General features: G+C 40.8%; 2 protein-coding genes across 6 annotated transcripts; one reads left to right on the top strand and one right to left on the bottom strand.

Annotated features, from left to right (window-relative positions):
- Positions 1–80: 80 nt before the first annotated feature.
- tfr1b (transferrin receptor 1b) lies at positions 81–15,904 on the bottom strand. The gene is made up of 19 exons (XM_030398591.1): positions 15,814–15,904; positions 12,900–12,948; positions 12,341–12,554; positions 10,468–10,678; positions 8,604–8,741; positions 7,411–7,495; positions 7,173–7,295; positions 6,965–7,060; positions 6,721–6,860; positions 6,258–6,421; positions 6,043–6,162; positions 5,278–5,363; positions 5,129–5,192; positions 4,975–5,042; positions 4,827–4,894; positions 4,406–4,496; positions 3,969–4,196; positions 3,734–3,883; positions 81–3,506 (listed from the first exon to the last, which is right to left on the bottom strand). Exons 2-19 carry the CDS (start codon positions 12,930–12,932, stop codon positions 3,303–3,305), a joined length of 2,283 nt encoding a protein of 760 aa, XP_030254451.1. The 5' UTR covers positions 12,933–12,948; positions 15,814–15,904; the 3' UTR covers positions 81–3,302.
- A 4,783-nt stretch (positions 15,905–20,687) lies between these two features.
- On the top strand, positions 20,688–60,512 carry sh3kbp1 (SH3-domain kinase binding protein 1). Of its 5 annotated transcripts, XM_030398486.1 has the most exons (20): positions 20,688–20,963; positions 30,627–30,784; positions 39,945–40,059; positions 41,383–41,489; positions 42,632–42,661; positions 43,030–43,174; positions 43,296–43,375; positions 45,458–45,547; positions 50,901–50,973; positions 51,431–51,525; positions 51,672–51,767; positions 51,889–51,940; positions 52,035–52,106; positions 54,459–54,597; positions 54,686–54,756; positions 54,892–54,998; positions 55,098–55,232; positions 56,167–56,378; positions 56,469–56,532; positions 57,879–60,512. In XM_030398486.1, exons 1-20 carry the CDS (start codon positions 20,960–20,962, stop codon positions 57,915–57,917), a joined length of 1,884 nt encoding a protein of 627 aa, XP_030254346.1. In that variant the 5' UTR covers positions 20,688–20,959; the 3' UTR covers positions 57,918–60,512. The 5 variants fall into 5 exon arrangements, with proteins under 5 accessions (XP_030254346.1, XP_030254348.1, XP_030254347.1 ...); XM_030398488.1 differs by lacking the exon at positions 52,035–52,106; XM_030398487.1 differs by lacking the exon at positions 42,632–42,661.
- Positions 60,513–60,948: the final 436 nt, after the last annotated feature.

Raw genomic sequence — 60,948 nt, forward strand, 5'->3', positions numbered from 1 at the left:
AAGGTAGAGCTGCCTAAACAACCACTGTATCCTTTGATTTCCTGTTTTTACCATTTCAGAAACTCAAACTCAGACACAGGTTTACTGGATGCTATAAGCCAAAAGGGTTTATTACATTTTCCAGCTGAACGTCACAGAAACAAAACTCCAAGATGGTTGTAACGCACAGAAATCATACTGAAGAGGTCTTCAAACACGGAATCTCAGCACACCGTACAGTATTTCAGTTACACAGTGAACGGAAAAAAACATTTCCCCCCTCTCTGGATTAGGCATCCTTATTTTGAATTCTTGTGACAGAAGTATGAAAACAGGATACAACGGCATCAAACTCACCAGAAGATGTGACACAGGGAAATAACTGATTTTCATAATATGGATCATGGAATGGTTGCATTTTGGTTGACGGATTTTCTGTTCGTATCCATATTTATTGCATTCTGGGCACAAATACACTAATTTGTTATCAGTTTAATATAATTTTTCTGATCCTTCATGTTCAGACGCCTGAGAAAATATCATGTGAAAACACCGTAACTGATTTATCTTGATAGAAAATGGTCAAATAAATATAATCTCACCAGCAAAAACATAATTTTGAGGAAAAAAAAAAAACATTTGTGAAACCCTAATTTGAACATTTGTAACATGATCCAAGTCTGCTACATCTACGTAAAGCAATACAGTAACATGCAGTGAAGAGGGATATGAAGCTACATGCAGAGAGTTGTTGTGGCTTGTGGAGTTGTTTTGCATGTAGTTGAAGCATCTGGAGTGTATTTCTAAGAGTCACTGACAGAGAGAAACGCCGGAGAGGTTTGAAGGTAACAACCAGACACACCAGGGGCCGAATGTTTAAAGGATGGGTACACAAAAAAACACACTACTGCCTTTTCCCCTCACACATAAACTGGTGTTTAGAATAAAATGATGTAGACATGAAGTATAGGCCGAGACGAGACATGTGACCTTGGAGTGAAAACATCGTTGATCGAATAATTGAGATTTGTAAGAAGAACACACAGCTGTGAGGAAAACGATGCATATGTCTGTCTCTGAGCCTACACACTGTTTTAGTCAGGAATCTATGCAAAACTTATACACATCTGGCCCGGGAAGGCCGGGCTCACACGACAGGAGTTTTTTGAAACCATTTTTGCGTCACGCACATGAGGAGCATCTTCACAGATCCAGTACGGACTACAAGATTTGAAAATAATGGCACATCACATACACACTACAGGATAATATCAAGGTCATCGTGCCAAAGGGAGCAATGTAACACTTCCCTCGATCGTATGGGGAAGTAGATGTAAACAAACGGGGACTGACGCAACAACTTGCCGCTGTAACAATAACACTTTCAGTGAGAAAAAGCAAAAGCAGATGAAACAAGTCTGGATTCAGCGAGAAGTAGAGGTGAGAATTTAGCTGTTAGTTTTATCATCTGTCAACAGTGGCATGCTAGCTAACGTTAGCCTAAAGGGCTAGGATGTTCACAGTTGCTCAGCTGCACCGTTAGCTTCTCCTTGGATGTCTTTCTTAACAGGTACTGTGGTCCCTTCTTGAAAAACACTGACATAACCGTCCAGATGTTGAACCCTAAATGCCAGATAATCTTTGATCAAGCATCCACACCAGATTGCTCCTCCGAGTGTCGGGAGGAATCAATCAGGCTTAAATCGGCTCGAAACTCCCGTAGTGTGAGCCTGACAGATGCTACTGATTACCAAGTTCAGAACATGATACAGAAATTTGAGCTGGAGGACTACACACAGACACACAAAACACAGTAATAATCCAAAAATAAAGACACAAAAAAAAAATAAATAAGTATAAAACTCTGGGAAACACTGTTCCCGATAAGTTGTTCCACCCTTCAAAAGTGAAATATGAGAGACACTGCTCCCGATAAATACACATGTAAATAACACACACATACACACACGCTGGTAGGTAAAAACTACCATCACTGCTTGTCATTATGGAAGGCACTGCTCCCGATAATGGGGTTTTTTAAATTATGGAAGGCACTGCTCCCGATAACTTTATCTCCGAAGTAGACTGTGCAACATAAATGGCTTTCTCGCAAATTATGGAGCCAATCAGCTTAGTTGATGAGCGCAAAATGGGGTCGGGGGTTTGACAATATCTTCAATTACTGGCTGTTTTTTTCAGCTTTTTTTTTGTTTATTTAATTTAGCGTTAATCCTGCCATCAAGCATGGAATAAATCAAGACTGGGCTCGTGGTTTATACTATCAATATCAGTTTGCTCTAGGCTCCTAGACTTTTTTTTTTTTTTTTTTAAACATATTCAAAGACTGACACCAGGCCCTTCACAATAAATATGTTGCGAGCATTTATTTTTTTTTAATGTTTTGGTTGGTTATATTATGGTTTTCTTGATTCAGGATTTTTTAAAGTTTTGTTTCACATTCCAATTCCAAAGTCTGAATATTCTGAAGAATCAAAAAATGCGTTGCTCTTTGAGAGAGTTTACTTGCATCATTATTATACCAGTAGCATAAAACAATAATATCTTTTGTTGCGATTTATATTTCGTCCAACAAAAAGTAGTTCTCATTACCGGCCTAACTGACGCTAGATCAGGATAAACTCTTCTCCAACCTTCATTTCTCCCTTTTTATGCTTTTAAAAACATCCATTTTGAAGACTGAGTGATGCACCACAGACGTGCACCATCTCGACTGGAATCGATCTCCATATAAAAAGGAAGAAATGAAGGTTTTGAAAAGTTCAAATCTCACCTTATCAGGGGCTCCATTTTGTCAGCAACAGTTGAGGAGGAGTCATTTGTGTAGCAGATGCTGCCGTTAGATCAGACGGTATAACCGTCATAATTATGGAAGGCACTGCTTCCGATAACGTTGTATAAAAAGACAAACGATAACTTTATAGTGGGCACTGCCACTGATAAAAAAACTGAAGTATAAATAAGGTTTCTCAGTGTTTCGATGGCGAGAGGTCACAGCGAAGGCTTCAACATGTCCGACGTGTTGGCGAGGACACAGATTAGTCAGTAGTAGCTCATTTTTTTTCAAGTATTCGTTGGCAAGAACGCGGTTTATATTTTCTACCTCCTCCTCGATCTTTATGGGATAAAGTCCTCCCCCAAATAAGGGCAGGGCTAAGACCTCTGATTGACAGCTTGTGCTTTAGTGCTGATATTGGAGCTCCTCCCTCTGCTCTACCTCATATTTCGTATCAATGACACACGCACACAAACGCACACAGGACACCCACGCTCACACCTCCCCCGTCCTCCCTTCTTTAGATTTCTTAATCGATGTCCCAGATTTCTCCCATCATGGCGTTGGCACATCCATGCAGGGTCGAGGTGGCCAGGGCCAGCTGGGTGTGGAGCTGCTCCATGTCGGTGGTCTCGGTGATGGATGCCAGCGTGTGGGAGCCTCGGCCCAGCAGGAGGTGACGGAAGGGGGTCTCAACGGGGGACACGTATGGAGAGAGGAGGGTGTGCTCCACCTAAGATGAAAAATAGAAGACTTTAATACATCTGTGCTGAAATTCAACTCAAGACTGAGCAGGAAACCTGAGAGCTTTTTTAAAAAATTCTCCCACATTTTCCTGCATTTGCTGCTTTTATTGTGAAAATATTTTGGTGGAAAAAAAGGTGTTTAACAACGAATTAGCAGAGCTTTGCTGAAGTTTTCAATTACACAGGTAAGGAGGTGTGAAAGTATGAGTCTTACCCTCAACATCCTGTCGTTGAGGATCCGACAGGCCTCCTTGTCGTTTAAGTCGGTGTTGGTGATGGCGAGGTTAAGGGCGTCGGCAGCTCGCTGGAAGGAGCCGCGTGCTCCCATCAGCCAAATAGAATTCACTTCCTTCAACTGACCGGACTGCAGAACAAAACGTCCAACAATCAATATGAATTTAGAAAAAAAAAGTTTATTTAACGAGAGCATAAAAAGGCATGAGACCGACCTGTTTGAGCTGGCTGATTCGTCCGTTGACCCGCCCCACGGCACTGGTGACGACGCTGCTGTAACGACTCACGTCCAGGTTGAGCAGGCGGTCGTGGATCAGTCGCAGAGCCATCTGTCCGGCGAACTGCGCCGCCACCGCCGTCATCTCACTGGTGTGATGGTTGGTTTGGTAGTTGAGGTGATCCATGCTGTCCAGGTTGGTGCCGTAGTAAGTGTAAGCCTCAATCTGTAGACATAACACACACATGACATGACAACAGGTCAGAAAAACAAACAGCACAATTATTTTTATTTACCAGCTGGTCTATGATCAGTTTATACCAAAGGAAACCAAAGTAAGTAGGAAAGTCGTGAATTTGACATGTTAACATTCCCATTTTTACTTGTTGTGGGTGAATATTGTCAGTGAATGTTGTCTTTTGTGTCAGGACTCACGTTGGGTGATATGAAGTGGAAAGAGACGGCAGGAATCCCGGAGAAAGCCAAGAAGGGATAGGAAGGGTCGTCCATTGACATCGGCCTCAGTCTGAAAACACGGGGTGTGAAGTTACTGAACATGAGAATCAGCTACAAATAGTCTGATAACATTACTCCAGCACAATGATCAGATATTAAGGTACTTTTAGTTGTTTTTTTAAAGCCATAAATGGGCTGGGAACCCTGTACATTTCAGGATTCCTCTCCCTAGTCCATCTTTAGGCCTCTCACAACCGTAGAACCAATGTTTTTTATTGATCAAAGCTAGAGGTTGAGGGAGATTGTGCTTTGCCATTCATCAATGGGTTTAAAACATTTACAATATTCAACTTGAGCTTCCTGGACAAAACCTAGCAGCACAAACTTCTTATGTACTTACGCATTGTTCTGCCAGTTAAGCTTTCCCATCATGTCGTACATCGTCCCAGAACCAAGAGGACTCTGCACCTGTGTGGTCGAGACAAATCAATAAAAACTCTACAGAACTGGATCAGCATCAACTGTGCTGTTGTTGTTTGTGTCGTTACCTCCTTCATGGTGTTCTCCAGGAGGCTGTAGAGCAGCGGACTCGCCGAGGCCATGAAGCTCCCACGACCTTGTGAGGAGATAAATTCAGTCAACTGACAATCACTGAAAAACATCGGTGACTTGAGAAAAACTGAGGCTGTGAACTGTACTGACCCATGACCACTCCATCCAGGCTGATGTAGGTGATGACACTTCTGTCAATAGAGGACATGTAGCCCTAAAAAACAAACAAAAAGATGTTTAAAGGGGAAAAAAAGAAGGAATTTTCTTACTGTCCAAGTCCAAAGGGATTTAGTTCGCACCTCCAACCACTCGGTGGCGCCAACGCTTCCATACTCTCCAGCACTCCAGCTGGCAAACACCAGACTCCTTTTGGGCCTGAACCCATCTGACAAAAAACGAAATACACTGATGTAAGAAAAAATAGAAAGTGCAACACCTACAATTACTGTCACAAAGTTTCTGATCACAGTTGAGACTGTTGAGAGTAAAATCAGCATGAAGAAAGGCCATTCAATGATCTCTAACATACATCAAATCCACAATCCGCACTGTTGGCCTTAAGTTAATATTAGACTTCAGCAGGAAGAGTCAGTCAAATAAAGTGGATATCTTCTGATTAGTCTCTTTATTATAACCCCTCTACTTTCTGCTTCTCTGGACAGTGATTCAGTGCTAAGCAGTGGAGAGCTGACGGCAAAAAAGACAAGATTTTGTACTAAAAAAAAAAAAGACAAATTTGGAAGAAACCCACTTAAAAAGGACTAGATTACATTAACATTAATTATCTTTGAATAGCAGTTAAGTTACAAACAGAGCTGCAACAGTTAATCGCTATTTGGATGATTGAAAAAACATTTCAGTCATTCTTCCAAGCAAAAATGTCAAACATTTGCTGGACACAGCTTCTTAAATGTAAAAATTTGGGTTTTGGACTGTTGCTTGGACAACAGAAGCAATTTACAGAAACTGTGATGAGTATTTGATTCAATAAAAGATCACTGAGTAAAGAAGAATGCCTTGTTAAGCCCTTGTTTTCTTAGTATGAAGAGTCTGATATCTGTTACCTTTCTCCACCATCTCTTTAACAGCTCTGGCCAGCTCCAACAGAACGGAGGTACCAACAGTCGCCTTGGCGTAGCCTTTCCCCCAGGCGTCTCTCTGAGCTCCCAGTACAACGTAACGATCTGTAGAATCACATCCAGAAACCAGAAAACATTGTTAATATCTAGCTGTACAATGAGGAATCCTACTGTAGAAGAGAAGAAAAGATGAGCTCTACCAGGATCAGTGAATCCTTTGATGACTCCGAACACGTTGTGGATCTCCTTGTTGACCAGCACGTTGTTCACCTCCACAGTGACGTTCTCTATGCCTCCCAGTCTGTACGTCAGCGAGCTCAAGCCGCCTTTAAAACTCTCGTCTGATTCAGGACCGCCGATGTTCCTGGAAAGGACACAGAAAGGGAGGCGACTGGTGAGTTTCCACATATAGTCAGTGAATTTATTAACAGAATGAGTCGACTTGAAAAAAAGACAGCGCTGTGACCAATGTTGAGTCTTTGTAGTGAATGATATGATCTTGAAATCTTTCCAAAACAAATACGTAAAGATATATGTAGTACATGATTCTACAGGTGACAAAATGGAGACGGTAATACAATAAAACTTTTATTGAAATTTACTGAAGAAACACGGTTACAACAATTAATGACACATGTTTCCATCAAACAATGTGTGTCTTACTGTAGAAGAGTTGAAGCCATGTTGGCGGTGATGGTCTGTGCAGGGATTTTAGGGAGGCCGGACGACTGAGTTGGGGGGAACTGGGTGTGGTTGAAGGAGGGGAACCCGGGAGTGTAAGGGTCACCTGAGCCCAGATGGACCTGAAGGGGAACACAAAAACAAAAAATAAGACGTGATTTCCTCATATTTGGCTGCTTTAACAAGACGCTTCCTTGTATGTGAAGAGTTGTGTGTATAAACGTACGTGTCCGTAGAGCGCCGTGTTCGCTAGATACTTGTAATCTTCAACGTCGGGGTAGATGAGAACAGCTGAGGCGCCCTTCGTGGCAGCATTATCCACCTGAAGAGACGTGATCGGAAACGTGAAAAGAAAGACTTAACGTTCCTGGAAAACAAAAAAAGAACAAACACATGAGATGTAATCTGAGGCATATGAAGAGATAAACACATACCTGCTCTGCAAAACTGATCTTTCCAGTTCGGAGCAGCATCACGCTTCCTTTCAGCTCAACGTTCTTCTTCTGCAGAACATCCAGGTCCTCCTGACGGCCGTAGTTACCGTACACCAGCTTCCCCTACGAACAAGCACAATTCAGACGGGCCACTACATTTAACAAAGCTAAAAAAACAACAAATAACTGTTTATTTGACCTTAAATTCTAAATAATTTGTGTGGCTGTTTAAACTGACCTGAACTTTCCCAGTTGCACTGTAGGCAAGATAACCTGTCGGCTTGAAGACATCTGAACCAAAAAGGACCTGATTTGGACGCTCGCTGTCAACAAGAGTACAAAAGATTGTTGGAATTTTTTTTACAGTCAACAAGGCTTTATTTTACAAAGTTACAATCACAATAGGTCTAAAAGGTTCAGAGCGTATTATGTGAACGCTCATTTGCTTTTCCCGAAGCAGTACTTGAAATGCTGAACAAACTTGAGTAACTATACAAGTCTCTGTAAGATGTGCCATGTCTACATAGGAAATGCATCACAAAGAAAAAAAGAAATGTTTTAAATTGGAATTGTTCTGTAAGAAAACAAATCTTGTTGTGCAGGAAGCACCTTTAGCTTGCTGCCTTTTATAATTTTTCATGTTTCTCGCTGGAATCCGTTTTAAGAAAGTAAGATTTGATTTCACTGCAGAGGCAAACAACATCACCATACATAAAAAGAAAAGACAACACGGTGAGGAAAAGGCAAGACAATGTAGAGGAAGACTACATTGTCAGAAACTGGAATGAATAACAGAGATCATTTTGAAAGTATAGACTTAAAGAATAAACAAAAACTTGAATGTTCTCAGCCTCCTACGAGTGGCCAATAGCTGCTCGTTCATCTACAATATTTTCCAAGAGAGTCTTCGACAAGATACTTTTGAGAACATTTCTTCTGCTCAAGAGGGTTTGTAAGATGGAGTTTAAGATCCATTAATATTAAACCTTAAGAGGCTTATTGAAACAAGGCCCTCATCTATAAATCCCCAACATTTTCTAATGTTTTCCTAGTGAATTTTTCTCGAAAGAATTAAGGAATCTGGTCCATTTAAACCCAAGCAAATATTTATCTAATATTTAGTGGAAGTGGTTGGTACGTGCCTGTACTGCATCCATCTCCAATACATTTTTCTTGTAATTAATACCATAGATGTTCTGAAATGTTCTTTAATATGAAATGTTTAAGGACATTGTTGGACAATTATTAGGACATGTAGGATCAATAAACTAAAGTTTAGATGATGACAAAAAGCCCCCCAACAAAGAAACAGCATCCTGGCACCAAATGGTGACATTTTAGGAAAACGTTCCTCAAACAAAATAATCTGAATCCATTAATTTATCAAGTGAAGTAAAAAAAAATACATAATAATTAAAGTCTCATATCAACCTGTCTGGCATCTGCAGCTGAACGTAGTGGATGTCAGTCCAGGGATCCATCTGTTGTTTCCTGAATTCACCATAGATGCGGTTCGCCAGACTCTTATCTTCATCACTTCCTGCAGAACGTCGGTTCATATCATAGTCCCTGCAGAGGAAAAGTTCAGTCTTTTGAGATTAATACTTCAAAAACAGCTCAAATTACTTCCAAGGAAAGAGCTCCAACTGATGACACACAAGCTCTGTTACAAACAATTATCGAGCTTAAGATGAAGTTCTTAGGGAGAAATACTTTCAAAATGACGAGAATCATGAGGGAGCTTTCCAATCAAAGTTGTTGCAATTAGCAGGAAAAAAATAGTCAAATCACACAAGAAAAAGATCTTAAACATCAGTGTTTACTCTTGGGTGACTGATAAATAAAAACTGTGAGTCAGACAGAGGAAACTGGGATAGTGTCAGCTATGACGATCTTTCACGTGGCAGCAGCACGAGTGTTCAGCGACTGTGTAAACCCTCAACTGAATAGAGATCTAACCAGAGACCTGCAGAAACAGATTTAAGTGTTAGCTGGCGTGCTAACTGCCAACTCTGGCTGAATCCTAATGTCCAACCTCTTGACTAGTGGACCCATTGACTTCAGTCATACCAACTGTGATGTGTTCGGCATCATGACATCAAATCTGAGAGGGCAAGACTCCAGGCTACATAATCCTATTTTTTTTATTACCTCTAATGCCTTTTATGTCTACATATTTCTGTATCATGTTATGACTGAATATCATTTATGGCCTATATTACTCATAGTGTTGTTTTTATAAAGTAACTGTTTTACACATTCATAATAAGATAAGATAACCGGAGATCAAATCTGCAAAGTCCCCTTGTGGACAGGATGATTCGTGGGTTTAGAAAACCCACAGCACTTTCAGAATTCCCCTGCAAAGGTCTGCAAGGGTGAGGGGTGAAGTCTGAGTTTGGATTCAAGCTTTGAGAGCTAGCTTTCTGGCTAGCAAGCTTTGGTTGAGCTAATTTCTTGTTTGAGGTCAACATCTGTCAATCTTTGGTTTTAGACACTTCACATTAACAAAAATAATTTCTCTTGTTTGGAAGCTTTTGTTGCGGTAACGTAACCAGTCGTCATCAAGTTAAGTAACGCAGTCTCGTTGCTCTGCTATGTGTGAGTGTGTGTGTGCAGCCCCGCCCTCAGTCAAACACAGAGCGGAGGAGAGAAACTACTGCGACCATTAATTACAGCAAAACCCAGTGAAGACTCTCACACTGAGCTGGAAGGGAAACAAATGCACATAAATTAGGCATGTAATAAAATATTTAGTTTCTCTCGAGAGGAGTGGGAGTAAACACTGACGAGAAATAGATGCTTGTCCGAGCATATGGAGTCATTTGTGTAAAGTTATTATATAAAAGAAAATGGATCAAAAGTTGGAAAGCGAGTACCCAGAAAATGTTATTTCGATCTCTGCTCGTGTCTGTGCGGTTCTTTATGTCAGCTTTACAGTCACAGAACTTGTTGGGTATAATCCCTTACATAATCGCACTCTCTGTAACCTTCCCCCGGTCTCATTTGTATTCTGACTGTCTGCAGCGTAATACCCTAAAAATAAATTGTTCCCTCTCCTCTAGTTTATTCACATTTATTGTTTTTTTCCCTCTCAAAAAGCCTTGGACTAAAATTCAACTTGTCTAGTATAATCTATTGCTATTCTAACAAAGGATTTACTTTGGAAGGACCTGTTCTATTCTTCTTAACTGGAATCATTTACTTATTAATGAAGTGGCAATAGGTTTGTTTGATTATCGGGTATTTGTATTGTAAGGTGTGATCTCTTTGTCTGTAAACATGAACAGCATACTTCAGAACTTTTTCAAAGGCTTGGCTGGTGAGTTTCTGCTTCAGGAGTTTGGTGATGTCCTTCCAGTCGAGCTGAGGGTCAGAAACCGGTGCTACAACAGCTTGAGACCCGTCCTGCTGTTTTTCCGCTTCCAGCTCAACTCCAGCATCACAGTTCAACGTCGGCGTTGTCGTCTGAGGTTTACGATGGCTGACGTAGCCAATCAGGTAGCCTGGAGGAGAAACAATGCAGAGACAACAGAACTGGTATAAAATCACGTGAAGACTTCAGAACAGCTTTCTCCTAAGAGGTGTAAACACTAGGGATGTATATTGATAAGGATTTAGCGATTCCGATGCTTTATCGATTCCTGTTTATCGATCCGTTTTTTTTATCGATTCTCTTATCCATTCCCAAATAGGCTGAAAACAACAACAAGTAGTAAATGAGTACAGAAAAGAATACAACCTGGTTTATTAATATAAATCTTAATCCTTCACTGCTGAGAATAAACAATACTCAAATGAGTAAAATGAGTCCACAAGTCAAGCGGCTATTGGCTAAGGATAATCCCATAGAGGAACAAGAGGAACAACAAACAAGGAACGGGCAGGGCAGGGCTGATTAAATTAACCTAATTTTTATCATTATCACACGACGTTAGCCAGTTGTTTAATTTTACCTGCTGTGCTAATGCTAGCTCTGGTGCTGCTAAGTGCGTCAAACACACGGTATTGCTGGAGTATAATGCCATGTTGTGTGGCCAAATGCTTGGACATATTGGTTGTATTACCGCCTTTGGCGCGCAGATCCCTCTTACAGGTTTTTGACCGTTTTTGCCAGGACGACATTTCTCCACAGTGCATCGCATGTAGCAGCTAAGCTCACCTCTGCTCTGCAGCAGCTTGTGTGTGTGTGACGTCATTGCAAATTTGCGAGTAGGGTACGTTTGTTTACAGTGGCGGCGCAGCCTGGGAAAAATCGATAGCGGAATCGTAAAGGGTTTTTGTTAGCGATTCCAAAGAATCATTTGACTCAGAACCGGTTCCCAAACGATGCGCATCCCTAGTAAACACCATCACTCCCCTGTTAATTTAGCTAGCCGCAGAGCTAACTGAGCTAACAAGTTAACAGTAGCTACAGACTTGGATGTATAAAAAGAATACAATTAGCAGCAATTAGCAGTTGCTCTAATGATATGCTGCCCCTGTTTGAGTGGGGTATGATTTCAAGAGGGCCTATTCTTACACATTGCACCTTTAAAAAGGAAATAAATCATTATTTGCTTTAACCGTTTAAAGAAAAAGGGTTTCAAACTGAATGAAAATTGGACACAGGAATTGGTGAATGACGTACAACATTAGTCTCGAGCCCTGAAGCACCCTGTGGCATTTTAGCTGTTCGTAAAGAAACTGCCTCCCTTTTCTCTCTGATCTTCTCTTCAGATAGACCAAACAAATACCAGATGATTAATAGCAGCACCCACGTATTTTGTAGACTTAACTCATCTAGAAGCGTGCTCAGTGGCAGAAAACAAAACCACACAGCACACGCAGGAAGTGTCGAAAAAAACCAACCATGCAAGTACAATAGATAAGATTAATGCAGTCATATGCTTCTTTATATAACCAGTTAAGCAATTAGGCTGTGAATCGCCTCCGGGCAGCTGCTTTGTGGAAGCAAAATGTTCTGGTCTTACTACTGCAGAGTGTTTTCACCTGAAAGGAGATGACTGCATAATGGTTTGGCTTGACGAGAGGACTACTTTAAAATTTTACAACCTTTCCGCAGAATGTGGATGTGGAATAACTCAGAAATATTGGACAGTTCACAAATGAAAGCTAGTTTCAGCCCTGATATCAAGAAAAAAAACATCTTTATAAGAGTGGCCTACCTGTGACAAATATCAGCAGAGTTCCCAGGACCAAGTAGCAAAGGTGACGCCGGTTTTGATACGGTAGTGCTGGCCTGAAGCTCATAGACCCCCCCGCCTGACCCTCGGCCTCCGTGGCGTCATCTGTGGCATCGTCCGACAGTTTGACCTCGACGTGTCTCTCTCCGTCCTCCGCCGGCTGCAGAGTGAACCTGCTGTACCGCTCGTTCTTTATCTAGAGGGAGGAAGATAAGAGGAGAAAACTATGAGAGCAAAGGGGAGGCAAATGTCTAAGAATGCAAAGAGGAGCACGGCAGCTCAACACAATTCATTAGCGATACAAAATATTTACTAACAGTACAGAAAGTTTGTCGACCTATAATTCGATACTTTTCATTTTAGTCTTTAAGTCACATTTGGAGGATTCAATGCTTTTCTTTGTCTTTTGGGACAGTAAACTGATTATATTTGGGTTATTCTACAGTTGTGTAAATAAAACAAGCAATTTCATAAAAAAAAATATATAGGCAATGATAAAAAAAGAAGATATAAACTCTACATACGAGAAACAAACACTCACCACGCTGTTAAACGCAGACCTGATTCGATCCATCGTTGCTGTTATGTTGCTAGAATCAGAGAGACGGAGAAGACAAAGTTGTGAGTTGTGGCAATTCAGGAAAGGAAGGAAAAGGAATGCAGAGAGAAAAACAGAAGGAAACAGGAGGGACGGAGAAAAGGTGAGTCAGGTTTGTAACAGAGATGCTATTCAGTCGATGCTTACGGGCTGATTTATTCACTGAGGCTGAAACCTGAACAGGACCAGCAGCATTGGAAAAAATATTTATATATACACACAGTAAGTACACACAGTACAGCGAATGTGTTTATGAGGGTATTATGAGAGATATGAGACTTGGATTTTGCAGCACTTGTTCATGGCTATTGGATTTTTGCAAGTTGAGAACTTTGTATTCGAGTTGCTAAAATACACAAAACAAAATTGACAATATGAACAGAAATCATAATGTAAACATAAACCAGGATAGAACGATCGACGCAATCAGTTTTATTCAGTCGACTGACACAAAATGGAACAGCAGTTTTTCTGATAATTGATACAAAGCTGAAACTGTTAATCGCGACGTTTAATCTCCAACTACTTTAACATTTAATACAATCGCTTTAGACTTTTTTTCTCTCTCCTCTATAAGGGGTTTTACATTGTTTTAAACTGTTTAGATGTCACTGCGGACTCTCTTGCCTCTCTTGTAATGTGCCGTATGTTTAATCAAATAACACTGTACGATTGTTTTGCCGATCTAGACAAAACTGCCAAACTAGGTTCGAGCTTCTCCGCTGAGAGGATTTGCTGCTTGTCTTGATATTACGTACGTGTAACTGAAACTGAACTGTTGAGGAAAAAAGAAGCTGTCTGACAAGATTTCTGTGGGCTTAATGGAATTACAGACCAAACGATTAGTGGAGAAAATGATCAGCAGATTAATCAACGATGAAACAGACATGAAACTATGTTTCCTGCATTATGGGACAGTAATCATTAGAGATGACAAGTCGAAATCAGTCACATGAACGATCTCAAGATATACGTCCTGGTTAACGACACAGCAAGCCACGTTCAGAATAATCAAATCTAAATCCAATGTTAAATGCATTAAGTCAAATTAATCCACTGTTATGCATTACATCTGAAATGTGAGTCTACCAACTGAACCGATCGAAGAATGAGATGAGTCACAATCTGTGATGAGCGTAAATCCTGATTATTAAACAAAAGAAATGCATTTATACAATAAAACAACAAATTCAGACAGCTGTGAGTCATGATAGTAATTTGTAAAGACAAAAAACAAAACAATGAAACATGAGGCACTGCTTCAGAAGAGCCAACATTTGCTTGATCTCTCCATCATATAACCAAATAAAATCTGTTTGAGTCAGTTTTGCTGCAGATGTCTTCACTTTTATTATCCTGGATTTTCTCATCATTCTACACACTCTGTATCGACCAGATGAGCAGCCGACAATAGATTATAAGAAGACGTTTAATCGGTAATGAGCCCTGTGGTCATTGTGACTCAGGTTTCCTGTCGCAACGCAAAATTTGAGTCATTTCAAATGTCATCCAAGAACCAGTTTGACTTTCCCTTTACACACTCAGACACGGAAACGATAAGAGGACGACAGCTACAAAATGTGACCTTCAGGTATTGTTTCCACATCATAACACCTCCGCGGTGAGCTTTGTTTCATTTCCAAACATGTCAGACGCAGACTGCACTCAGGCATCAGTGGAGATTAAGAACAAGTGTCTGTTCCAACTGACAACAAGACAAAAAATCCCCCTTTTCTCTTTCACGTCTTCGTCCTCATAGACTGATGCAACATTCTGTAAGCCTGCCAGTAAATCAATCAACTTCCTCATAACTGCACAGAAGAAGGATATAACTGACCATTTCTTAAAAGATAATACTTAGAGTACGCAGATTGATTTTGCTAAAATATATTACATTTTAAAACCTACAAACTGAAGAAAATAAAGAAATTCTCACATTGAAAAAGGCTGAAACTGAAGGAAAAAATGTCTATCGATTATTAGAATGGTTGCGGACCTTTCTGATGATCAAGTAATTGATTAATCGATCGGTTCTTTCAGCTCCAGATATCTGTATATAATTTCTCGACAGTAAGCTTCGATGGTCAGTCGATTAATCTGCACTGCTACATTTGCAGGTTCCAGTTCTCATCAATGAATATCTTTGGGTTTTAGACTTTAATAAAAAGAAGCTATTTTCCAGAAAGAAATCATGGTCGAAAATCATAAAGAATTCACTTCAAAACTATATTAAAAAGCAGAAAAGCAGCAAATTCTCAGATTTTGAGAAGCTAGAAGAAGCAAATATGATTACAAAATAAAATCATGAATAAATACCGATATGTGTTTTGACAACGAAATAATTGACTTAATTGTTAACGCTCTAAATCATTCTATTTATTAACTATATTATGTCCCACTGCAACTAACAATTGTCTTCAAATATCGACTAATCTGACACATTGTGTAGTTTATGTTTAGTGTTTATAAGTCTTAACATTATTTTCTTTAATAAGACAATTAAATGTTTGAGGGCATTAGTAGTCTTCCATACAATTCCCACACTGGGATACCAGGAAATGGAACAAGAAACAAGGATTTCGTATTAAAAACAACAAACAGGACCACATCAGTCGATTGATAAGTGAAATATTGATTAACATCGAGGCTCCTCTGTCTCCTGCCACAGAGGACAGAGGACAGGTGGAGAGCCGCAGCATCATCTGATGAGTAAGCTAGTTAACGTTAGCTTCATGTCTGCCGTCCTCTGTTCTCAGTGGAGGGAAGATTTAACGTATAAAAAGCAAAGCAGTTCAACAACAAGTCGACTTTATATAATATAAATGAATAAAGAGTCTGTCATCGTGAGTTAGCTCACCTTACCGCCGCTCAGAAACACCTCTTGTCCTCCTCGCGCAGCTGCTGTCCTTCTCCCTTGAGGAGCAGACGTTGGAATACTTCCGCCTTACGTCACCACGAAACTGACGTCAAGCGGCGGGTGAGATAGATAAATAGAATTACTTTAATGATCCCAGACAGGGAAATTATTTAATAAATAAAGATATTATTATTTAATAAATAAAGATTATTTAATAAATAAAGATAATAAAATAAATTGTTTTTTAAACGTAATAGATAATAATATAATCATATTTAAAATATAAATAAATATATGAAAAATTAAGTAAAGTGTTTGGGTTGATTACAATATAATAAATGATAATATAATAATAAAATAACTATGTATAAAGCATATAAATTATAAGAATGTTTAAAAATGTATCCAGGTGGTTATACTAATATTAAAAAACTTTTTTTAATGTAATAAATAATATTATAATAAATTTCAAAAATAATCAATCAATTCATTTATTCATTTATTTATCAATACAACACTGTGCTTCCAGGCAGTCAAAAAATGTAAACAATATTTCAGAATGATGTAAATAAATGAATAATTATATATATTAAAAAAACGCATTATCAAAATATGTAAAAATGCTTCCAGGTTGTTATAACAATAATAGAAAATAATTTAAATATGGTTATGGTTTCGGAAACCATTTTATTCATGAGAGGCTCCAACCAACCTTCTAACCTTGACTCTGCTGTGGCCTCATGAGCTCAGAAATACAGTTTGTTCAGCGGGTGGAGTTGAAGACAAAACAATCAAACATAAGCTGTTGATGCTTCTTACCGTCCCTGCTTTATGGCACTAATTCTTCAAGTTAAGATAACTCTGAATTCTTGGTGCGGTGTTTAATCATGTGTGGCTCACTATACCTGTCACAGTGCTGATCTTTGCCCTATATGAGTAAGATGGATACTAGCTGACCACATTCAAATTTCAAGTTTGGTACACTCGATCTGTAGTGTAGCAAACTTGTTTAAGCGAAGCTGAAATATGTTAATAGGCTATATATAGCACGCTAACCTGCAAACAAAAGTAGTTGAGGTAATATTCCATTGCATGTGAGTTTCAATATGCAGACTGTCATCAATCACATTGCTAATGGAACAGCCCCTGAGTTTATTTTTAGAGCCCAAGGGCGTAAACAAATATTACTGATTGGCAGATATATACACGAGGGAGGATTTTTACAACAAACTCTTTTGTTCAAACTGGCATCAGTTCCCTAAAACAGTAAACTTCACTGGAACTATAGTAATTATAAATCGACCAAAGCATCTTTTTCCTAATCATTAAAAAACTAAAACATATTCCTATGTTTGGACAGTAAGTATAAGGATTAGATTTGTTTTCATTGCTCACACATAGAACCTTATTTGGATATCTTTATTGGTTATGAACTAACAGTAGTTTGTCTCTAAAGGGAGCTCCCCTTTTAAAACTAAGGGGCCCTCCCAAGTGCCTGTCTTTTCTTTAATGACTTTGACATGTTCTTACAAAACATTATCTGGTAACCCTGTATATCAAGGTCCTTGTGATATGATAAGCATTCGTTATACGGTCAATTCAAGTCTTTTTGACATGCTTATTAACATTATTGTGGACTAATAACACTACAAAAGGGTTAACAATAGCATTTCATTCAAGAATGATCTACCACACTAACAGAAGGTGATCGAGACGCTGCCATTGTTTTATCATCAATAATCCCCACAGATGACAAATGATCAGAGATGTAGTCACCACATCCTGCGGGGGAAGAGATTTACAGTAATATGATCCTGCTGCAGTGCTATCACAGATGGTTTTTCTTACCATTCATCTGTTGGTGCAAACTGCAGCAGAGCAAGACTCCAGTGTAACACTTTAAATGTGGCCTATAGAGGCATTCAAGCCTGAAACTGTAACTAAGAGACGGTATGAACATGAGTAAGGGAGAGCAAAGAGGGGCTCCCTAATTCATCCCATGCTCCAGATTTATAGATTTGAATCATATATTTAGCACCAATGAGAGGGTCTTGTTTGTTATTAAGTCAAACGTAATGTTCCTCAATCAGATAACCGACTTAAATGAAGCAAATGCTGCCATCAAACAGCGAGGGAGGGATGGAGGTGCTAGAAATAGTGTCTGCGCTGCCGAGGCTTCTGGCTGTGTGTGTGGTTGTGTGTTTCCACATGTACAGTAGGTGGCAAAATCTAATTGGGGCCGAGCACACCGTGCAATAGCGTCGCCGTCCCAGATGGTGTCACCTTAGTGCTTCGTGATAAAAATTACCTCTCCTCTCTGGAGAGAATCAACCTCCATCTCCGGAAGGGAAAACAATTTGCCTCTCTGAAGAGAAACCACACATACAGCAGCACAGACACAAGAGGATATTTGTCTAATGTCGCATCTTGTTATATTTTTTTTCAAAATTTCAAAGTGGGCTCCTGCCACTGAAGAGGCTTTACTTCTCAGAAAACCTGACACATTTTGGTGTCATCATGCTCTTCTCACGAGTCCAGCCTGTGCAGCCGTGCATTAATCTGAAACAGATGCAGCGGCTTTGACTGCTGCAATTCGAAGAAAATTCTCCTGAGGCTGTGATTCACAGAATATGAGTAGCCTAATATGGGTGCAATATGTTCAGCAGCAGAACACTATCAGTTTTACTCACCAGTGGCCACAAATGACAATGCCAATGGGCTGCTTGTGCTAAAAACTGAAACCTAGTAAATACAATTCTCCCTGCTGTTGACAAATCAACACATCGTATTTAATTTGTTTCCATCAAATTTACACGGTTAGCCAAAACTGTTTCCTCCAAGCAAAGCTAATCCACTGCTAACTGGAATTTCTAGCTTTATATTCAGCAGTGCCTACAGATAAGAGAGAAGTATATCTTCTCATCTGACTTACAGCAGGTGACTGTAACCCTTTCTTTATGCAAAGACTGCTTGGCATGCACACAGCGGCTACAGCTCTTGCTAACTGTTACGTTGGCACTGAATATGATGGATGTGCCCTATAAATTGTGGTTTTTACACACTGTCACACCAACAGGAGAGGGCTGTATTTTATATTTGTGACAGTTTCGAACTAATTATGTAGGCAAATCATGCAATAAAACACACACACACATTAGATATGGCAGATATTAACATGCAGTACAAAATCATTTCCAGTCAAGGTTACACGTCTCTTGTGCGTCACAGATACCTGAGATGCATTCCCGGTTATATGAATGCCATTTCTGAACTGTGCTATGGTTTATCTTGTTAGATCTTGTCTGCACAGCAACTTGTTCTGTCACTATAGTCTGGGACAGAAGGGACGACAACACTGCAGGGCTAAGCATACTGTGTGTGTGTGTGTGTATCTGTACTGCATGCTTGAAAAGAAATCAGTCAATTAAAAACCATTTTAATGAGGTTTACCTACAACAATCAGACCGCCAGATTACTGTGCTCACACAGTGAAATGTTGAGGCGCACAGCTCATTAAGACTTTGGGCAACACAGGTGTAAGGCTTGAGATTAAACAGATGCTGCCTTCAAAGACTGTTGGAAATATTGGCATTCTTAAGGAAAAGCTCACGAAATAAAAAAAAAAAGTAATAAAAGTTACTGATGTTGAATTTTCAAGTTTGTTTTAAACATTTTAACAATAGATAGCAAAATAAACTCTATATATTACAATATAGTACTGTACCTTATAATGACTATATGTATTCAGTGTATTGCTATAGACTTGGGATGCTAACATTAGCCAAGAAATGGAGTTCCCAAACATCACAAAATGATCCACACCCAAAATCCAAAAGCCGCCACTAACATTACTGCAAAGCATGGGACATATATTGCGATATTGTCAGCTAACATTAGCGTCCTTGCTAATGCCAGCAAAATACCATCTTGAGAGCTATTTCAACCAGACACCTGTGGCTGATCTGACTGGTCCCTGCAGTGTGAACTGTGTGCATTTGCAAATTACTTACACACCAGATCCATCCAGCGTAGCTTAGTTACAGCTGGCTGGCTGACCTATAGCTTGCTTGCACAATACTGTCTGTGTTCATATGTCAGTGGGCTTGTTTCCAAATAAAATGGTGCATTCATGACGTGTTTTTGTGGGCTAACCTGGAAGTTAGCACCGCCCTGGTTCCCCTCGTCAAAGAGCCTATGAGATCTATGGACTGGATTTTGGATTTTTGTGTATTAAATCTCTAGAGGCGAAAAGCTAATGGTAGGCTTAATCTTAATGTCCCCGTCAACTTCTGCAGTCTCATTTAGCCGCTTATTAGCAACACGTAAGCTCTTTAAGATTAAACTGTGGGATGTTTAATGATGTAATTTATGTACAAATGTAAATATCTTTCGGCATGAGGTGATCACAGATCTTATCTCAGTCATTTAAACGAAAACCAATCAAGAAAACTCAGACTTAGAGACGAGGGAGTGCAAAAATGCTAATTGATTTTAGGATATAGGTTGGCCATGAAATGCATATGCCATCAAATTAAAATCAAAAATCAAATTCGTTCTATAATAAAGATAGAAGACTATGAGGTGAATTATGTTGTGAGTTGAGACATGAGTGAGGATGTGTTTAAGGGAGCAGAAGTGGTGTCGAGAGTCAAAAAACCAACGAGGTTTCATTATGACGTGTCTCGTTTTTTTTGAGTGTGGGGATCTGCTTTTCCCACCATAGAGAGCAATTGTGCCACCGCCATCTGCTCCGAGTGCATCACGCATGGTGCAACGGGATTGCGTCACAGCGCGTCTGCAATGTGATGAGTTGAGAGCGAAGCCGGGATTTACGCGGTGCACCTGAAGGCAACGAGAGAGAGAGAGAGATCAGCGCTTTTCCGTTTTCTGGCTCCTCGCTCTGCCTCCTCTGTCGTGTCACCGGAGAGAGAGAGAGCGAGAGAGAGAGAGAGAGAAAAAAAAAGAGGAAGGAATATGGTTTCATCTGACGCTCCTCCCGTTTCAGCGCTGCTGTAGCGGATCTCTAGGACGAGCAGGAGGCTGGCAGGGGCTCGGTCCGGCACAAACCCCCCTTCTCTACCTGACCACGATCACCTTCTTGCTAAACCAGCCTGCAGGAGCGCCACCAGCACACCGGGACACATAAATGGGTGAGACGCGACGCCTTTTCTCCCTTTTCTTTGCGCAAAAAATGCTCCAAAAATAGCCTCCAGCGCTCTCTGCGCATCTGGATGAGGGCTGGAAATCAACGCCCGGTCCAGATGCGCGCTGGGTTCAGCCCCTCTCTCTCTCCCTCTCTCCCTCCCTCTCTCTCCCTTCCTTCCTCTCCTCTCCTCACCTCCCCTGACGTCGCCGAGCTGTTTGTAAGTGACCATACGGCGTTTTTTTTTTGTTTTTTTTTGTTGGCGTTTCCAAGGCTTTTTTTTATTCATGATTAGAAAGCAGCGAGTGGGTATGCAGCGGTGCGTTTCTGTTTTTTTTTTTTTTTCTAAAGGAAAGCAGCCGGTCACATTGATGAGTTGCAGATGTTGACACGTTTACATTCAGTCTCTCTGTCTGTGTGCCTATTGTGTTACACAGTGTTTGACTCTCTCCAGCTCCCCGTCTGTGCGGATGAAACAGGCCTGACTGTGACATTCCTCCTCCTCCTCCTCCTCCTCCTCCTCATCATCATCATCATCGCCATCATTTCCCACAGCACTGCGCTGTTGCACACAATGCATAAAGATTAACTGATTGCAGGTTGGGCCTGATGAGTGCTGGATCAATTAAGTGCATGTGGAAAAACTGCTGATTATCTCACAGATACCGTGCAAGGCTGGAGGGGAAACTTCTCTTTCCCCTTGTCATGCTTTAAATCGGCACATTTCTTCTGGATAACTTGACATTTTGCAAATTAAATGAGCGACCCAACACTTCTTCTTCTATTCCTTTTGCATGCATGCTTCCTACTGGGCCTCTGCTGCATGTAAACAAACAATGCACAAGGGAAGCACTCAGTTACACACAAATGTCAAAGCTGGAGGGAAAAAAAACACAATAGGCAGCTTCCCCAAAGCGCCCCGATTCACCGACTGTGTGTTCGTTCTGTGGTACTTTAATTAACTGCTAAATTGGTTGTAATGTGCACCACTAATTAGCTGAAATGGGAATTACAAGGGGCTCTAAACACGTCCTGCACATTGGCAAGAAAAGAAAATAAGCTGTGTCACACCTTTGACTGTTGCATTCACAGGGTGCATATGCTTTTATAAATCTGTAGGGTTTTCAATAATCCACCCCCGAGCGTTTTCCGTTGTTGGCCCCGCTGTCGTGAAGACGAGCTAGCCCGACTACAGTCCAAAGCAAAACAACAAACGTTAGAAATTCCAATTTGATCGGGAATCTCTGATCTCAGTGCTATGAAAAGAAGGAGTCGTGGCACTACACTTTTAAGTTTGACGCTGTAGGTACGCCACAAGTGTAGCCTCTTGAAGTTAGGGTTAGAGAAAAGTCAGGGTCAGGGGTGGTTGTGGTGGTTGTGAGTCAATCTGCTGTTAAAGTTTCCAAATTTCTAAACTTGACCGCAAAGTTTCAGAGTCTAAACCTAACAAAGAAGTCTCGGGAGTCTAAACCTTACCAAGATGTTTTGGAGCCTAAATCTAACCAAGACGTTCTTGAGTCTAAACTGAACCAAGGAGTTTTGGCGGTCTAAACCTAACCAAGACGTTTCGGAGCCTAAACCTAACCAAGATGTTTTTGAGTCTAAACTGAACCAAGAATTTTTGGAGGTCTAAACCTAACAAAGAAGTCTCGGGAGTCTAAACCTTACCAAGACGTTTTGGAGCCTAAATCTAACCAAGACGTTCTTGAGTCTAAACTGAACCAAGGAGTTTTGGCGGTCTAAACCTAACCAAGACGTTTCGGAGCCTAAACCTAACCAAGATGTTTTGGGGTCTAAACCGAACCAAAGAGTTTTGGAGCCTAAACCTAACCAAGAAGTTTTGAGGTCTAAACCGAACCAAAGAGTTTTGGAGCCTAAACCTAACCAAGAAGTTTTGGAGCCTAAACCTAACCAAGATGTTTTTGAGCCTAAACCTAACCAAGAAGTTTTGAGGTCTAAACCGAACCAAAGAGATTTGGAGCCTAAACCTAACCAAGAAGTTTTAATACTTGCCAAGAGGGAATGTCCTTCCTGTTGCTCGTGTTTACCTCAGTTTCTATCACTCTCACTCTTCACCTCTTCGACCTCCTCCGGCACAGAAGATATTTTTCTTATTCAGCCTAGCATTTCCACAGTTGTTCCGGTTGTTCCAACGTTACCTGGGGACAGTGACCAGGACAAACAATGCCTCTTCCTGGAGAATCTATCTATACAGCCATAACACTTTGCAGTCAGTAATGATACGTGAAAGCAAAAAGTTGTCTATTGCCAATCGAAGGTGTCAGATGAATTCACAAATGCACAGGAAAATGGGGGCGGTGATTGTGGAACCCGCTTGGGGTTCTTTGGGCAGATCAACCCACTTGGGGTTCTTTGGGCAGATGCCCAAAGAACCCCAAGTGGGTTGATCTGTCCGTGACATTTGTAGAAGAGGAGTAAGTTGCCAAGTTGCCTATTTTATCTGTATATAAAGAGGTACAGTGTAACACCACCACTACGACCTCTGTACTAAAAGATATCAAATTAACACCTAAGAAAAAAAACAGACTTTATGGCAGAACACTTGTGTTTGATTGTGTTAGATTGTACCTAATTAAGTGGCTGCTGACTTCAATCAGATGCAGTGCAAGAAAACCATAATTGAAAGCCATTAAGGCCGTTATTTTAAATGGTTTTTCATGTTAAAATGGCCTGAAAATGCAGTAGTATAAACAGCTTGTGGTAATGGACCTTGCATTCTTGGGCCCATTGTGTTGTTTCGGTTATTTCTTCACTCGGCGTACTTAAATAAAGAAGACAAGACATCACACTTCTAGCGGATGTCTTCCTGTAATTCTGCTATTGCTGCAGTTTTCAAGGATGAAGTATTGGGTTTATCGTCTAAAGACTGTGACCTTCACTCTTTTGTCAGTGAAGCCAAAGGTATTTTCAAGACATCTGCACAAGGACTCGACTGTTATTCACAAAGAGAAGTCAGTTGTACAGGAGGTTGGTTTCTCTGCCATCAGTGGTCTCTGCAGAAAATAATACAAAGCGACTGAAAGTCTTGCGGCACATCTCGCACCTGGAACTGAAAAACTTTCACTCCTGTTCTCGCTTTTGCTTCGCTGCCACCATTTCTCTCTCCACCTACGTCGAAAAACCCTGCACAGAGTTCCCATCTGGGGGTTGTCGAAAGGCATTCTGGGGGGGAAAAAAAAGGGAGTGCTGGGAATTAGAAATAGACAATGCAGATCCAGTGAGTGTAGTAAATCACAAAATAACTGCGAGGCAACGGCATAATGAGCGCAGAATGGTTGGAATTTTTCTTTAATGTGGGAGAATTTGCTGAAGTCTGTGATCTGATCCACAGTTGGAGTGGGTGGCTTTGACTCCCAGTGGGCTGCAGTCCAGCGTGAATGTTTTACAGACAGAACCAGGCAGCTGTTCTTGACATCATCAGCAACAGCTCTGAAACATACCCACATCTAAACACCGGTCCGCTGTAAACCGGGGGAACGTCAGCATTGGGGTTTTCTGGAGTTCAGCGTGGCTGTATGTGCAGTTTCCTCTTATCTAAACTGAGTGCAGCTGTTCACAGGACGCTCAGTTCCTGTATGTGTGTGTTTTCTTGACCACTTGAGTGGGAGTTTTGTTTTGTCTGCAGACTTTTAAATATTCTGTCTCTAGACATCTTATCACCTTGTCATTTTTAGCCTCGGAGACACAAGCGATGTGTTACCAACCACGAGTGCAAGGAAGTATGGCCACAACGGACAGTTATCTTTAGTATCAATTAATGTGCAGATTATTGTATTGACTCATCGTTTAGTTTGTGAAAGAAAGTAACAAAAAGTAAAGTAGTGGTAAAACAATGACAACTTCCTAACACTTCCTTTTTATTGTACCATCATATATGACACAAAAAAGCAAAAACCCCAATATTTAAGGAGCTGGAACCAACAAATACGTGACATTTCTGCTTGGAAAGTGACAAATATGAACTAACAATGAGAATAATCAATTAGGAAAATTGTTGCAGGTCAATTTCTTTCAGGGACTTGCCTAATTTATTGCAACATCTATACACTGAGTTTGGTTAGGCATCGTGTTTATTTAACACTAGTTGTAAACGTGAACGTGTTTTTTACTGAAATTTAGTCCTTGTATTTGTAGATATTCTTTAGAACTAAGCTAGCTAGCTCTGAGGCTATCGTTGGATGTTTTGGCGGGAAAATGGCCTAGGAAACAAACATTTAACTATTTCAACGGCTTTTAATCACACCTTTGTGCTATATTTTGTTGAATTTTGTTCTTTTGTTATCCAGAATGTTTACAATGTTTAATTTGGACGCCTGTTGCTATAATTTCCAGGAAAACATCAGATGACGAATCAGAGAGGCAGATGAAACTTTAAAACATTTCTGCCTGAGTGACGCAGATAGATTTTCATCAGCGATGGTGGTTAGCTGTTCATATTTGAATATAGCGTTTCCGTATTTTTGATAGTTTTGATATTCACCTCACTTGCCAGGTTAGCCAGTGAGCTAACCTATCCGTCTACTGAAACAGAGAAAAGCATCATCAGAGACTGAACGATAAAGCTACAGTAAAATACAGAAGTCGTAAAAACCAAAATTGAGCTGAAAGAAAATTATCTTCCTCAGAGCTGCAGATTGTGATCCGTCGTCTGTTGTTGTCGTCATTTCCTCATTCCAACCTTGTATCCTCATCTATATCTCAATTTGTTAGCGTTTCATAAGCATGCTCTTAATCTTGATCGTGCCCACGCTGTGATATTTATATGCAATGCTGTGTGGCATCTCAGGTCACAGAAAGGGAAGCTACTGAGAAGACTTATTTATTCTTTGCTGAGGGAGCGTGTTCATAGTCATACCAGATGTATATGTTGTCTAGGAGTGACCCCTTTTTTTTTTTGGCAACACTGGTGAATTATTTATCCGATGGGAGCTAATTTCAGCTCCGGATTCGGTGCTCGAGGGAGTATTTGCAGCAGGACAGCTTATGTCGACCCATATCTTGCATTCACACGGCGGCCATTTTTTAATCTGACGTCAGGCTCAGGGCGGAGAAGCTCAAATGCCGTACAGCCGTGTTCACAGGTAGTCTGACATAGATTATATCAGATTCTCTACATTTTTACAACTTGCTACATGGACTGGTATGTTTCACGTTGGTGTCTAGAGGAGGGCGTCCTGATTCTTGTTGTGATAAAGGGGTAGGCCGAAGGACAAAATGGCCCTCCAAGTTGTTTTACACAGGCACACTTCAATATGTCATTTCAACTATTACGGTATCTGATGGCTAATGTCTTGGTAGCTAACTAGCTAGCTAGCTAATGTGGCATTGTTATTGCTGATTTGTGCTTGACAGTCCCGCATTTTGATGTATTTCAGTGTTGCATTTCCCCCTTTGATGGCACGTTACGCCTCAATATGATCACGTCTGTTTACTTGGCCGCTATCGACGACAATTGATGATGCATGAGGGTCTTAAAAAGTTGTCTCATCAATAGGGGGAGATTTCAGCCACTACATCTGTTAGATCTGTTATGAGGGGAAACGGGACACACAAAAATAAGGCGTAGGAGTGAAAATTGGAAATGGGATTGAGCCAAACTGCATCATGTGTTCAGGTTGTCCATTTGTCCCATTCTTGTGAAAACAATGTCAGGGAATTTATTAAAATTTTGCACACGTGTCCACTTTGACTCCTGGATGAAACGGTTAGAATCTGGTGGCCCAAGGTGAGAGGTCAACGTCACTGTGACCTCACAAGACATACTTTTAGCCATAACTCAAGAATTCATGCAATAATCATGCTAATGTGTTATTTATTTGGATAGAATGATGAAGTTATGACGCAGTACGCAAGTGTGTTTTCCCCATCGTGCTGTTTCATGCATAAAGACAATAAAGGCTGTTTGCTGTTCATAAAATAATTTCCGGTGCTGACGTGTAACAAGTCTCGGCTTCACACCAGACAGAGATAACTTCATGTCACTTCTAACTTGCACCCGTCTTTTCACTCTGTGATGTGCGTTCTTGTGCAGAGCCTCAAGCCGTCGTCTTCTTCTTCTTCTTCTTCTTCTTCTTCTTCAGTGGTGTGTGTGCCGTCGACCGACGTGGCTCGGTGGGTGGATGGCAGCGTGTTGTCCCGCTCTGCCACTCGGATGTACTGTAACAGTGTAACGGTTGCAAGACAACTGCCACGAGCTATAAATTCTAAATACAGTATGCACTTCTCCTTACCGAGGAACCCTCGGCTACTTCCCTACAAAGTAAACCGAGAGAAGGAGAGAAAAAAAAAATGGTATATGTGCCACGTCGCTGTCTCGTCTGCAGCTAATCTCTCCAGTTATCTCAAGCCAGAATCATATCCTCCCCATCTGAGCACCAGGCCAACTTGGACACAGTCGTGTGCTTTGTCTGCCTGATATCGACGTCTCAGAAGTCCTCATCCGCCTCCATGTAAACTCTGACCCTCCACTCTTAACTCAGCTGCCTCCCCGCTCATTCTGGCTGGTGTCATCATTATACGGCGAATGTGTGTATGTATGTGTGTGTGTGTGAGGGGGGAGATCATTTTGGGGAGGAAGCCAGCGTGTCTGAGTCATAGCTACCCCTTTATACTGTTGTTCCCATGGTTACCCCAGCCCCGAAACTCCCCCTCATCATCCCCCCCCACACCTCCCCAAACCCCCCCTTCGCCTTGTAGCTGCACACACAGTTTATACAAGGATCAAGCCTCAGCGGCTAATATGTGTGTGATTGTGAGCGTGTGCAAAGGTTTTAGAGTTTAGAAAGCTATATGTGTTGTGACACGTTCGGTACATTTGTCACTAGTGTTGTTAACTGCCAGGCGGTCACGTGGTGTTCATGTGTGAATGTATGTGTTGACAAGAGAAAGAGAGAGAGAGAGAGGTGTTTGTGAGGGTTTTAGAAATATGCCATCTTGTAAGTGTATTTGACTAAACTAACGTTAGGCAGTCTCCAGTTTTTGCTTTCTTTGAATATTAAGCATAATGTACATTCTCACAACACTGTTTCTGTTCCCCTTTTTTAACAGAAACACCGTTTTTATTCAGAAATGTAACGCCAATCGCTTCTACTTTGCTATTTTTATGGTCGGTAGGTATATGTTGTGTTTTTTTAGATATCTTTACTCAAATTTAGTCTTTTTTCTTTCAATTTTACCATCTAATTGCTGTGTTCATGGTACTGGAAACGTGTGAAAATAAAACAACCACGATCCTTGATATTTAATGCAAGTCGTCTGCATAAAATGTTCAGATTGAATGATACTGGGTCATAAATCGATTAGGAAAAGACGTTCTTTATCAATACCTTGGGGACAGACCGGAAGGCTGCCTTGTATGAGCTACAAGGTGCAGTTAGAGTATTGTCAGTCCACAAAGTGAACCTGCACACGTCCAGCTGTCAGCGCCATATAGACCTATATGGTCCGAGCGGGTCTTGAACCGGCAAACCTCCGTTCCCCGACCCACTCCCTGCAGACTGCCACCCTGCTGACTCTAATTAAAGCAGCCCAGTCGCCGGTGTCGTGTAGGTTTACGCTTCATGTGAACCAGCTCAAAGTTCAGTTCACACATTACAGTAAAAGTTCACATTTCTTCCCTTTTTTTTTTTCTTTCAAAAGCATTTCCTCTGGCACCTTCATGCACAACGCTGCCAGGCACTTCAGTTTTTGTGCACTCAAATTGCACATTTGTACAAACGCCAGAGTCCAGTTTCCTTCTCATTAAGTGCCGCTGAGAAAAGATGCGTCCAGATAGCACGCATAAAATCTGTTGGGTCGCATGAAGAGAAAGAGCAAGAAATTCTTGGCCCTGTTTGTCGTAAAGATTGTAAAAATATCATCTATCACTGTGTAAAACTGCTCAACTTCATGTTTATTGAGCTAATGTTAGCTCATGTTGTGACGTTAGCGTTAGCTGTCAAGATTGATCTTGCCAGTAATGCTGCTGTCCTCTTGAACAGGAACAGGAGCTTCAGATGAGTTATCCTCCAACCCCCCAACCACACCTAACCAAGTCATGTCCGCCAATCATAGCTCTCCTTTTAAACCATCCATGAATCAGTCTGGGTCGGAGCCACTTCTGCTATTTTGACTTTAGCCTTGTCAAGTTAGAGCGACTTCATTTGGTCAATGGTTCAAACACGTGTTTTAACAACTTGTTGTTTGGAGCCTTTCAGCCATCAAGCGTTCAACAACCTTTAACCCTTTAAGACCTCCAACAGATAAGTTGTATCGGCCACAGATCTGTTTTGCTCCTGCCATGTTTCTGCCGCCCCTGCAGGCATCGTCACCTATGGCGTGACGCCCACGTGGGGCGAGCATGTGCAGACAGAATATATTGATTCCAACCAGAGAGATCGATTGGAATAGGTGTCCATGTCCCGTCGATGGCTGCGTGCTCGGAAGCGCTGAGATGAAGTGTGAGCGGAAACACACTGCATGTGATTCTTGTCTCTATGACAACGACGTCTTGATCGACACCTCCCCTTGGTGGTTTACTATCTATTTGTGTTTTATTTGACATCAGAGCATCAGAGCACGGAGGATGTGGGTGCATAGGATGATCTATAGGAGACAAAAAGATGAATGTGAGCGTTATAGTCAAGGCCAGGAAAAAGAAAAAGAGCGATGTTGATGTCACAAGCGTCTTTCTTAAAAGGAAAAAAGAAAGGACGCTGCATCTTTTCTTTCAGAGGATCGCTCCGCATTTGGAACAGTTAAAAAAAGCTGGTGCTCAGAAAAAAAACGCTGTGTGGACACAGGTCCAAAAGCATTTACATGGTTCATATTTCACCTGTCTCAATCTGATTCATTCATTCAATTTCAGATCAGACTGTTTCGGATGACTCTCTTCCAATTAAGGTGTTTGCATATCAGGGTCCAGAAAAACACAGCTTAAAATAAACATGTGGTCAAGGCCGAGGAACGATCGTGGTCATCGTTCAAAGCAGCCAGTCTTGGCAAACAGTCGTCTCCTTGACACGTGATCATACTATCATCTACCACTTCAAAGAAGACATGCTGTTTTTTGCGGAACTGGCCGAAACCGCTGCTGCCGTCGTAATTCCTTCTCTGAAGGACTGTCCGGTTTTAAGAAGAAGGAAGTGCAGTCATAATGTTTGTCAAACCTCAAGGAGACACCCAGAGTGTTATGGTGAGAAACGTTGACTGTGACTACAATTTATTTGTTTATAAGTTGACCTCTCCGGGACACCTTTAATCAGTGAGTGGGACCAGTTTCCTGTTTGAAAGTGAAACTCAGCAGCAGAGTGGTAATTATAACACAACTGTATTGTTCCAGTGTGGTGGAAGTGTACATTATGCTGCGTTTACTGTTTGAGCCAGGACAGGTAATTTTTCAGGCCTTTTATTTTGTTTCTGAGTTGTTGAGTCGGCCATTTTTTTCAGTAGTAGGTTTTATTTGAGGTGTGTGTGTGTGTGTGTGTGTGTGTGTACTTCTTTCACTTCCCATTTGAATCAATAAATAAAACAGCACAATCGTCAGAAAATCCCAACCACACTGTGCCAGAGAATAAATATAGAACCCTGTGAAACCTCTGTAGCGTTTGACCTTTTCTTGTGGTTAACACTCTGTGTGTTTTCTAATTCTCTGTGTGTCTCTCCTTCACAGTGGAGGCCGTGGTGGAGTTCGACTATGAGGCTCAGCAGGACGATGAGTTGAGCCTGACGGTGGGCGACATCATCGTGAACATAAGGCGGGACGATGGAGGATGGTGGGAGGGCGAGCTGGGCGGACGCAGGGGGCTGTTCCCGGATAACTTCGTCAGGGTGAGTAATCGCGAATCAACCCCCCCTCCACCTCACTTGTCTCTCTTTCTTCTGCCCTCGTTCTCCGTCTCTTCTCACTCGCTTTATAAACCCACAAGAGGCGGTCCATAAATAGCAGCGGGGGTAAACATGCAGATTCCAGTGTGTCACTGCAGTGTGCGTCGCTCGGGGTCATTTATGACGCTATTTTAGTGCCAGAAACTGCAACTCATTCACCTTTTGTTAGGTGAGAGTGAGGATTACATTCAGATCACGCCAAGGGATAAAGTCACGTTACGGTTGAGTGTGCGTTCACGGTTATTTTGGGTTAAGATTAGGTTAGTTTGAAGGCTGAGAAAAAAATTAACTATCTCTCCTTTTTCTGGGATGGCCTTTGGAAACCAAAAATGACGTGAATTAATTACATTTTCAACTACTAACAATACAGTGAAATACTTGATACATGCTGTCTTTAGGGCAGTGAATATTTTATTCTTATTTATCCAAACACATGATAATATGGATGGCAAATTATTGGAAAAACAAAAGAAAATGTCTTAAACCCCTTTCACACTGGCTGAAAAACACAACAGCACTCATTTACATCTAGAAATGGCATTTATTCCCATGTTAAATTACTTTGCGATGAATTATTTATCAAAGTCTGCACAACTAGTTCCAAAATAATAAATAACACAAAATGACGCAAAGCCTGCTATTAATCTATAAAGGTAAAATGTGTCACAAAACGCCACATTGTTATGATTTTACTAGCTTTTCAATGACAATGAATTATATCGCAATATCACTTTTTGACCATATCGTACAGCTCTATTACCCACAGCGTCAAACGTGGAACCAAAGTGTGGACATGCTAATTTTTGCCTCTTCTTCTTTTGCCGCAATGACATGATGTGTGTTAAAGTGACGCGACGTTGGCACGTTAACAGTTTTTTCATTCTCCATCCAGTTGGCGCTGAGTTTGAAAGAGAGACAGAAGTAAAAGACAAAAGCACAAGAAGTCAATAACCTAATTTTAGTGAATTTACCATTATTTAAAAAAACCTCATACAGTACGTCCGGATTTTAGGGGGTAATTATGGTATGAGAAAGCTGTTTTGGTGATGGTGATGGAACAGTGAACTCTCATTGTCAGTATAGAAACGTCCACATTTGTTATGTTTCTCCACTCATTTCAATTTGTCCCAAGATTGTATGTTGGAGGCCAAATACATGAGTGAAGTACACCTCACCTATCCATATATGGTTGCATGCATGTGGTCTGCATTCCTATGAAGGCCACGCAAACAGAGCATAGTTAGTGAGAATTTAGACTCAAAACCTGAGGCTTAAAAACCAGGGAAAGCTTTTGTGCGACTACCTCTAAGAGCGACAAGTGCTTATTCTCAGGGATGCCCTCATTTGTAGATGCAAAAGTGGGACAAAATAGTTCTGTCTGAAAGTTGTTAACCATCCAACAAGTAGTTCTTCACTGGCTCGCTCGGTAGTCCATCTAAAGCCTGCAGTGGTCTGGCAACACTGAAGAGTATTTGAAAATAATAAATGTGTGGCAGACTTGTTAATTCAACACCTCTCATGATTTCCTCGTTCTGTCCTCCAAATTTTGCTCCTCTGTCTCTCAAGCGAAATATGTCCAATTAATTGTGTTTTGCTAAAAGTGTGAATGCATCATGATTACACCCACAGCTTTCAAGGCGAGGCGAAAACATAAGGCTGTAAACACCGGGGTGGCCGTTTATTCTTTTAGGATTCATTCCAATAAATGAATAGGGGCAGTTTGGAAAACCCTGCCATCAGAAAAAAAAAAGCTTGACAGAAGAGTTTCCTTCCTGGATGCCTATGGTGTCATGTTTTTGGTATCCAATGCCAATCAAGACGAGAACAGACTTTGTTTGTTGTGTGATCTAGTTGAGAGTGAGAATGAGGATCATTTGTTCGTTTGCTGTTCTGTCTACGAGGACGTAAGGGATACATACCAGACTGTTCTCAATTATTGCTGATTTATTTAGATTTTCTTTGCCAAGCTTCGCAGAGAAGGCAGAACACTGTATGTTGTTTTAAACCGAGCTGCAAAATAACCTGTAATTACCTCCACCAAAGAGGTTTCATCCGTGTCGATTGTTGGTTATTTGACTGGGGTTTGTCTGCAACATTACACAAAAACCATTGAATGTATTTCCAGGAAACTTGGGCGGAGGATGGGTCTCAGCCCAGAATAGACCCCATTCACTTTTGTTGCGGATCTGGAAAAAGCGATCTGACATTTTTCCAATTTTTCATTAATTTCTAAACATGGTTAAGCATCTATGGATGGTTTAAAATGTGATACAGGGCTGTAGATGTTGATATTAGGCTTGATTTAGAGCTTAATTGTTGTCACTCAACAATTGGGCCAAGATAGCCTCATGTTGCTGTTTGACTCAAGTTCAGAATACACCACCTACAATAAAACAGAGTTTCTTTCTTTGGGAAACTGGAAAAAACTGTCAAATTCCCCCCAAAACTACTGTATTTCTTTACTGTCTCTTTAACCAAATCATACAAATTTGGTCTAGTCTGTGTGGTCTCCTTTTGGTAACTAGCGTAATAACTGATGTAATATTTGTTAACTTCCAATCAATGAACTTCCCCTCATTAATTTTGGAGCTTCTCCTTTTAAAACTGTGTGGCAAAAAGACGACCAAATAAATATAGTTCCAGCCTCTAAAGTGTGAGTATTTGTTGGTTCTCTCTGTTTTCTACGATAGTACACTGAACGTCTTTAGGTTTTGGATTATTGATCAGACAAAACAAGACAGTCACATCTCACACACTGGGCTCACAAGTGATGGTGGATTTTCACTGACATTTTAGAGACTGATCGCTTAAAACTTGAGTTTTGCTTCTAGGTCGGTAACCTCTGTGTAGCCACAATGCTGCACACCTCCTCCAGCAATGTATTTTTGACTATTGACCCCAGCAACTGTGATTGGTTTGTGACCTGATCTGACCTGTTTCCCCAGTAAACACCCCACCCTCTTCTGCTGTTGCAGTCCCTCCTGATCGTAGCACCTGCATGCAACCATAAATGAGCCTTATGTGATTATTAAGTCAGCAGTTTGTCATAAATAAAGTAAAATATCATCTAGTTTTGTGTTACACGCTTAGTGAAATCAATACGAATCGCCAACACCAACATGGCCGCCAACTTGGCATGGATAACGTAATGAAAATCCCAATACATCTTTTCATACTGAACTCAGCTCTACAATGGTAAGTTACGGGTTTTCATGAATGTTAGATGAGCCAACGTCACTAAATCAACTGATTGCTGTGTCGGTATAATTACGTATTTTCAAAGTCTTATATTTCATTAGTTTCATGACAAACAGTGACTTTCTCACGTTGAAAGATTATCTTTTAAATTGACAAACATCATATGTGTGATTGGTGACACAGCTCACACGGGATCAAAACTTACATGTCTCTCTCCGCTCACTACCAGATAAAGTTTCTCTGAAATAAGGGTTGCATGAGGGAAACCACAAGGGGCGTGAGTTTGGCTCTCTTTGCTTCCAGCTTCATTGTTTTGTCTTCCTGTCAGCTGGGTGCTTCAAAGTAAACGAGACACATAGCTGTTGGAGATAAACATTCAAATCACGAGTAAAGTTTGTCAAAGCCACTGATATATATATATAGCATAACAGCGTGTTTGCGGTGACGAGAAGGGGGAAGTGTTTTTTTTACTGTACTGTCAGAGGGAAGTTAACAGGGGCCACAAGTGAAGGCTGACAGTCAGACAGTGGCGTCCACATTTTGACAGCGCTGAAGGAGTCCGTCCATTGTCAGGTGGTCGACCGCAGACGGGCTTTATTTGTGCTGACTGAATGTCACAGCGCTCATTCACTGTCAGGCAGCCGGACAATGGGCCTGTGGACGCTCACTGACGGTGTGTGTGTGTGTGTGTGTGTGTGTGTGTGTGTGTGTGTTGATGTGTATGTGTGTGTGTTTGTCTTCATGTGTGTTCATTTATGTGTGTTAGAGAGAAGGGAGGCTGTGAGTAATGCAGTAATACCAGACTGGTCTGTCACAAGACTTCAGTTACGGGAATCACTGACATTAAGCTTTTTGCAATGCCGATGAATGTGTGTGTGTGTGTGTGTGTTAGTAGGAAACGGGGGATGTGGACAGACAGGTTGGAGGGGGGACAGGAAGTGATGGTATGCAAGCACCCCCTCCTTCTCCACCACCACCCCTCTGGAGCCGTCATGGCTGTCACGGCACAGATAACCGAGCATTGAAGTGAAGGTCATCGAATTAACTTTTTCAGTCGTTTCACTGTTTGTGGTTTTTATGTTCAGAAGGGTCAGCTCGGGTTAACAACATGCTAATTCTGGACTCTTTGTCACAGATATCACGGGACTGTAATGCGAGCTTGTTGAAGAAGCTTTGGCTTGTGTGCATATTTCTGTGTTTGTACAAAGCCTGGAGCAGCTATTAGCTGTGCGACTAATTAGCTAAACTGATTTTTATCATAAAACTAAACTGCTCGCTGAGGAAATGAAGACATTAACTAGATATCTTTAAATATCTGTTGGGAACCGGTTGCGGTTTCTCTAAAAAAAACAGAGAGCTCCAGCATCGATTCAACTTCACCTTAAACGACTTTTGACAACTTACAATTACTATTTTTTTACTTTAATTGACCCGCCGAATATTTTCTGTGTCAGTCGTTTTGTCTACGGAAAACTGTCTTGTGTTTTTGTGAGAGTCGCTGCGATCATCTGACCACTGTGGATTCGACAAGCAGGTGTTGCAAATCAGAATCACATGTTTTGATTTTGCTGCTGACTGTCGTTTTATTTTTTGCACGAAGCAAAAGAGCGGATTTGCTCGGATTTACTTCAGAGTCGCTGCAGATGTCTGAAAAGTTGTCAAATCATGCAGATGTTTTTTGCTTTCAGTGCACAAGCGGTTTAATAATGAAAATGGACGGCTCCAAGTCGAACAAAGATACATTTAAAGGAAGTCACAGCTCTGTAAAATGTCAAAGAATTCGAAAAGAAATACGCTTTATGCTGAGTCTGAGGTAGCATCTTTAAATAGAGCCAATAGATCTTCCATCTAAATCTTACACACTGGACCTTTAAACCTTTATTAGCCAATATTAGCTTGTGTAAGAGCTTTCCTCCTTTATCAGTTTGACCACTGAATAGACTTGCGCAAAAACAGGGTTTATAAAAAGAGGGGAAATAATATTTTGCGTCATCGTCCCCGTGCATTTCACAAGCAGAGCTCTCTCTCTGTTCCCCCGCCTATTTTTCTTTTATCCGTCTTGCTAACGAGGCTAAACGAACTTATCTCTAGCTGCTGCACTGCTTTGTTTTGCATTATCTGTGACTGGGAGGTGAGAGGTCAGAGGTCAGGCGATAGGGAGATGGATGAACACACACACACACACACACACACACACACACACACAAAAAGCAATGTTTAGCATTAAAGCAGTGCAGTGTAAACTACATTCTTGCTGTCAGACAAACACACACACACACACAGAGCCACCACTGCAGTTTAAATAATGCAGGTGTTTCCTGTTCAGATATGATGAATCATGTTGTCTTCCTCTCCTCTTTTCAGCTGGGTTTCCTTTAACTCTGGGTTACCTCCATTCCCCCCACGGGAGGAATTGCAGCAGAGCGTGAATGCGGTCCAAGTCGACACAAAAGGCCTCCAAGAACAGTAGAAATAAGCTCTGACGAAAAACCACGCCATCATTAGTCCGCAGCGCTAAAACTCAGATACAGTCATGAATTCAAACAGTACATCCTTAATGAAAAACAGATGTAGGATTGATGTTCTGTTGCTTTTCATGAAGCATAAAGCCAAACAGCTACTAAACACCGCCTCTGCTCCACCACTCATAAAAAACGGGAAGCTCCAGCCCAACTAATGGCCGCTGTGAGGTTATGTGTAGGTTGGCTTGTGCGATGTGGAGTCTCTGAGTTAAAAGTGATTTTTTTTTTTTTTTCACCAGTCGACTTTGTGTCTGTGCCTGTGAGACTCTGTGTGTCTATATCTGTTTTTGCAGTACATGAGAGCACACAGGATCTAGACTCCATCTGCACTCTGGCTGCACAAATCAATGTCTTTTTCTTTTCCCTGGCTCTGCATTAATGCTGCATTAGCCTACTTAGCAAACTGCAAACAGCAAATGTGAGAGAAAGCAGCCGTGTGACCGAGCTGACGTCAGTGGACAGAAGTCATAAAACATTAAAGCTTGAAAAAAAGCAGATTCCCATCACATCTTCATCCAAGCAACAGTCTGAAGATGTTTAGTTGACAATCATAAGAAAACAAGAACATATTCAGATTTGAGTCGGCACTTCTGGTTGTAAAATGTTGACTAACTAGATTAACTTTTTGACGTTAGCTTGGCGCAGTGGCAGGAAATGTGGAAGGGTTAGCATATGTGAAAAAGTACAATGTTGTCCTTGTAAGCTACATGTCTTGATAGCTGCTAGCTAGCATCTCACGATAACCTCTAAGGTGCTAGCCAGCCCATTCTGGTGACTCTAAAGTTATTTATTTGTTGTTTTTTTTTATGCTAGTTAGCACCTTCTATAAACTCCAATGTTTTCTTATTTAGCTAGTTAGCAGCTTTAAGACATGTAGCAGCTATCTACCTATAACTACACATTCTAAGAAGCTAGTCAGTCCCTTAAGTATTTTTAAACTGCTAACTAGCTCCTCCTGGTACATTACTATTCCTTTACAATGTGTATACATACTAAGTAATTAATTGTATTTTTAAAGTAACAATGAACCAAATTCAACCAACACTGCTAACAGCACCAGGACAAAATGAGAAGCTAGCTAATGTTAGCTGGTGAGCAGTTTAGCATTTAGCGGCTAACAAGCCAGATATTTCTTTCAGGAGTTGGTGGAAAGCAAAGCAATATTATATATTTATATGTGTTTATATGTGAGAACAGTTACAGCATGTCAAGCTAAGGTAACGTTAACCAGACACATGCTACCAGCTAACACTCTGTCGAAATGGGCCGGCTTGGCTTATCATCTCAAACTAGCAACAGTGGAACGAGCCAGATTTTCCTTTCAGGAGTTGACAGAGAACAAAGCAGAGCTAAAAGGAGGAACTGATATTAGAAACATGACTCCAAATTAGTGATAGTATTTCTCCATATCTGCTGAATGTGAAAACACATGCTGGGATGATTAGCTTAGCTTAGCCTGACGACTGGAAGCAGGGGGAAATATCGGTAATATAGGTAAATGGGATATAGGTAAATGCTTACAGACAGGAGAAAGGCGAGAAACCTTATTGCTCACATGTTGTGGACAGTTTCTGCTCTGTCCTTCAGTTATAATCAGTCACTTCCTGTTGACAGAGTGAATTGTTCCTGTGTGACTATCTTGTGCCACATTTGTGGTTTCCGTTGACAAGTGTCTATTTTCTTACTATAATGTTTTGTCCCTCTTCTTAAAGTGGCCTCGAAGATGAAGAAGAAGCTTCAGCTGTTGTCTAGGAAATGTCTCCTCTTTATTTTTGGATCTCAGAGGCTCATTAAGGCTTTCACGCCACACCAGGCCAAACACGACCGGGGCGTGTGCGAGGGGTTAGGATTCTGTGAGTCAGTGTAGCCGGGCCCGTATGCTTCACTGGGCTGCGTTCGCCACAGGCCAGGGGCTTACGAAACAGTGTCATGATGAATGTGGCGCAGAGATGTGAACCGTCATGTCTTGTTTCTCCGGGTCTCTGTGCCTCCCTCGTTTGTTGTCTCTCCAGCTCTCTTGATCAGTTTCGCATGACGTCTCGTGATTTCTTAACGCGAGTGAAAGTCATGTGGACGGAGAGTTAGCGAAGGGAAAGGTTGCGGCAGTAGAGGAAAGAGTCGTCTGTTTGTGTGTTTGTGTTTGTCCAATGGCATCACGAGCTGCAGGTAAACAGCAGAGGCTCACCTGGTGCTGCTGACATCTGATACTGCTGCTACACTGCAGCACGACGCAGAGCAGAGCTGAGATACTGTGGGACAAACCTTATTTGCATTTATTGAATACATCAGCAAGTTTATTGCATAACAGATAAGCTCATAACCGTCATGTTTGTGGGGATTTTCACCCTAGCTCGACTCATTCACAGACGTATTTACAGCAAGACGTGTTTTACTCATGACGTAAGAGATTTTTAGGTGTTTCATGTGTTTCTAAATTATACAGTAGTTTGATGTTGGATATCTTTTGTTTTCTATGTTATTTTGATAGTCCAGTAATTCTAAATATTAGCATTTTGCAGGTAAACGTTGCCCTCTCTGTTCTACTCCATCCACCTAGCAGGCGAATGACAATTACAAAGATTGCTTAATGATGAATATATGAAATAAATACACATGTCATTCCTGTGATACAGCAGCAGGACAGCAGTGAGACATAAATACACATACATCAATAGAAAAATTACAAAATGCACCAACGAAAGCTCAAAACAGAAGACAAAAAAATGCTGTATATGTATTTCACTGTGGTGTTTTGTTTTAACCATATTTATCCCCAAAATTCAGTAGAATTTGTCGCGTTTCTTAAAAGATTTTCATAACTACACGATATTGTCTTGATAATGTTGTAAGGCAGTGAAAACATATCGTGTTAGTCAGTGTGTGTTGTCATTATCTATGTTAATTAAGAAAACTGAGTAAACCAGCTGACCTTAAAGGACAACACAATTTCATACGGTTTTGTTTATACGTGGCGGACCCTGCCACCTTTGTAGCTTAAAACAGTGTTCTGTGGACGTTACTTTCCTCTGAGAACAGCGTCTTTATTCAGTTATGGAAAGAAATGTGTTATTACCTCATTCATATTGTAAATATGTCTCTCCAAAACTACATAGTCCCCCTTTAATCAGATATTTAGACTAATTTAACAGATTTTACTGTATGTCAGTGTATCAATCACTGAAGATAATCGATCATCATCCTCGGAATCATTTTCTGGTTTTGCACTTAAATGGATCCGTGTCGACTCTCCGGTCCTTCTGTTTCTTTTTCTGTAACCTACGTTTTCTCACCTGAGCCATTTTCTCCCGTCTCTCTCTCTCTCTCACCATCCATCCTCACCTCCTCCACTCATCACCTCCTCTCCTCCCCCTCTCCCTCTGCAGGAGATAAAGAAGGAGGCGAAGAGGGATGGAGGACAGGCGAGCATGATCAAGTCTGAGCTCTCCAACGGACGGGCCAGTCCTGTGTCTGACCCCGGAGTACGACCGGGCAGGAAAGGTACTCATACACACACCACACACACACCACACACACCTACACACACCTACACACACACACATACACACACAGTCACACACACACACAGTCACATACATTCATACATTGTGGTCATTAGCAGCGTTAAGTCTTCAGTCTCAAACGTAGATCCTATTAGCGTGAGGAAGGATTTAGGTCAAGCGTTCCGCGACGTTCCACATGTTCACACGTATGTGGAGGAATGTGACATGCAACTTCTCAACATGCCACTTTATACAAATCAAAAAAACATCCTCCATCACCCCTACATTTATACTGAACATATGAAAATGTACAAGAGCAGCTTAAATGTTCTGATGAGAGCAAAAGGATTGGCGGTAAAATAATCAGCAAGGTCTCCGCGTAAATCATTTTTTAATGCTAAATCACTTCAGCTTCCTTAAATAAGACGATTTTCATTTGGTTTTTGGGGATTTTAAGGTTAAGGCAATTGATTGGGACAGAAAAATACTTTGTGGAGGTCTCACTTTGGGCTCTGTGTAGTTGTGAATAAAGCCTGACTGATAAGATTATGATATTTTAATATATCAGCCAATATATACAAATTTTATGGCCATCATCATCCTGATTTGGATGCAGGATGAAAGACATTTATAGGAAAACAACAAAGTGTCAGTGCACTGACACAGTAAGCTTAACTCACACTTCAATAAATATGAATTATCCAAAGCACCGCAACCAGTTTCAAGTTCCCGCCTGAGTAATTATAATCAAAAGACATATTGCAGTAAATCTTTGACCTTTTCCCTATCAAACTGGCACACCTTTGTTTCAGTAACATTGAAACTACACACGACTACAGATCTGAATACTTCCTCCAACAGTCTAAATACTGGACTAATTGTCGTATTGGCGCTTTTACTGAATTAAAGGATCTTAATACTTCCTCCACCTCTGCATGAGAACACACCCTGACATGCAGCAGCTTTAAATGAACCAAGAGGAGGAGTGACACCTTGTGGACAAAGGAGGAGTCGCAGGGAGAAGTCTTAATGCCCCAGCTGGTGTGGAATGAGTCAGGACTAACGAGGAGGCTAATGAGTGTAAGACAAACAACTGAAGGCCAGTGTGAAGTGTTTGGTGCCTCCTCTGGTTAGTAAACTGTCCTCTTGGGGAAAGGTCAAAGGTCGGCGGCGTCAGTCTTCAGCCGTGAGGGCTTTTTGTTCATAAGACAGTGAACACCTGCTCACTCCCTGCAAGACATGGATTATAGAGGAAGCTTATTATGTCCCATGTGAACCTAAAATTTATTTGCATATGTGTGTGTGTGTGTGTGTGCTGCAGGTGAACAAATCCGTAAGCGGCGGTGTAAAGCGGCGTTCAGCTACGTGCCTCAGCATGAAGATGAGCTGGAGCTGAAAATAGGGGACGTCATTGAGATCATAGCAGAGGTGAGACTGATGATGTCGTGATGGAGATTTAAGACGTCTTTTAAGCTCATGTGCTATTTATTTTATATTGTGACATGTAGGCAAAACTATTAGCTAACAAATATATGATAAGAGATGAAAAAAACGTGTTTGTTGTGATTAAGAAACAGAGCAGTGACAGAGTTTGTCCACCAGAGGGCGATGACAACTTTACATGTTGGTCGTTATTCTTTATTTAGAGCAGAAATAACTAATAAATTAATCCATTAGTTGACTAAAAGAACATTTTTCTATCACTATTTTAACAGTTGACTAATAATTTAAGTTATTTTTTGAGTTTTCTTGGTTTTTGGTTACAGTTACACCTGTGTTTTTATTTATACAGACAATAAAACAAGAAATAAAAGGGCGAAACACAAACTGATGTATAAAGAAAAATATAAACAAGATTTCTTTTAATTGAATTACACAACACTTTTGTTTTTGTTCCCATTTTCCCAGAGTTGAAGTCGATGATATAAGACTTTTTCCCGTGCACACATCAATTATTACTCTCAGATTTTGAGCACAAATTTGTTGAAAATCCATCATCCAGATTCAATTAACGAGCAACTGTGTGCGGCATCAAAACTTATGACATCTGTGGTGTTACGCACATTTGAGCCTTTTACAGGCAGCAGTTCAAAACACACCTGTGCATTAATCACGCTGTTTCATCAGCATCTTCATACAACACACCTGTCAGGTGGATGGATTATTCTCTGCCGGAGGGGTCAGTGCTGTTTGTTTGGGTACATGTGCACACACAGGGATGCGTTTCGAAGGTCAAGTAACCACCATTTCTACAGTGTCAGTTATATAGATGAGTCAATTATAAATGATCTAATGATTAAATGATTGACTAACCTCATCAAGTTCACCATATAATCTGTTTTGACGGAATTGATTAACACTCATTAAGGAATAACTTCCAAAAAAAGAAAGACGTTTCATCATTACTCATTTTTGTCGATATGACATTATTTTTCTTTCTGTTTTTTCTATGGCTCCCTTACATGACAGACGCTTTAGTGATGATCTGATCTTCAGTCACGTAAAAAATGTATATGATTTTCACGGGATTATGCAAACTGTGAACATGTCATTTCCTCGCTTCCTCACAGAAAGATACATGCCGGAGCGGTGGTCCTCAGGTGCGTTACAACAGCACCACACCTTTTATGATCTTTTAAGTTCTTATTAACGTGGATTTAAGTAACAAAATGGGAGCAAAAAAACCAAAAGTGTTGGGTGTGATTTCGTAGATGTTGCTGAAATAGTCCAGAAAATGAGCACGAACATACTTCGGCTTGATTTAAAGGACCCAAGAGTCAAAGTTGACCTCTAGTCTTCTTTGTGTTGCACAGAAACCGAACTCCACTTCTCCTTATTAAGTCTGAACTCTGGAGACAGTGAAGGAACCTGAGACCAGATCTCAACGGCTCATTATGTCGCAGCAGATCACACGTGTATTTCTGCTTTAACCCAGGAAAAGGAAAAAACATGTGATTCTTATTTCCAGGTGGAGGAGGGCTGGTGGGAGGGGTTTCTGAACGGGAAGACCGGAATGTTTCCCTCCAACTTCACCAAAGAGATCCTGAACGAGTCGGACACGCCCTCTTTAGACACGCCCACCTCGCAGGAAGATCTACGCAGCGGCCGCACCAGTGAGTCTCAGCCAATCCGATGACAGGATCACCACATATGAGAAACATAAGAAACTTACTCTTGCTGTTTATATTTATGTTGCTGTAAACGTTGTTGTCTGTTCTCTGTGTGTGTGTTCAGGTAAAGACAGCCCGGGCAGTGAAAGTGATGGAGGAGACAGTCGGTCAGAAACAGGGTCGGGAGAAATCCAGCCCAAGAAGGTAATCAGTGACGTAACCAAGACGTCTGAGAGTCATCAATCCTCCGCAACTACAGAACAAATAGTCTTCACACTTTATCATAACCATATCACAACGTTACTGTCATTTGTGGCTCTGTAAAACACCAGACTTCCTTGTAGTCGTTGGTGGAAAGTACTGTACAAATTTGTGGGAATTCCACCTAACTTGTTTTTTTATTTTCATGCCACTTTCGGAGGTAAAGAATAAATACATGGTGTTTTTCCCTGTCATGGAACTGACTGAAAATGAAACTTGTCCCTCTACCTCACAGAAATGTCACTTTTGAGGTGACTGTGTTTTATATTCAGTCTAATGGGATTGTTTCATTAGAAATTAGACAAAAATACTTGGTGAGATTTTGAGTTTTTGCGTTGTGACGGCTTTAATTACTTTCTACTACAAGGATTTTTGCACACAAATGTAGATTATAAACATTATTTAGATACATATTTTGCATTTATTAGTCAAGTTATCACCTAGAATATTTATTTGCAACTATTTTGGAGATTCTCTCATCACAGGAGACGTTTCTCTGCAATGTGTACTTTTAATTTTAATATTTGAGGTACATTTGTACTCACATTGATGGACTCACTGTGGACAGTTTCAGAACAAAAGATCAAAATATATGCAGTAGAACCAGAGATATCCACTTCTTTCAAAACATGGTGCCTACATTACCCATGATGCAATGGAGTGTCCTCCAGAGCCACAATAGGATTTATACTTATTTTTACACATATGCAGTAGCACTGTAAACACACTTTAATGAGCACAATTGGTGGACTTACTCTTTAAGTAAATATATATATGTAAAATCAGGAAAACTTACTTCAAACATTAAAAGTAAAAGTACACGATGTAGCAAAATGTCACCTGTAACAGAGACAATTATCAAAAAAGTGATGATAGTCCTTTATATTTACATAACAGTAACTATAAGGACTTTTACTGATATTTTCACAGTGTGGTTTCGGTGCTTTTCCTGAACACTTCCTCCTCCACTGTGAGGCTCAGATTTGGTTGTAAATGGAGCAGGGTTCCCTTTTAACACAAAAACAGGAAGATGACTGTTTTTCCAGAGCAAAACTGAAAATCAAAGCCGCATGCTGCTGTGAAGCAGCGCAACAAGTCATCCACACTGAGGTCACCTGCTCACAGCTATAACTGTAGGGCTGAAAACACCTGAGCTATTGAATAATTTCATTTTGAACAATTACCAGTCGGACAGCAGGTGTTGTCAGATTCACATCGAGAGTAAAGATATTGAAACATCCATCGAAACTCAACCCACTCCTGCAGCTGTGCTCCCTCAGGGGACGAATGAAGTGATATTTAAAGAAGTATTTGTTGAAGCACACTCACAACCGTAAAGTTGGTTGAAAGTGAATTATGCACTTGTGTCAGGTCTGTGAGGCTTTAACTTTCCTCTCATGAAACTGAAAACTGTAAATATGCAGACTCTGCTTGTTGTGCAACAGAAAAGGTAGCTTACTGAATCGCTGACTGCAAGAAGAGAGGGAACCAAGGACGTTTCGGAGGGAACTTGACACTCACATTGCACCTCACAGCGAGCCACGACACATTACTGTCCCAAAATGACCTTATTAGACAAAGAATAGAAATATAAACTGAGTGATAAAGGAACTCGGTGTAGGGACATTTTTCACACCACTCCTGCCTCCCCCCGCAACCTACGTCTACGCTGACAGTGTGGCTAAATTCACAGCTTGTGTTTGTGCAGCTCATGGTTTACATCTTCTACAAGGTCACAGATGTAATCTGCTGACTGTGAAAAGGTCAGACGGAAGCTGTTTATCAGAAGTATTTTGTGAGCAACATGAGCGTCTGGAACGCAGAGAAAAACAGTGGAGAAGTGAGATAATGCTGCAGCAGTTATGACGCTGACTCTGTCTCTGTTCCACCTGACCGTGAAGATAATTTTTTTCCTTTTCAAGCAAACAGTGTGTCAGTGTTTGAGACTCGAATCATGAGATATTTTAGGTGAATTGTCCCTTTTAAAGTCCAGCGTTCATTGTGTTTCTTCCTTCGCCTCTTTAGATCCGAGGGTTCGGCTTTGGTGACATCTTCAAAGACCAGCCCATCAAGCTCAGACCTCGATCTATGGATGTGGAGTCAGAGGCGGACAAGGTGAGACACACACACACACACTTTAAACACACACACTTGAACACACACACCTTATAAAAAAGACGGGTGCAACAACCGGACATTTTTTGATACCCTGATCATTGTATTAGTAACTATTGAGGGGAAGGAAGTCCCCAGTCTTGGCTCCTCCCCTTCCTCTGTTTCAGTTTAACAGCACAGGAAATGGTTTTAATGTTCACACACACACACACACACACACACACACACACACACACACACACACACACACACATCCTGCAGTGATTTGACAAGCAAAGCAGAAGTGAGAGCTCCACGGGGGCAGACAGACAGAGAGGGAGGGAGAGAGAGAGAGAGGAGGGGAGGTAACACAGCGGTCCACTGACATTTTCATATCCACACACACACACACACACACACACAGACACACACGCCGTCTCCTGCTGCCGGAGCTCCGTCCGGCTGTCTGTGTTTAACTGCAACCAGAGGAGGGAGGACGGTAGGGTCAGCTTCTGTTTCTCTTCCTCTCTTTTCAGCTTTTAGATTTTTGTTTTTCATTGTTTGTCTCTCACATTTCTTCTTCTCTTATCCTCAGCTCTTCTTCTTCTTCTTCTTCTTGCTTAATGTTCTTCGTTTTATGTGAGATCATGCTGTTTTGGTCACTCAGGAGCTTTTGGTGTTGTTGGTGGTGTTAAATCTACAGATGAAGTTGCAGAAAAGCAAGTTATTTTGTACACTTTTTCTATTTAAACGACCAAATATTGCAGAAACTGGATATGTCTGTGTTTCTATGAAGAGTTACGTGTCTGTCTACATTCCAAAGGCTGTGTCAAACTGCCAAGATTAAAGTTTTTTGGGGGGACCAAAAATAGTTTTTGAGTCATGAAAATAATAATGTTTATGGACGTGGAATTAAAGGGTCAGTTCGCCAAAATTACACATCAAAAAACTAATTTGCATCTGCCTGTGGTTTCTGGTGACGCAGCAACTTTTGGTTTAATTTGGAAAACTTCTCAAAATCCCTTTAAAGGGTCAATTCACTCAAATATTCATATACCTGAATTAAAGCTGCAACGGTTAAATGAATCGCCAACTATTTTCAATTAGTTGGTTTAGGTCGTATCTTAAGAGAAAAAAAGTTTTAAAGATTTATTGTTTCTGCTTTTTAAAAGTGAGTATTTTCAGGTTTATGACAGTACGCTTAATATCTTTGGGTCATGGCCAGTTGATGATGTCATCGCCCGGCTTTTTGAAACACTGATTGACATTCTTCCATAATTTTCTGGATCGATTGATCGAGATTGTGCAGCTCTATCTGAAAAGCTCTGTTAACAAAACCAGAAGAATCTGCATGTCCAAAAAACCACCAAAAGGAAGAGAATGTGGGTTTTTGTTATTTTGGTGAAGTGACCCTTTAATGCCCTTTACATAAACTTGACCATTTTCATGAGTGCCTCTGTCATAACATGAGTCTTGGCCGGGAGAAAATACCTTTTAAAGCACATTTTGACCGTTAAGAGACGTAAAACTCTTCCTGCTGTCTCCTTGATTTATCAGCCAACTTAAAGTCAAACTTCACCTACTGAACCAGTGAGAAGAGCTGAGATAATGAAAGGAAAATAATCAGACACACAGATTGACATATGATGAGTTTGGTGGGTGAGGAGAACAAAAACCTGGCTGTAAAATGGCTTTTATCTGTCGGTCAAAGCGTCCTGTACCTTCTGCAGATGTGCAGCATGAAGAGTGCGCTGCTGTGTTTGTTCTGGAGGATGTTTGTCAGCCGGTCCTGCTGAGTGGGAGGCTGTTACGTTGCTTTATGAGTGAGACGAGTCTCCCTGCTCTCTAATGAGGCTCCGGAGGAGGTGACAGCAGAGAGTCTCCAGGGGGACAAGGGGACGCTGAGTCATGTGAGGCCACGTCAACTTCAGACGTGAACAGGAAGGTCGGATGCTTGTACGTGTTTGCAGCAGTGTGGCGTCCCCCGCCGCATGGATACACAATGATGGAGTGCTAGTTTAGGTGTTTTACAGGGCTCATTTTGCTGGCTGGCTTTCGTGGCGGTGTTCAACATCTGGCTTTTGTGCCAGAAGAAGGGGAAGTTCTAGAGGGGTTTTTTTTTCCTGTTGCGGTGAGTCAAAGTCAGTCGGTCGTGAGATCAGCTGAGCCTTCAGTGTAAAACAAACGTCTACAGTTTGAATGTTGGGAGAGGAAGTTGATTCAAGGGCAGGGTCATCCGACAGGCTCTTCTGTGGTAGGACAAAATGAGGAATTTGCATAAAGATGTGTTGTAAGGGATGAATGAAATGGTAAAATAAGCATGTTTTAACCTACGTTTAGATCTTTTTGAGTTGCCTGTGATGTGGGATCGCACAAGCAGACAGAGAAAAGCCCAATATAACCTGTGTATGTAGTTTGTGCAAGCAACGCTGTTGATATTCTGGTGTAAAAATACCATCAAAAAAATATGTTTTTTTAGCATTTCTATTCATGAGCAGGAAGTTTTCAGGGAAACTATAATCACTTCCATCATCAAATTGGTTTGAGTTACTAAAATGATTGCATGCAATCGACCAAAAATGGATGTTGTTATGGATTTGTTTAACCTTGGACAAAAATGTATTATTTCCTAACAATTAACATAACAATAATCTGTCAGTGTTAAGTTAGCAATTTCTTTGCCTCTTAAAGGTGATATATGTGAGAATTTTGGTTTAAAATTCTGTAAATCGCCTCTGTACTTTGTCCCTTGTCATCTAAACTGACCTCAGTCGGTCTTGGAGGCTGCGTTCAGTCCTGTCGGTGTTCAGCTGTGTTTACGTGATCCAAGGTCTGGTCCGGATACACTCTAGGGCCACCAGCTCAACAGCTAACTGAGCCAGGAGCTAAATAGCTAACCTGACTCACTACAGAAAGGATTTGTAAGCATTGTCATTAAATTTGGTCCAGACATTGATGTTCGGTTTAGGATCAATTTTAATACTTTTCAAGCTTAAACTTGTCCAATTCTTCAGTTTATGACCAAATACCTGCTGCTGCACTTTGTTTGTAGTGGTAATTATCAAATGTTAGCATGCTAACAAGCTAAACTAAGATGGTGAACATGGTAACCTTCCACTTGGAAGCATCACCGTGATAGCTATGTAATTGTGAGAATCAAAGAATGTGTACAGAGGCATTTAGCGTATTAGCTAGTTTAACTTTTAGCCTTTACATAATGAGTATTTTTACCTCGTGTACTTTGATTAGTTATGATGCTGATACTTTTGTAAGTCTGTGGTGACAATCCGAGTATCGTGTGTCTGCATTGTGTTTACAGGATGTTGTTTCACGCTTTTCTTGTGAAACCCGAACCAGAGCAGCTACACTGAAACCATGAAGGACTTTGAATTTCCTGCCTCTGCTCACACTGTATTCTGCAGGTGGAGATTTGGTTTACAGAGGTGTGGCTGTGAAACAGTAAGACGTACAGAAAACACAGCCTCAGGTTCATGTGAGGATGCTCCAGCACTCAGTGAGAAAACAGAACTACTTCTTTTACTTTTTGAAGTCCGGCTACTTGAGGTCCTCGGACATGAAACCGTCTCCGTGACGTAATGATGTCTCGGTGCTTGTGGCACCACATGGGTCTCATTACAGAGAAGGGGAAGGGTGTAGAGAGAGGAGTGAAGCTGGCGGGGTAGGCCGTGTGGTTTTTTTTTCTCTGAGCCGAACAGAACAGAGCGGCGTGTGTGTTCGGGACAGACTGGGTCTTGTGAATATGTGTGTGTGTGTGTGTGTGTGTGTGTGTTTTCCTGTGGAAGAGCCACCCTGGTTCCACAAACACCGTCAAGGGATTCACTCCAGCCGGAAAACAACGGCTCCTTTAACAGCCCGCACAGTACACACACACACATACACACACTCTTACACACTCACACACACGTACACACACACATACACACTCCATCATCGAGTCAGTTGGTGGTTTTTGCTCTAAATCCGATCTCATCCTCTCTAATTAGCTGGTTAGATTGGAGCTGTGGGGCAGCTCTGTTCACTGGAGAGAAGCGATTATTTCAATTTAATTGTTGTTTATTTTTGTCTTTCAAGGTATGATTCTTATTCCGTTTTTCTCCTACTTGTTAAATTTGTGATTCCATGCCATTCTAGTGACATTTGTCGACATTTCTCTGTGAAAATGTCTGGTTGAGAGTAAAATGTCTCAGTAACTATACTGTAATGATTGTCACAAACTTTGGTTGAGACATTAATGTTGCCCACACAATGAAATATACTTTGGTGACTCCATGACTTTTCTTACTACAACAATAATAACATCAAATTTGTCAAATTCTTCATTTTTTCTAACCAGATAGCTGCAGCTGCACTTTGCTTTTAGCGCTAATTAGCTAATGTTAGCACGCTAGCACATTTCACCAGCAAAACAGTTAGCATTTGCCTCATTTGCCAATTTAGCTTTATAGCGTGGTAAAGTGTCAAACAGAGCGGCTAATGTGGCTAATATGACTTTTGAGTAATTTCTCTTAATTTCTCTTTTTATTTATATCATTTTATGTTTATGCCTTGAAGACTGGCAACCACTTCATGGACGCTAATGAGGATCTAAATAAAGTGAATAATAGTGAATAAGCTTGTGGCATAATGGGCTAATTTTGTAATGTGTTTACTCCAGCAGAAAAATAAATACCCAGTGATCTTTGAGAAACCCAGAAGGTCCTTTGACAATTGTCACTGCTGTTATATATCATAAATACACAACACACAACAGTCTTTTACACAACAAATACATTTTTTAATCCTGTTTATCCAAATTGTGACTGTTTCTTGTTCTGGTTTCTGGAAATGTAGTTAAAATTGTATTTAAAAAAAAAATTGAGGCTTTGTTGAAACATGAAAATACAAATTCTGTATTATCTGCATACATTTCTGGAAATTTATAGTTATAACAATTTCGTGGCAGCATTCAGAGATTGCAGCGGGAGGAAAGCAGATTTTAGTTTCTGCATGAATACGAGATCTTCATCATCACACTAACGTACAGCTGGATCACATCAGGTCACGATATTCCTCCAGAGATGTTGGTGAATCTCACCACATTAGGCAGGAAGTCACAAACCAAATCAGAGCGGTTAAACCGCTTATAACAAAATGATTATATCTACTGTAGATGTAACATATCTGCAGGTTTTACATCACAAGTAAAAGTGTTCTTCCGTTTATTTATCAACTTCATCTCTTCTTTCTATTTCTCTCTCTTTTCTATTTTGATTTTGTGCATATGCATATTTTGTTGTTGCTCTTTCTTGAAAAAAGGCAATAAAGAGTTGAAAAGAATAAAGTTTTCTTCCATCTGTTCTTGTTCTGTACTCAGGCCAGCGAGGGGAAAGCAGCAAACGTCGTCACTCCGGAAGCCATGAAGACTGAACCTGACAGCAAAGCCAAAGGTGAGAATATACAGTTTCACGGTCGGCCATGTTTATAGTCGACGTACGTTTATGTGCATGTTAAAAGTAGTGCATCAGCAAAGGTTGATGGAAATAAAATAGAATATTCAGAAAAATAAAATGTTTGGAGAATGTGCAAAATACATTTTTATGTCCACAGGAGGTTTTTTTTTTCCTTTCCTTTTTTGGAAAAGGGTAAATGTGGAGACGTGTTTTCTACCGAGATCCAACTCTGTTCAACACGGCTGATCAGCTGTTTCTACTAAGAGAGAATATAAAGTTTTCTGAGAACTTTGCACAACAGGGGCGAAAAGATCTGCGTCCAAAATATCTTTCCAAGTAAAATTTGGAAACAATAAAAACAATGCAACGCAGGGAGATTATGGCTGAGCATGTCTTACTTTATTTACTTGTGTCTTTGCTCCATAGTTTGATTTGATCTGAATGTGTCTGGCAGGGCGGGAGCAGTGTAAAGTCCTCTTTCCTTATGAAGCACAAAATGAAGACGAGCTGTCGATCAAAGAGGGAGAGATCGTCAACATCATCACGAAGGTAAACCGGTTTATGTTTGTGGGTATGACTTCATTCTCGCACATTTGCAACATTTGATTTGCTTGAAAACACAATTTGCATCCAGGCGCACACAAAATACATTATGAATCGTGCTGCAAACACTCTGCTGTGGCTCCTTTGTTCAGGAGTGTGCAGACGCCGGCTGGTGGATGGGGGAGATCGGAGGACGGCAAGGCGTCTTCCCAGACAACTTTGTCAAGCTGCTAGAAGTGGAGAAAGAGGTGAGTTCAGCGCGAGGACACAGCACAAAGAGTTATCTGTTTGCTGTGATGTGAGAAGTTGAGAGAGTCTCAAAGACCTGACACATTCTTGATGTGTTTCTGCATCTGTTTGTGTTCTCAGAGACCAAAGAAACCTCCTCCTCCCAGCGCGCCGTCAGCTAAACACACCACAGGTACAGTCAAACCGCCGCCTTCTTCTCTGCTCTCTTCTCATGTTTTTAATGTTCTGAGAGAGAAAATAAAAAGCCTGTGAACTCTGACCTGTAGAGAAAAAGTCGGAGGTCAAGAAGGTTCCTCCTGAGCGACCTGAGCACCTGCCTCAGAGAGACCAGGATCGAGGTACAGTCCAGACCACTTCGGTCCTCTTCAGACTGCCTTCAGCCTGCAGCTCCTGCAGCAGCTCTAAACTTTCCGCTCCTTCTGATCTGTTCAGCTGACAGATCTCTAACTAACATGCTTAATACAACTAATCCAGCATCCAGAGGGAGTCACCATGCATCCTCAGGTCCTCCCAAGATTTAAAATGAAAACAGCACGCACACTTTTAGAGCTGATTCATGTTTCTGGGGAGTTTTTATGCCTCCACGCCGGACATATCTTATCAGAATCATTATGTTATTGAGTTGTCCGTCCCATCGTTTCGAATGCCGATATCTCAGGAATGCCTTGAGGGATTCTTTTCAAATAAGTCACCAATGTTCGCTTGGACTCAAGGACGAACTGATTGGAATTTGGTGGACAAGGTTTAAAGGTTAAAGTCATATCGTGACCTCACAAATCTCATTTTAGGCCCTAACTTTCATACGATATCTATGACTGCACCATGTGTCAGAGCGCTCTGTCAGTCAGTTACTCACCAGGATTCTAGATGTCGAATTTTCACCAAGAACTACACTTAATACAGTTGATTAAAGTTTACAAAACATAGGCAACACATTACTCTCTATAAGTTTTATACTTTCAGCTACTAAAATATGAACACTTACTGGTTTCTTTATGTCATTATGATGCAAAACGTAATATTTTTGGGTTGCAGACAAAACAAAACATTTGAAGACGTCATTTTGAAGATCCATTGAAACTGAAATTAACATATTTTTACTAAAATATTGTTTTAACTGACTTGTTATCAGAGTTTTTGCTAATAAATAACCTTTGTAACTAATCAAACATTCATTTTAATCCGCCTATATAACTTCAATGTCAGCAAATTGTGCGTCAACATTTTCACAGACTTTCTGAGTTGCTGTTACGACTTCAAGTGAATTTCTCTGATTATTCTGACGCCACATGAATCCGTTATCATTAATGTCGGTGTGAATCTGGACGATTTGGACGTTTTTAATCTGTAAATGGAGCCGAACGTGCAGCAGGTCTCTGTCAAGGCTGGATGCTGAAGTAAGAGCATGTCGCAGTGTGTTCGTCCTCCTCTGTAAAGCGAAGGGAACAAAGCTCTGATTGAAGAAATGGTGTCAACATCATTATGTGTGCAACAGGAAGCTCTGGGCGCTGTGGTTTTGAGCTTGACAAACACTGGCACCGACACACAAGCCTCCAATTATCTCTGTCTCTGTCACTTGTCTCATTACATGCGATTAATACAAAACAAATAGAATTAACTTGACAAAGTGACTTATTTAAAATGCTACTCGGACAATATTTGATCCCAGTCGGCAGTGGAAGTAAAAGTAACAAAACAATGTAGAAATTCCTGATTACAAGCACAATAGATGATCAAAATATACTTTATTGGATTGAGCATATACTATAAAGGTTGTTAGCTTATTTTAACATCTTTATAAATGTGTATTTTTCTTTATTGCTTTTTCTCGCGTGGAAATCTTTTGCTTGCATACTCTGCGCCTGAAATTGTAAATAGTACTTAGTAAATAAAATGTATACAATAAGAACAAGTATGCAATGATAAATAAAAAAGAGAGTATACAAAATAAAAATATAGGACAGAATGACAGACATTTAGTAATACTTTGAAATTGTATTTTAATGGTACAGCTTGTAAGAAAGTTTAAAATACTGATGCTTGAGATGGTGAAAATTAATCAGAAACTGAGAAAAAAGAATTTTTGGGACTCATCCTTCATCCACGTTTTCTGTAAATCCGTTCAGCAGTTTTTGTGTAATCCTGCTGACAAACCGACTAAACAACAAACAGACGAGCAGCCACGGACGAGAACATAATCTCCTTCCTGCCACCACTCTGACACCTGATCATCCTAATCCTCTTTGGCTGCAGTCGAATAGTCTGTTTTTTGCTGATGAAGCTTTCAAACTGGGTGAAATTAAGTATTTAAGAGCTGTTTGAACTTTCAAAATGCAAAGGAAACGTGCTTCAATTCCTCCTTTCCCTTATTATTTCCTCATGCGTTCTGCTTCACATCTTTCTGTTCAGGACGTGATGTTTTTTGACTCTTCGACCGCAGCCTTCTAATTTAATTTATCCCTCCTGTTCTTGCAGCTTCGGGCGCCTCCAGACCTTTCTTCACCTCCCGTTCTTTACTCTTTAACCCTCTTTGGCACCTCTTCAGTCGCTGTTTTTACTCCTCATCTTCATCGCACTCCTACTTCACCTTCACCTAAATATGCATGTCACCTCTCCATGTGCAGTCTGTTTTGTGTTTAGTTATTTGTGAACATCCGTGTGTGTTTGTGTGATTTTGTGTGTGTGTGTAGGTGAAGAGGTGAAGGTCGGAGAAATCCCCAAGCCCTCCCTCCCATCTATCTTTCCCAAGAAACCCCTCCCCCCAAAGACAAGCTCCTCCTCCTCCTCCTCCCATCCCCCGCGGCGTCCCGAGAGACCGCCCACTCTAGCGTCAGTACACGCTCACACGCAGACACACACATCCTATACATCCCCGAGTGCACACAGCCTAACATTGTCGTATGGTTTACCTGCTCAGGTGTGAAAGCCCCAAGTCTGAGGGCGGGGCTTCGACACCAGATTCTGCCCCTGACAGGTCACATGACGCCGGTGAGTCTGACTGACGTGAGCGTCGACCAATGAGATGACGATGTGGTGCCTCAGTGACAGTCAGAGCGTCTCCTTTTTGTCTCTGTACACATTCAAACTTTTAATCGTGTGTTTTTGTGTTTCTGGTGTGTGCAGATGCGGACCTGGACGCAGTCGTCGCATCAACAGAGAAGCTGAGTCATCCGACGGCGTCGCGGCCTCGAGTCACAGACCGCCGGCCTCGCTCGCAGATCATCACACCAGTGAGACTTTGCAGTCAGACTGTTATGATCCTGAGTCCTACCTATTGGTCCACCATCACAGTCATGATCTACCTGTTTCTGCCCGTCTCTCTCTCACAGTCTTCCCTGTCCACGATTGATCTGGACCCCCCTGCAGTGGAGGACAGGAAGGAGAAGAACAGAGCGAAGGAGGAGCCGGAGACTTTCTCCAGATCCATAGACGTTTCCCTGAGAAAAGGAGTTCCCACCGTCTCTGTAAGACCAACCTCACTGCACCGCCTCGCACTGTTTGTTTCATCCAGCAGAGGGCAGCACAGCACAGATTTAATGTTGAGCAGTTTTAAATCTTTTTTTTTTGTTCCCCATAAACACTTGAGATAATACTTTGCTGGTAAATGTTTGATATCACAGTTTTCAATTTTTTAGTAAAGTTAAGTTTATATTTAATGCCTAACACAACAGAAAATCACAATTAACGTAATTAATGACTGTTAGTTGGTAAGAAATTCTGTTTCTTCTTGATCTTGTTTTTTTTAGCACTTTTAGCGCAATTTGAGTTTTAAAAGGTTGATGTGTTTCAGTTGGCAAAACAATCTCACCACAAAGTCCAGTTGTATGGTGGGCCAGCATTGTCAAAATTAAAATTAAATAAAGAAATGACTCAGTAGATAAATATTTCATTGGACACACCCAAAAAATAATATGAAACATAAATCTACGCAATATTTTGTCAATTTAAGTCAATTTATTTATTTTCTAATGAAGCAAAAACATCAAGAAACATTTGGACGAAAAATGCAAAGAGAAACTAAAAGATAAATAAGTAGAATAGAATTATATTTAGAAATGAATTAATGAATACATAAAACTAAAAAATTAAATGGGAACCTAAATAGGAGAATTGATACGAAGGTATATAAATACAGACAGAAATATCAATTTGTAGGAATAATTCCTGTATTTGTTTTAAATGTTATCACTTGGTGCATCTAATTTGCATTTAATTGAGTCATTATTTATTATTTATTTATTTATTTTTGGCAGTATCTTTCTTCATACATATTCGTAGCTGTTCTACAACTTTTGGTTATATCACACAATTTATTAGGATGAATCTGAGATGTATGAGGAAAATATACTGATCAATAAATTCTGAGATTCACTGATTTGTGTTTGTATTTCCCTTCAGATACCTGACAGTAAAGCACCGCTGCCTGTCAAGCCCTCTGTCCTGACCCCGCCTACCTCCAGCCATCGCCCCTCCTCCCCGTCTTCCTCCTCGGGTCTGACCCCCTCCCCCGAGCTCCGGCATTCACCTCTGACCCCCCCGACACTGGAGGAACTCAGGAACCAGCTGAGAGACCTGAGGTCCTCCGTAGAACTGCTGAAGAGCCAGCACAGGTATGTCATCTATATCGTACGCACCTGGATGTGTGTGGTTAGAAAGCGAGCGTATCAGAGTCATGACCCTGACGTGTTTATGTGTTTCAGGCAGGAGATGAAGCAGCTTTCAAACACGCTGGATGAAGAGAAGAGGATTCGTATCGGTTTACAGGTGAGGTCACAGACCATATTCGCACACCTGTTGTATTGTTCAGATGCAAATAGTTCTAGGATCCCAAGTTCCCTCAATCGACTGACTTCCTGAACAACGTTTTGACATGTGCAGCCTTTTAGCTCAGATTGTGCTGATTTTCGGAATGTGAAGCGTTTTATGATAAACACAAAAATAAGTAATAATCACAATAAACAAACATACCAACTCAGGCCCCGGGGAAACTGGTGATAAAAGCGTGAAAATACCTCGGCTCTAATTAATTTTATCCTATATCAAAAACAAATACATGTTCATATTTTTAATAACATATGATGTGTTTAAGTAAAGCTTTGTTCATGTTTCGGCACCCAGAATTGTTTATATATATGTTTTTTTGCATATTTTTATCTGTCCGATTTTAGTTTTTTTGTTTTTTATTCATGACATAATTTAAATACTTACACAAATCAAGTTCCCCAAACCAACGCCATTACACTTATCCCTCTTCGCTGCTTTCCTCTCTTTCTCTTTTCTTGACCAGTGATGATAACTCAGCCTTTTGCCAAGAGTGGAAATCACCGTATTTTCCAAAAATATTAAAGTTAATGTGAAACTCATCCATACTAGTAGCCTAGGAGTACGTTTTTTCGAGATGAAGTAGACTACAGATCAGCTGACGTCGCTTAGTGACCGAAGACGCTGGGGTGATAAATGACTGGACTACTTGCGCAGCAAAGATTTTAGAGCGCGGAGTGCTACACTTTCCTTGACGACGGTCAAATATGCTTAGCAGCGGTCAATTATAAGAAAATAATTGACCGCCGAACGTTGGGAAGCCCCATTCAAGTGAATGAAGCATTCTACAGCATTAAGAAGAGCCGTGAAATAATAAGGTTTATTGACTTATGTAACCTTAGATTAGAATCTTAGATTCTACAGATTTTAGGATTATGAAGTATTTTAAGATAATTCAAGAAATTACATCACAGAAATCAAAAATACCACTGCTGGACCACTTCTATTGCAGAGTTCACAGGGCTGAAGAGCATTTCCACCCCACGAAAGATAAAACTGTGTAAATATTATACTCTCAATCTGATTTTTACTTTCTTTTTCAAAAATTGACCAAATTTAGCCTTTGTGGCGTGTATTAAAGATATGAGACTGTGTTCGTCTGTGTTTAGGTGGGATGTATACGTCATTTCAGTCGACGTCATCATAGTTGCATTCAATATCTTGATTCCCATATTTTCTTTTGATTCATCTTATCATAAATTGGAAAAGTTACTATTTTAGAATGATGTGAAAAGAAGACGTGAGCTCATTTACATCAACATATGTCTGTTGTTGTTGTTGTTTTGCAGATGGAAGTAGAGCAGATAAAGAAGAGCCTGTCGAAATGAAGACTACATCATCCTTATCTCTGATGACCGCATCAGAGGCCAGCACATGGAAACATTATCACTGTTGGCCCCGAGACACTTCAGCCAAAACAAAGTTTGTGCCAAATGATCATCATGATCAACATCAGCAACATTACAGTACCATGGAATCAGCCACCTCCCTCCCCTGACGCCGCCTTATCCTGTGTTTACTTCTTTATTCTCCTGTTAAAGAGGCTTCTCTGTTCAGTTTACTGCTCTCTTGTCGAAGCTTGCTGTGCCACCGGTACTGACTGAACAACAGAGCCGCAGCTGCCGTGCCGGTACTTTTTTTTGTTTTTTTTGTTTCTAACATGTGAAGGAGACTTGGAACTTCGTAGCCCGGTTGGTTCAGACGACCTCTGTGCTGTTCTGTGTCCACTCTGCGGCCTTCTTATCTGTGTGTGTGTGTGTGTGTGTGTGTGTGAGTGTGTTCTTATTATCCATCGATGTGAGGACTTAGGTTTTGGACCTACAAAATAGGGACATTTTTGTAAAGTGAGGTTGGCCGGTCCTGACTTCTTCATCGGGCTAGATTAAGGTTAGAATCAAAGCCCATACTTATATATACTGAGGCACATCATTAGCATTAGGGTTGTCTGACACACCGAGCTTGATGTTTCTATGGTACACTGCAGGCGGGTGATTTTGAAGCATCAGCCATTAACGGCTCTCACATTTGGACATACTGTTTACCCCCCCCCCCCCCAACCCTTTTTCTTCTTAGTGTCGTAAATACTTGAGTCTTAAAAGTCTGAAATTTGGTTGGATTGAAATTGAATGTTCAGTTTGCAGCCAGATATTCCACCTGTTTGGAGGTTAGATTTGTAAGCACAGAAGGACTCCCCTCCCCCCATCAATTAAATTATTCAAACCAACATGACAAGCGATACCGTAGGTGCTACTTAAAGGAAAAGTTTTGCAAAGTACATTCATTTGCTTTCTAGCTGAAGTTAGATAAGGAACTTTTATGTCTGTTTGGTAAATATGAAGCTAAATCTTACAGCCAATTGGTTTCGTTCAGCATTAATACTGGAAATGGGGGAGACTGATCTGTAATGTAAGTAATTAAATCTGCCTACCAGCACCTCTAGAGCTCACTAATTCTGCTTTTACACAAATTAGTATGTTAATGCCGGTTTTTTAAATGCAACGTAAACCAGATGTTAGTGGATGTAAGTAGTTTACATATAAAAAGCTGTGAAAAGATCAGATTGGGGTTGTCTGATGACCACAAGACTATAAAAAGCCACTGCTTGTGGTCAAAAAATAATCTGTACAACCACAAATTGTCACTGTTACACTTTGTTTCCTTAAAATAGCTGCTAGGACCTTTATTTATCTCAGCTGCAGAGGGGACCAAGCCGCCTTTTATATCTAATTCCCTCTGTTTGAGAAGTAGATTTTGTTACGTTTACACTTAAAATCAAGCTACTGCCATCTTGTGGCACTTTAATGTTACTTCAAACATAATTTGTCTGAGACATTAACATGTGCAGTGACGATAACACTAGATGACAATATAGTGTTAAAAATAACATCATTGTGTTGTTGAATCTATTAAAAAAACAATGTAAATATACAGTACATTAGGTGAAGTTTGCATGCACATTACTAGGCCCAGATAGTTTATCTACCATTGTTATTTTCTCCTGGCCTTTATTTGTCTGTGTCGACAATAATCACTGTCGGCTTTTGTATATGTAAAATAGGGTAATTGTAAATTATTGAGCCATACAGATGCTGGTAGGCTCTTAACCTTTTCACAGAGCCTGACTAGCTGTTACCCCTTGTTTACAGTTTTTATGTTAAGGTAAGCTAACCGGCTAATGGTTATATCAGTCTTCTCATCTAACTCTCAGCAAGGAACCAGAGAACTGTATTTACCTCGATGTCAAACAATTCCTCTCACACAATCGAAAACTGCCCTGAGATATTTGGCTGCAGATGAAAAGTGTATGCAAAGAAAAGTAAAGGTCACTGCATGAACACGCCTAACTATGATCAAGAGTATCGGTTTCTGGACTAAAAACATATTATTTTACCTTTTTTTGGTTATTGCACTTTTGCCCCACAACTCCAGAAACCTCAAGAGAACATCCGTGCTGGTCGCATCACACCCCACGAAAGTGAAACGTGCGATCCATCAGGATGTTTCTGGTGCTCTTTTGGCAGCAGATGAAGGGTAAAGTCGAGGACAGGGTTTGAGGAATGTAGTCGGTAAAAAGGACCTCACAGGTTAAGGAAGGACAAAAATGTGTGTGTGCATGTATGTGTGGTAGCATGTACGGCTGTTTGCCTCCCTTCCTTTTATGTGCACAGAATCTATGGCAACCCGTCACTGTGGCCTTCCTGTTAATGACTCCAAATCTTTCTTTCTTCTCTTTCTTTCTTTCTTTCTTTCGTATGACAATGAGAAAAACTGCTACAACTGAGGCTACAAGTTGTTTTCTTGACTTGGTCCTTTCTCTCCAGGATAGTGATAAATATATATACTTTTATATTTCAGTGTAATAAAGATGCTATTATGTACTGTACGTGTGCATTTGATTGTTTTTAAAAATAATTCAAAACGTGTTTAAATTGTCTGTTTATTCAAACACTTGGTTTCTGCTGCATGGACTACTGTTACAGAGCGGTGTATGTGTGTGTGTGAAAGATAAACTGGACACACTCTCAGGCTATTGACGGTCTGGGTGGGCAAAAAAGAGAAATGAAAGTCCCTGATTCAGACTAAATAGACACTGAAACCACTGCAGAACATCTGCAACAGCACTATTTAGATGACTCACAACTAACTAACTGAGAAAAATGAGTTAAATCTCGGTATGTGTGTAACAGCACATAATGTCGATCCACGTCATAACTGCAGGAGTAGTTCTGGTGTTTTTTGTTTTCACAGCCGTATTAAATGCCAGCAGCTGCAGAACAACATGAGTGAATCATTAGCAGAAGTTTGGGAACAAGCATAACAAACACTGGATCACTTTGAATGTGCTGATGAACAAAGGTC

This window comes from Sparus aurata, chromosome 19, assembly GCF_900880675.1.
Source record: "Sparus aurata chromosome 19, fSpaAur1.1, whole genome shotgun sequence".
Lineage (NCBI taxonomy): Eukaryota > Metazoa > Chordata > Actinopteri > Spariformes > Sparidae > Sparus > Sparus aurata.

What these genes read in the sequence shown, in the direction of transcription:
- tfr1b (XM_030398591.1), bottom strand. Translation starts at nt 12,932, where the DNA reads ATGGATCGAATCAGGTCTGCGTTTAACAGCGTG. An exon ending in GGTCTGCGTTTAACAGCGTG is followed by an intron (nt 12,555 to 12,899) that starts GTGAGTGTTTGT and finishes TCCTCCCTCTAG; the next exon opens with ATAAAGAACGAGCGGTACAG. An exon ending in TCCACTTCATATCACCCAAC is followed by an intron (nt 4,197 to 4,405) that starts GTGAGTCCTGAC and finishes TTATGTCTACAG; the next exon opens with ATTGAGGCTTACACTTACTA.
- sh3kbp1 (XM_030398486.1), top strand. An exon ending in GTCAGCTAAACACACCACAG is followed by an intron (nt 51,941 to 52,034) that starts GTACAGTCAAAC and finishes TCTGACCTGTAG; the next exon opens with AGAAAAAGTCGGAGGTCAAG. An exon ending in GGATTCGTATCGGTTTACAG is followed by an intron (nt 56,533 to 57,878) that starts GTGAGGTCACAG and finishes GTTGTTTTGCAG; the next exon opens with ATGGAAGTAGAGCAGATAAA.